This window comes from Triticum aestivum, chromosome 5A (assembly GCF_018294505.1).
Source record: "Triticum aestivum cultivar Chinese Spring chromosome 5A, IWGSC CS RefSeq v2.1, whole genome shotgun sequence".
In the NCBI taxonomy this organism is placed as follows: domain Eukaryota; kingdom Viridiplantae; phylum Streptophyta; class Magnoliopsida; order Poales; family Poaceae; genus Triticum; species Triticum aestivum.
In genome coordinates, this window is record NC_057806.1 from 22,407,943 (window position 1) to 22,480,031 (window position 72,089).

Genomic DNA, 72,089 nt, shown 5'->3' on the forward strand with positions numbered 1-72,089 from the left:
GGCGAAACGTCCGCCCCGTCCCTCTGTATAAGCAGAGGAAACAGGGGCAGTTCATTCCCCCTTGCTTGGTTGCTGCTACTTCATCTTCACGAACCTCTGCTGCTCCCCCCTTCTTCTCGAAGCCGAGAGAGCAGTGCTCCGCTCCCCATTGCCACCAGCATCACCACACCGTCGACCTCCCTCACCACCTCCGCCATGGCCCCGAAAGCCGACAAGGGAAAGGGCGTGAAGTCGGCCGAGGCGCAGCAGCTCGCGGCGCTGAGGAAGGAGCGGGCGATCTTCTCCCCCAGCTCGGCGTGCAGGAGCTGAGGGAGTACTTCTACCTCTTCTCGGCGACGGAGACGCGGGCGCATCCGCGCATGAGGGTACTCCCGGCCGCTGCTTCGGAGCTGGCTCCAAACGGGTACCCATTCTTCGCGCTATTCTTCTACTGCGGGCTCTGCCCTCCCTTCTCGGAGTTCTTCTGCGATATCATGAACACATACGGCTTCCGCCTCCTTGACTTCACCCCCAATGTTGTCCTGACCATGGCAGTTTTCGCACATTTGTGCGAAAACTTTGTCGGAGTCCACCCCAGTGTTGTCCTTTTCCGCCACTACTTCATACCTCGGGTAGAGAGAGGAGAGCCGCTTGCCGGAGGGATTGCCTGGGTCTCGAGATTCGGCAAGAAGGAGGCGTACTTGGATGGTGAGCTCCGCAGCAAGTGGGATGAGTGGAGAGCGGAGTGGTGCTGGATTGTCGAGGAGAATCCGCAGCCCTTCACCGCCGTGCGCCAAACTCCAATAGTGCGCGGCAATGACTGGAGCAACGTGGCCCCGGAAGACGAGAGGCTGAAGATTGCCATCACTAGGATCCTTCGCCTCAGGCTTGCCGGGCTCACTGTAGGTGTTGTCGGGGCAGATTTCCTTCGCCGCCGCATTGCCCCCCTGCAGGAGAGGGGGAGGCCCGCCTGGGAATTCAAGAATTCGGCGGACATCATGAGGCTGCGGCCGGGCCTCAACTACAACTTCACCGTCCTGGAGCTGGATGCGATGCTTCTGGAGTTGTTCAAACGCGACCCCCAGCACCCATTCACACTGCCGAGGGGCGTAGTTCCTTTGTGCAATAACTCTTCGCTTGACCGGATCCGCGCCATGATGCCGTTGTGCGATTCACGCGGAATCGTCCCAACTTGGCAAGAGCCTGCGGATGACATTGTGCAAGCGTTCTTCGACAACTTGGAAGAGGTGCCGGTCCACGCTGACGAGCAGAAAAACCTCACCCGTGACACCACCGATGAGAAGCTGCAACGCATCGCCACTAGGGCGGAAGAGGTTGCGGCCGCAGCTGCCGCGGGCGTGTTTGGGTTCACTGTGGAGGAGGCGGAAGCTGCAGAGGCGGCAAACCTTGCCGAGCGCGCGGAGTTCATTGGCGAGGAAGAGCTTGCCGGTTCTGAAGCCGAGCCGAGCGAGGCCGGCGTGGAAGAGCCCGAGCCCTCAGAAGGCTTGCCGCAGGCGGAGCCCCCGGCCCCGCCAAGAAGGCGTCTTCGCAGGGCCGCGGACGTAGCGGGGCGGCAGCCGGCTCAACAGCCGCCAAGCCATGCGACACGCTCTACCGCGGCAAGTCATGTTGCTGAGGGAGCGCCTCATGCAGCAGCAGCAACTGGAGCGGGATCATCCCGGGCCACTGCCACCGCCCCCGCCAAGCGGGCAAGGGATCCTACTCCTCCGCCTCGCCGCACCAGAGGGGAGCCGGACTTCGATCTTTCCGCGCTCAGCTCCGACGAGGAGGAAGAAGAGTAAGCTTCTTTGGTGCTCTTATAGTTCTTCAATCTTGCTGTTTTTATCTTGTATCTGACTTGCTTCAATCTGGACTCCTTTCTTTTCAGGACGCTGGCCCAGAGAGCGGCGAAGAGGGCCAAGGCCGCGGTGATAGTCATCGAAGATGACCCCATCGTGTCAGTAGGTGGTGTGTCCGAGACCACCTTGACGGACCCGGCAATCACTCCTCAAAGCAGCCCCCAGCGCAGCCCCCAGCGTAAGTTCATAGCTTTAGCCTTCTGCTGCCGGGCGCGCTTGAGTGCTTCTTCCTTTGTTGATATCTTGCTTGTTGATTTGTGTAGGAGCAGAGCAGCCATCTCAGGAGCGCCCGGAAGCTGGTCCCGAGGTGCCATCTGCTTCGACTACGCCGCCAAGGGAGGGGTTCCCGGTAAGGGAGCGCTCTCCGGCAAGGGAGAACTCTCCGGCAAGGGGCAGCTCTCCGGCAAGGGACGGCACCGTTGATCCTGCGGCGACCGAGGCCGCAACTGCAGATCTTGGCACAGGTAATCCACTTGCCCAGAAACTTTCCCTTGGGTTCTTCTTCTTCTGATTTTCTTCTCTTAGATTTTGGATTGATTTTTCTCCCTTCTTCGTTCTTCATACCCATCTGCGGCTGAGCCAATGGAGACAGAGGGCACCGGCGAGGAAGGGGCCGGCGCTGACGAGGCCGCCGGCAAGGAGGCCGCCTGGGCTGCCGCCGCAGAAGCCGGCGAGGGGTCGGGCGATCGCACTGACGACCCTGAGGCCGCAGGAGCGCCAGGCGCTGCACCGACCGCCGATCCCTCTGCTGCTTCTGTGGAGCCGGGCTCCGAGGAGCCCCAGCCCGGCGCCTATTTGAAGGCCGGCGACGGTATCTTCATCAAGCTACCCTGGGCGTCGGGCTCCAGGGCGCCGGTCGAGGGGGAAGCTTTCGACGGGGAGGTGCTCGCCTCTGTTGGACTGTCGTTGGTCGACGCGCCCAGCAGCAGCAGCGGCGAGCCTGAGGAGGAGCAGCTGCTGCGGAAGCTGCTGTCACTCTACCGCGCCCGGCAAGCCAAATTAGCTTCCCGGGAAGCGCTTGTCGCGAAGGCAGGAGTTGACATGGAGAAGCGCGCGGAGGAGCTCCGGGGCCAAAATCAAGAAGCTCTCCGGTCCCTGGCGCAGGAGCGGGAGCGACTCGACGAGGAGCGCACGGCCTTCCTTCTCGAGAAGGCTGAGGCTGAGGAGGAGCAAAGGCTGGCCGCCGAGAAGCAGTCCGCGCGGGAAGGTGAACTAGTGCAGCGGAAGGCCAACCTCGATAGCTACGAGGAAGAGCTCGCCGAGCGCGAGCAAGCGCTTGGCGGGGCGCTCAAGGAGGCAAAGGACGTTGCGGAAATTGCAGAGGCCGCCAAGAAAGAGCTGGAGGAGAAAGTGGTGCAGCTGGAGGCTAACATTAGAGCTTGCCGCGCTCAAGCGTGAGCGTGAGAAGGATGCTGCCGCCCACGGTGAGCTGCAAGGTCTTCTCGCTGAGAGGGGCAGGGAGCTCAGCGCCGCCAAGGATTCCAAAGCAGACTTGGAGCTGAAGCTGGCCACGCTGACGCAGACGCTGGAAGCCGCCAAGGAGCGGGAGAAGACCTTGTCGGAGAAGGTCAAGGCTGACGCAGCACTGCAGGAGAGCATTGCAGTCACCCAGAACTCGTTCAGAGACACTGTGGAGCACTGGACCGAGGGTCTGGTGAACATTGCCGCAGTCATCAACGAGGAGCTGGCGCAGCTGGGGATGGAGGACTTTGGGTATCCTTCCGATGAGAGTCTTCAACCCAGCGCCAAGCTCAGCCTGTTCTTCAAGGGCGTGGCAACGACACTCCAGCGGCTCCAGGAGAGGATCCCGAAGCAACTGGCCGACGAGTCGCGCAAAATCTGCGTCGGGATTCTCCAGAAGGTGCTGATGAAGGTGGCCTTCCGCAATCCAGGCCTCAGCTTCACCAACGTCCTCAGGTCCTTGCCGCCTGACGCCGATCTGGATGCACTCAAGGCCCTTGTCGCACCCATTGTGGACAAGGTGAGCGAGATCAAGAGGGTCGAGGGCGGACGCGTAGACTAGGCCGTCCATTTCTTCTTTTCCCTTGTCGCTGCTAGTCATGTTATGGAAACATTCTGTTAGAGCTGCGACAAGTTATCTTGTAATATAACTTTATCTCTGTTATCAATTGCTATGTTATTTCCTCTACTAGATTCCTTCCTTTGTATGTTTTTACCCTGCGCTTCTAGGGAACTTGTCGGCGCAAGCACCCGAGCCGCGAGCGCTGAGTGCGGAACTTCAGCAGCCTGTTGGCGGCACTGCTTCCGACAAGAAACCTTGCCGCGACTAGATGCAGCACACTTAAGCTGTTGAGCGGACTCGAAACAAAGTAAGGGCGCAACTAGCCACAAGTTGGTTCCTCCGCGCACAGGTTTTCCATACAAAGCAGGGTCGTTCGAGGAAGATAACTCAAAAATTTAAAAACTGATTGCTCAAACTTTGGCAACTTAGCTTTTCTGTCGTTTGCTTCCCGGCAAGGCAAAACTTTGCTTGAACGACGCCTGGTCCATACCACAATCTTCTCCTTCCCCCCGGCAAACTTGTGTGCGAGGGAACCTTCTTTTCCTTTGTTGAAAAAGAAGAAAGAAGAGAGAATAATAATATAGAGCTCTTCGGCTCGTTATTGCTTACGGGATGTAGGTGCTGCACAAAGTGTCAGATTACACATGCGGGAAAGAAATTAATGCATGAAATGGACAAGTTGTGCGGAGCACATGGGGTTTTTCTTATGCACGGGATGTGCGCCCGACTTTGTACAAAGGATTACATGCAATAGCGGCAAGACTTGTACAAAAAGTGGTTGGCAACCGCGCCTTACGGGAAAAACTTACGAAGATGTTCTATGCTCTAGGAGTTGCTCACCGGAATGCCATCTTCGGTCACAAGGCGGACAGCGCTGGGCCTTGTGACTCGTTTCACCTGATAAGGGCCTTCCCACTTTGGCGTCAACTTGTTGGAATTCTTGGCGGACTGAACGCGCCGAAGAACAAGGTCGCCTTCCTCGAAGCTTCTGGCTTTAACTTTGCGGCTATGATAGCAGCGCAAAGCTTGCTGGTATCGAGCAGCTCGTACAGCAGCCTGAAGACGATCTTCCTCAAGGAGCAGTGTGTCGTCTTGTCGCAGTTGTTCTTGCTCAAACTCATCATAAGCGAGCACTCGAGGTGATCCGTCTATGAGTTCCATGGGGAGAACTGCCTCTGCTCCATAGACTAGAGCGAAAGGTGTCTGGCCAGTGGCTCGATTTGGCGTCGTTCTGATCGACCAAAGAACCACCGGCAGCTCCTCGATCCAGTTCCTTCCGCACTTGTGCAGCCTGTCAAAAGTTCTGGTCTTGAGCCCGCGCAGCACTTTAGCATTTGCCCTCTCTGCTTGACCGTTGCTTCTCGGATGAGCAACAGAAGCGAAGCAGACCTTGGCGCCAAGGTCTTGGACGTACTGCATGAAGGTGCGGCTCGTGAATTGCGTGCTGTTGTCGGTGATGATCCTGTTAGGGATCCCGAAACGGCAAACAATTGACCTGAAGAACTTGGCTGCTGACTGTGCTGTCACCTTCCTCACTGGCTGCACTTCCGGCCACTTTGTGAACTTGTCGATTGCGACGTACAAGTACTCAAAGCCCCCGACAGCTCGGGGGAAGGGGCCGAGGATATCAAGCGCCCAGACCGAAAATGGCCAGGATAAAGGGATCGTCTGGAGAGCTTGAGCTGGCTGGTGTATCTGTTTGGAGTGGAACTGGCACGCTTCACACTTGGTTACTCGTGCAGTTGCATCTTGGAGGGCTGTCGGCCAAAAGAAACCTTGCCGGAAAGCTTTGCCGGCAAGTGCTATTGCGCCAATGTGGTGGCCACATATGCCTCCATGTATCTCTGCCAACAGCTTTTGTCCATCTTCCTGGCGAATACACTTCAATTTCACACCGTTGAGTCTTCTTCTATACAGTATGCTGTCGACAAACTGGTACATACTTGACTGCCGGGCTACTCTTTCCGCTTCTTCTTGCTCTTCGGGAAGTTCTCCTGTCTGAAGGAAGTGGACAATCTGATGTGCCCATGCTGGAGCTTGTGGCTCGACAACAAGGACTAAAGGCACATCTGCTGCTGCGGGAACATCCGCTTCCACGGCAAGGACTTGCGGTCCTGCCGGAGCTTGATGTTCCCCGGCAAGCTTGCCGGAGCAAAACTTGTCGGGAGCGTCTCCTTCAACGGGACAAACCATAAGGCTTGCCGGAGCAGACTGCCCCTCAGCCTCCTTGGTGTTGATCTTGGGGACTTTCTTGGCGGCGGCTTTGGGGAGCTCTGCCGGAAAGTAGTCACCAGAAACCAACTTCCTCTTCTTGCTTTGTCTAGTTGATGGTGTTACGGATGGTTGAGTCAACTTAAGCACAAAGATCCCTGGTTCCACAGGTAACTTTAGTGCGGCGCACTTTGACAGGCCATCAGCAATGTCTTTCTGAGCTCTTGGGATATGCTCCATTTGTAGGCCGTCAAAGTGCTCTTCTAGCTTCCTCACTTCATCAACATATGCTTCCATCAACGGACTCTGGTAGTTCTTGTTCACTTGTCGGACGACAAGCTGTGAGTCACCCCTGACAATGAGCTTCTTGATCCCAAGGTCTGCTGCGATTCTGAGGCCAGCAAGCAATCCTTCATACTCTGCAGTATTGTTGGTTTCTTGCTCCTTGGGAAAGTGCATCTGGACTACGTACTTGAGGTGCTCTCCGGTGGGTGCGACAAGCAGCACGCCTGCACCGGCGCCTTGCAGCGAGAAGGCACCATCGAAGTACATCAGCCACTCTTTGCTTGCCTCTTTGATGGGGATGCTCGTCTCTGGAATTTCTTCATCTGGGGTTGGCGTCCACTCCGCTATGAACTCTGCCAATGCTCTGCTTTGGATAGTTGAAGTGCTCTCAAACTTGAGGCCAAAGCTCGACAATTCCAGCGCCCACTCGACAATCCTACCTGTTGCTTCTGGATTTTGCAGTATCCTCTTCAGCGGAAAGCCAGTGACGACTGTGATTTCATGTGCCTGGAAGTAATGGCGCAGCTTTCTCGAGGCCATGAGGAGGCCGAAAAGTAACTTCTGCACACCAGAGTACCATGATGTAGCCCCCTACAGAAGAGAACTGACAAAGTAAACTGGGCGCTGCACCATTCTCTTCGGCATCTTATCATGCTCCTGCGCAAACCCATGTTTGTCGGGACCAGAGCTTGTCAGCGAAGCCCCACGCTTGTCGCTGGATGGATCTGCCGTGGTTGCTGGCTCATCATCTGCCTCCCTCTCCGCCACTAACGCAGCACTAACCACTTGATTGGTTGCCGCTATATACAGCAGCAACTTCTCTTGCGGCTTAGGTGCGACAAGTGTTGGAGTGGAGGACATGTATCTCTTCAAGTCCTGCAGCGCAGCCTCCGCCTCCGAAGTCCATTTCATTGGACCTGCCTTTTTCAAAATTTTGAAAAATGGCAGGGCGCACTCAGCAGATCTAGAGATAAACCTGCTGAGAGCAGCCACGCAACCGGCAAGCCTTCGTACATCCTTGACGCGCTTTGGTGCTTCGATCTGCTCAATGGCCTTGATCTTGTCGGCATTGGCTTCTATTCCCCGCTGAGACACGAAGAACCCGAGAAGCTTGCCGGAGGGGACCCCAAACATGCACTTCTCGGGGTTAAGCTTGAGGTTGATCTTGCGCAGGTTAGCAAATGTCTCGTCTAAGTCTTGAATTAGGGTCGCCCTGTTCTTGCTCTTGACCACTATGTCATCCATGTAGGCTTCCACATTTCTGTGCATCTGCGGCTCAAAAGCGTAGTGGACTACCCTTGCGAATGTTGAACCAGCATTCCTCAAACCGAAAGGCATCCGTACGAAGCAGTACGTGCCACATGGGGTGATAAATGCGGTTTTCTCTTCATCCTCTTCTGCCATGAAGATCTGATGCTATCCTGAGTATGCATCAAGAAATGATAGCAAATCACATCCGGCTGTGGAGTCAACAATCTGGTCAATACACGGCAAGGGAAATGGATCTTTGGGACAAGCTTTATTGACATCAGTAAAGTCAGTACAAAGCCTCCATTTCCCCTTAGCCTTGCGCACGACAACAGGATTGGCCAGCCACGTGGGATGGAGCACTCCTCTGACAAGGCCTGCTGCTTCTAGCTTCTTGATTTCTTCTGCGATGAATTCTTGGCGCTCCACTGCCTGCTTCCTGACTTTCTGCTTGACGGGCCGCGCATGAGGACAGACGGCAAGGTGGTGCTCAATTACTTTCCTGGGAACACCAGGGATATCAGACGGTTGCCATGCAAACACGTCGACATTCGCCCGCAGGAAAGCAACGAGCGTGCTTTCCTATTTGGGGTCAAGAGTGGCGCTGATGGTGAAGGTACCACCAGCGCCATCCTCCTTGGCGGACACCTTCTTGGTCTCAGGTGGAGCTGCCATTGCCTTCTTACACTTGCCGGTGGAGCTCAATGGTGCGTCCTCGACGGTAGCGCAGCACTCCGAAGAGGTGCGCTTGCCGGAGTGGGCATCAGAGCTCTTGCCAGACTTGGTCTTCTTCTTCCCCCCGGGAGCTTCAGCGGCAAGTGTCCTACGTTCTGCTGCGGCTGCTGCTTCCCGGTAGATCTTGTCAGCACAGATAAGAGCATCCTTCTTGTCGCCAGGGACAGAGATGACACTTATCGGGCCTGGCATTTTTAGTATGTTGTATGCATAGTGAGAGGCTGCCATGAACTTGGCGAGTGCCGGACGGCCAAGGCTTCCATTGTAAGGTAATGGAAAGTCGGCAACGTCAAACGTGACCCTCTCAGTCCTGAAGTTCAGCTCGCTGCTAAATGTTACCGGCAACGTGATCTTTCCCTTCGGCTTGCTCCTTCCCGGGTTGATTCCTTGAAATGTACCGGTCTCTTCGAGCTCGCTGTCAGGGATCTGGAGTTTCTGGAGCACCGCAGAGGAGATCAGATTCAAGCCGGCCCCGCCGTCAACTAGCATCTTTGTGACCTTGAGGTTGCGGATTGTTGGTGAAACTAACATCGGCAAGCACCCGACCGCAGTTATGCGATCAGGGTGGTCCTCAATGTCAAAGATGATAGGCGTGCTAGACCATTTCAGAGGCCTGCGTGACTCGACGGGTGGTTCTGCTGCATTAACTTCCCGCACCCATTGCTTGAGCTGGCGGTGCGAGGTGTGCAGAGAAGCACCACCGTCAACGCACAAGACCTCCGTGGCTTTCTGGAACTCCTGCTCATCAGTCTCCTCGTCATCCATGTCGTCATCGTTGCTGTCATCTTGATCCTTGTCGCGGCCGCAGGGAGGTCTATCTCCTTGCCGCCGCTTGGCCTTGCCGCGGCGTCCTCCTCGGCCGGGACGTTTCTTGCCGGATCCCCCAGCACCTTCCTGGGCTTTCTCTTTGTCGCGCCGCTCATATTCAGCTTTCTGTTGCTCAACAAGCTGCTCGACTTTCTTACAGTTCTAGAGATCATGGCCCTTGGTGCGGTGGATTTTGCAATACTGCTTGTTGGTGTCGTCCTGCTTGTCGGCGACCGCCACCTCCGCGGTAACCCCCTTGCCGGAGTCACCAGCTTTGGCTTCCTTGGCGCCACCACCGTTGCCGGACTGCTCAACAACTAGCACCTCTTTGCTTTTCCTCCTTCTGTTGTTCCGCCGCCGGTTTTTCCTTGCCGGGGCAGCATCTTCACTGTCAGATCCTCCCGTTCCTACATTCTCTCCGGGGAGTCTCCTCCCTTCCTCAGCGCGTGCACACTTGTCGGTCAGTGCATATAGCTCACTAACGTCCCTGATCTTGCACATCGCCATTTCCTCCCGCATCCTACGGTTTCGCATGTTCTGATGGAACGCGCTGATCACCGCGGCGGGGTGGACGTCTGGGATGTTGTGCTGCACACTGCTGAATCTCTGAATGTACTTGCGCAGTGGCTCTCCTTCCTTCTGGGCGAGCAGATGAAGATCACTCTCCTGGCCATGAGGCTTGTGTCCGCCTGTGAAGGCGCCGACAAATTGATGGCACGGGTCAGCCCAAGAGGATATGGAGTTGTCCGGCAAGTGCATGAGCCAGGATCTGACGTTGGGCTTGAGCACCAGCGGGAAGTAGTTGGCAAGGATCTTGTCATCTCGTCCCCCGGCAGCCTGCACCGCAATGGTGTAGATGCTGAGGAACTCCGACGGATGCGTCTTGCCGTCGTACTTCTCTGGTACGTCTGGCTTGAAGTTCTTTGTGCTGGGCCACTGGACTTGCCGCAGCTCACGAGTGAACGCAGGGCAACCTACCGCGTACGGCAGATCGCCTGGTTCCCCTGGCGCATGCATGTCAACAGAGGGCCCAGCGCACTTGTCGGATTGACGTCGCGCTTCTCTTCGGCGCTCGATACGGGTTCGAGCGTCTTCTTGTTGTCGATCATGAAGGACTCGGCGCTGATCGCGACGAGCTCGCGGATCCGACGATGCAGTGGAGTTGCTGTCGAGGTGGATCCGGCGAGTCGGCGATCTTGGCCTTCGGGGCGGTGATTGCATAGTAGTTGCACCTCCGCCCGTTTCGTCGCCACCGGCTCGCGCCCGGCAACCCTGCCGCGGCGGCGACATGCTCGGCTGCCGTGGAGTGTCGCCGTTGGCGTAGCCGATGAGACTCTAAATGGTGGCCCTCCATTTGTCGATCTTGTCCGACGTCGGAGGGTAATCTAGGAGAAGTTGAGCTTGCGCCAAAGTTAAAGCCAGAAGCTTCAAGGAAGGCGACCTTGTTCTTCGGCGCGTTCAGTCCGCCAAGAATTCCAACAAGTTGACGCCGAAGTGGGAAGGCCCTTATCGGGTGAAATGAGTCACAAGGCCCGGCACTGTCCGCCTTGAGACCGAAGATGGCATTCCGGTGAGCAACTCCTGGAGCATAGAACATCTTCGTAAGTTTTTCCCGTAAGGCGCGGTTGCCGGAACCCGTTCTGGCAACCACTTTTTGTACAAGTCTTGTCGTTGTTGCATGTAATCCTTTGTACAAAGCCGGGCGCAGATCCCGTGCGTAAGCAAAACCCCATGTGCTCCGCACAACTTGTCCATTTCATGCATTAGTTTCTTTCCCGCATGTGTAATCTGACACTTTGTGCAGCACCTACATCCAGTAAGCAATAACGAGCCGAAGAGCTCCATATTATTATTTTCTCTTCTTTCTTCTTTTTCAACAAAGGAAAAGAAGGTTCCCTCGCACACAAGTTTGCCGGGGGGAAAGGAGAAGATTGTGGTAGGGACCAGGCGTCGTTCAAGCAAAGTTTTGCCTTGCCGGGAAGCAAACGACAGAAAAGCTAAGTTGCCAAAGTTTGAGCAATCAGTTTTTAAATTTTTGAGTTATCTTCCTCGAACGACCCTGCTTTGTATGGAAAACCTGTGCGCGGAGGAACCAACTCGTGGCTAGTTGCGCCCTTACTTTGTTTCGAGTCCGCTCAACAGCTTAAGTGTGCTGCATCTAGTCACGACAAGGTTTCTTGTCGGAAGCAGCGCCGCCAGCAGGCTGCTGAAGTTCTGCACTCAGCGCTCGCGGCTCGGGTGCTTGCGCCGACAAGTTCCCTAGAAGCGCAGGGTAAAAACATACAAAGGAAGGAATCTAGTAGAGGAAATAACATAGCAATTGATAACAGAGATAAAGTTATATTACAAGATAACTTGTCGCAGCTCTAACAGAATGTTTCCATAACATGACTAGCAGCGACAAGGGAAAAGAAGAAATGGACAGCCTAGTCTACGCGTCCGCCCTCGACCCTCTTGATCTCGCTCACCTTGTCCACAATGGGTGCGACAAGGGCCTTGAGTGCATACAGATCGGCGTCAGGCGGCAAGGACCTGAGGACGTTGGTGAAGCTGAGGCCTAGATTGCGGAAGGCCACCTTCATCAGCACCTTCTGGAGAACCCTGGCGCAGATTTTGCGCGACTCGTCGGCCAGCTGCTTCGGGATCCTCTCCCGGAGCCGCTGGAGTGCCGTTGCCACGCCCTTGAAGAACAGGCTGAGCTTGGCGCTGGGTTGAAGACTCTCGTCGGAAGGATACCCAAAGTCCTCCATCCCCAGCTGCGCCAACTCCTCGTTGATGACGGCGGCAATGTTCACCAAACCCTTGGTCCAGTGCTCCACAGTGTCTCTGAACAAGTTCTGGGTGACTGCAATGCTCTCCAGCAGCGCCGCGTCAGCCTTGACCTTCTCCGACAAGGTCTTCTCCCACTCCTTGGCGGCTTCCAGCGTCTGCGTCAGCGTGGCCAGCTTCAGCTCCAAGTCTGCTTTGGAATCCTTGGCGGCGCTGAGCTCCTTGCCCCTCTCAGCGAGAAGACCTTGCAGCTCACCGTGGGCGGCAGCATCCTTCTCACTCTCACGCTTGAGCGCGGCAAGCTCCTCGCCGCTCTTCCTAATGTTAGCCTCCAGCTGCACCACTTTCTCCTCCAGCTCTTTCTTGGCGGCCTCTGCAATTGCCGCAGCGTCCTTTGCCTCCTTGAGCGCCCCGCCAAGTGCTTGCTCGCGCTCGGCAAGCTCTTCCTCGTAGCTATCGAGGTTGGCCTTCCGCTGCACTAGTTCACCTTCCCGCGCGGACTACTTCTCGGCAGCCAGCCTTTGCTCCTCCTCAGCCTCGGCCTTCTCGATAAGGAAGGCCATGCGCTCCTCGTCGAGTCGCTCCCGCTCCTGCACCAGGGACCGGAGAGCTTCTTGATTTTGGCCCCGGAGCTCCTCCGGGCGCTTCTCCATGTCAACTCCCGCCTTCGCGACAAGCGCTTCCCGGGAAGCTAGTTTGGCTTGCCGGGCGCGGTAGAGTGACAACAGCTTCCGTAGCAGCTGCTCCTCCTCAGGCTCGCCGCTGCTGCTGCTGGGCGCGTCGACCAACGACAGTCCAACAGAGGCGAGCACCTCCCCGTCGAAAGCTTCCCCCTCGACCGGCGCCCTGGAGCCCGACGCCCCAGGTAGCTTGATGAAGATACCGTCGCTGGCCTTCAAATAGGCGCCGGGCTGGGGCTCCTCGGAGCCCGGCTCCACAGAAGCAGCAGAGGGATCGGCAGTCGGTGCAGCGCCTGGCGCTCCTGCGGCCTCAGGGTCGTCAGTGCGATCGCCCGACCCCTCGCCGGCTTCTGCGGCGGCAGCCCTGGCGGCCTCCTCACCGGCGGCCTCGTCAGCATCGGCCCCTTCCTCGCCGGCGCCCTCTGTCTCCATTGGCTCAGCCGCAGATGGGTCTGAAGAACGAAGAAGGGAGAAAAATCAATCCAAAATCTAAGAGAAGAAAATCAGAAGAAGAAGAACCCAAGGGAAAGTTTCTGGGCAAGTGGATTACCTGTGCCAAGATCTGCAGTTGCGGCCTCGGTCGCCGCAGGATCAACGGTGTCGTCCCTTGCCGGAGAGCTGCCCCTTGCCGGAGAGTTCTCCCTTGCCGGAGAGCGCTCCCTTACCGGGAACCCCTCCCTTGGCGGCGTAGTCGAAGCAGATGGCACCTCGGGACCAGCTTCCGGGCGCTCCTGAGATGGCTGCTCTGCTCCTACACAAATTAACAAGCAAGATATCAACAAAGGAAGAAGCACTCAAGCGCGCCCGGCAACAGAAGGCTAAAGCTATGAACTTACGTTGGGGGCTGCGCTGGGGGCTGCTTTGAGGAGTGATTGCCGGGTCCGTCAAGGTGGTCTCGGACACACCACCTACTGACACGATGGGGTCATCTTCGATGACTATCACCGCGGCCTTGGCCCTCTTCGCCGCTCTCTGGGCCAGCGTCCTGAAAAGAAAGGAGTCCAGATTGAAGCAAGTCAGATACAAGATAAAAACAGCAAGATTGAAGAACTATAAGAGCACCAAAGAAGCTTACTCTTCTTCCTCCTCGTCAGAGCTGAGCGCGGAAAGATCGAAGTCCGGCTCCCCTCTGGTGCGGCGAGGCGGAGGAGTAGGATCCCTTGCCCGCTTGGCGGGGGCGGTGGCGGTGGCCCGGGATGATCCCGCTCCAGTTGTCGCTGCTGCGTGAGGCGCTCCCTCGGCAACATGACTTGCCGCGGTAGAGCGTGTCACACGGCTTGGCGGCTGTTGAGCCGGCTGCCGCCCCGCTACATCCGCGGCCCTGCGAAGACGCCTTCTTGGCGGGGCCGGGGGCTCCGCCTGCGGCAAGCCTTTTGAGGGCTCGGGCTCTTCCACGCCGGCCTCACTCGGCTCGGCTTCAGAACCGGCAAGCTCTTCCTCGCCAATGAACTCCGCGCGCTCGGCAAGGTTTGCCGCCTCTGCAGCCTCCGCCTCCTCCACAGTGAACCCAAACACGCCCGCGGTAGCTGCGGCCGCAACCTCTTCTTCCCTAGTGGCGATGCGTTGCAGCTCCTCATCGGTGGTGTCACGGGTGAGGTTTTTCTGCTCGTTAGCGTGGACCGGCACCTCTTCCAAGTTGTCGAAGAACGCTTGCACAACGTCATCCGCAGGCTCTTCCCAAGTTGGGACGATTCCGTGTGAATCGCACAACGGCATCATGGCGCGGATCCGGTCAAGCGAAGAGTTATTGCACAAAGGAACTACGCCCCTCGGCAGTGTGAATGGGTGCTGGGGGTCGCGTTTGAACAACTCCAGAAGCATCGCATCCAGCTCCAGGACGGTGAAGTTGTAGTTGAGGCCCGGCCGCAGCCTCATGATGTCCGCCGAATTCTTGAATTCCCAGGCGGGCCTCCCCCTCTCCTGCAGGGGGGCAATGCGGCAGCGAAGGAAATCTGCCCCGACAGCACCTACAGTGAGCCCGGCAAGCCTGAGGCGAAGGATCCTAGTGATGGCAATCTTCAGCCTCTCGTCTTCCGGGGCCACGTTGCTCCAGTCATTGTCGCGCACTATTGGAGTTTGGCGCACGGCGGTGAAGGGCTGCGGATTCTCCTCGACAATCCAGCACCACTCCGCTCTCCACTCATCCCACTTGCTGCGGAGCTCACCATCCAAGTACGCCTCCTTCTTGCCGACTCTCGAGACCCAGGCAATCCCTCCGGCAAGCGGCTCTCCTCTCTCTACCCGAGGTATGAAGTAGTGGCGGAAAAGGGCAACACTGGGGTGGACTTCGACAAAGTTTTCGCACAAATGTGCGAAAACTGCCATGGTCAGGACATCATTGGGGGTGAAGTCAAGGAGGCGGAAGCCGTATGTGTTCATGATCTCGCAGAAGAACTCCGAGAAGGGTGGGCAGAGCCCGCAGTAGAAGAATAGCGCGACGAATGGGTACCCGTTTGGAGCCAGCTCCGAAGCAGCGGCCGGGAGTACCCTCGTGCGCGGATGCGCCCGCGTCTCCGTCGCCCAGAAGAGGTAGAAGTACTCCCTCAGCTCCTGCACGCCGAGCTGGGGGGAGAAGATCGCCCGCTCCTTCCGCAGTGCCGCGAGCCGCTGCGCCTCGGCCGACTTCACGCCCTTTCCCTTGTCGGCTTTCGGGGCCATGGTGGAGGTGGTGAGGGAGGTCGACGGCGTGGTGATGCTGGTGGCAATGGGGAGCGGAGCGCTGCTCTCTCGGCTTCGAGAAGAAGGGGGGAGCAGCAGAGGTTCGTGAAGATGAAGTAGCAGCAACCAAGCAAGGGGGAACGAACTGCCCCTGTTTCCTCTGCTTATAAAGAGGGACGGGGCGGACGTTTCGCCCTTCCGAATAAACAACCACCCACGATCTCTCCCACGATGCCGCATTCAACGCGTGCCATTATGGGAGAGCGCGGTGGATACGGAGCGAGATTCGGTGTGGCCCAGCCCGCGTGTGCCTGTGCCCTATCTTGGGCCTGGCCCAACAGCGCTCGGCACCGTGTCTGGCCCAGGCCGGGGCCTCCTGTCGGTGTACTAGAATAAGGGTACCCTAGTACCCTGAACTTGTGCACGGGCAGTTGCAGCACCCCGCGGCAAGGCTGGCAGGGCGAACGCCAAGATCCTCCATGGCTCCTTTAGAGCCATTCAAGAACAAAGTATTTAGGCTCAGGAGACAAGGCCCCAGCAAGAGGAGCTTGCCGGGAAGGCCAACGAAGACACGCCAAGGAACTTGCCGCGACGCGCCTCGCGCTCCGGCAAGGCAACAAGGCCCCGGAAAGAGGAGCTTGCCGGGAAGACCAACCAAGGTACCTCGAAGCCCGGTGAGCGACAAGCTTCCGGACCCGACAAGATAGCAGCAGCGGCAAGGCATTTGCCGCGGCAGGCGGCCACTCTGTGCCCACGCTCCAGCTCATCCGCCAACGTGTCGTTCTAGGGGCCTCTCCAGACGCGCGTGGCGGGAGGCTGTGCAGCCAGCGGTGCACTGTGGCATGCGAAGCTAACAAGATCGCCATCGTGGCGAATGGTGGCGCCCCTAACGGTCCCTTTCTGCACTGTTTGGGCGACTCAGACGGGCATTTAATGCCCTTGTCCCCTGCCGTCAGGGTTAGGTAGGGTGCACTATACAAGCAATTGTACCAACCACCTCACTTTTTACGTTTATACCCTCCTCTACGTTGCCACCTGTCGGTGACCCCTTTAGCGTATAAAAGGAGGCCCATGCGCAACGTAGAGGGGGTTCGAACAGTTCGCTTCGATTCATTCGTAGCCCAGAAAACACTACGCTCTCTCTCTAGAGCAAGAACACAAGAGAATACAACCAGACAAGCAGCAGTAGGAGTGTTATCTCTTCGGAGAGCTCCGAAGCTGGGTAAAACTGCTCGTGTGCTTCGCCTCGATCCGCTCTTCGTGTGACCTCCGCCCCCCGCGGAACCGAAAGGGGCCCGGTCCTCCGGCCCCATAGGTGTTCGTGGATCAGTTTTCCCCGACAAATAATTAATATAACTAGTTTATTTTTAGTAAAAAAATTGTCGAATATAGTTAGATATATTAATGTTAAATGTTAGATGAATATATATTTGGCTAGATATTAATTAATGTTAGATAGTAATAGGTGTTTAATGTTTCACCTATATGAACATAGGAAATGTCATCTGATGACGAAAAAGATTTCATTATGTGCGAACACTGTGAAGACCAGCACGGCCTGTGTGATAGAAATTTCCTTGTTGATGGTAGGCGCTTCAGCATCAAGCTGGATGAGACATTCGAAGTTGATACAATAAGTCACTTTGTCAATTATTATTTGAATGCAAAACTTATGCTTCATTTGCTTCAACTTATAATTTTAAATTTTCACTATTCTACTAGCGCATCCCCTGCCATGCAAGAATTTTTGACTTGGATAAGATAGGTTTTAGTGATATAGATGATATGGAGGTAAAGAGAGTTTACTTGAAGATGGAGCATGGGTATACTTTCAACGTCAAATTATATAATGGAGACACATACACCCATTTTGAATGCAAAACTTGGCAAGCACTATGCAAGGCTTATGCATTTGAGCCTGGTATGGTTGTCACCTTTGATATTTGTCCGGAAGATGATATTGAAGGTAATATAGACATCTGGGTCGATGTGCAAATGCCTCCAGTTCTACCATTATGTGAGTTTTTCTCAACCATGCATGCATATGTTTATGTCTTTGATATAGTTTATTCAAAAATAGTTGACAACTAATTTGTATTGTCAACTTATTTCGGTTCAAGCAAACATGTTCGGCGCTTGGTAGACAAGACCTACTACTGCCCCGGGGCTCAACTAAACTGCGAGGAGATAAGTCATTATGTTTCATGGCTTGAGGATTTTAATACTGTCAAGACAAATTTTTTTCCTGAACTTTGAAGTGTTAGTACTCAAAACGTGCGACCAATGGTGATCGTATTGAACTACGGTCACATCTATAATCGAAAGATGGTAAGATTTTAACTATTTGTCCTTAGTTAGTGCATATTTTGCATACATTATTTTTGAAGCTAAACTTTCATTGCTTAGTATATTAATCACTATACGATGTTCTTCAACAGGGACTTCCGATGACAGTTGTGCCTCAGTGGATCGAGACTAAAGGCGACATGTCAATGGTTAGCTTACGGCCAAGATATCCTACATTCCACATGAGTGCATTCAGGATTTCTGAAATCGAAGAATGCTTAATAGTGAAAGATTGGAGCAAAATTGTTAACGATCGCAGAGAAGTACTAGGGGGAAGCAAGGAGAAGCGCAACCCAAGATTAGGAGATAGATTCATCTGCATGCTCCAGTATGATGAATCAGGAGAGCTATACATGTTCTATGCTATTCTACCTGAGAGGGAGCAGCACTAGTTCATGCTCTTAATTAGTGTCTCATGTCCGTGTCCTGAACTTCGATGTTGGTGATGATTATGTTGAACTCAATGATATCTTTGCTTCTGTTACAAAGTGAATGTTTCCTCTTTAAGCTAGCCAGTGTTGGTGATGATTAGATAGCTAGCGGTAATGACTATGATGATTAAATAGTGGTAATTAGACGACTACGATGATTTTTATCTAGCTAGAGTTTATTTATTTATTAATATGCGATGATGATGATGATGACGACTACAACACATTATAACGTAAAACAATCCTAAATTAAATTGATAACACAAATTTAATTCAAAAATACAAAATAAAACAAAAACCCACAAACATTTAGTACCGGTTGGTGTTACCAACCGGTACTAAAGGGCTGCCGGCCCCCGGAGCTGGCTCGTGCCACGTGGTTTCCCTTTAGCACCGGTTCGTGCTGAACCGGTACTAAAGGGGAGGGGGGCTTTAGTGCCCACACTTCAGTGCCGGTTATGGAACCAGCACTAAAGGGCCTTACGAACCGGTGCTATTGCCCGGTTCTGCACTAGTGGCCATTCCTCCACCCCACGATCTGCATGGCTCCTGTCCTCGTGATACGCACCTGCATGGTGCCTCCCACCATCCACTATACCTTCATGGTTCCGTGCCTCGGAAGGAGGAGCCACATGGTGTTGTGCCCGGTGTGGGGATCCGCTCTTCACCGCAGCTTGCCGTTGAGTTAGTTCAGCCCGAAGATTCTGCTCCCGTTTCTGCTCTAGTTTCATTCTGAGGTCACTGTTGTGCCTGTCCGTCACCTTAGCTGCGTCCTTAGAGGGACTGTGGTAACCAACCTATGGTTGCATGGTTAGAGGGATTGTGGTATCCCCGGCCCAGCAGGGTTCAAATCCTGGTGCTCGCATTTATTCCTGGATTTATTTCAGGATTTCTGGCGATGCGCATTCAGTGGAAGGAGACGTTCCCGTCGAAGACGAGGTGCCTACGGTGACTTCGTAAATTTCAAGATGATATGCCGGCTCAATCTTTCAAAGGTGCTCATAGGGATAGGGTGTGCGTGTGTGCGTTCATAGGGGTGAGTGTATGCACGCGTATATGAGCGCTTGTGTCTGTACTGATGTTCAAAAAAAGTAGGTTGCATGTTTTTTTAATTGTTTGGATTATTTACCACATGAGAGACCCATGTGTGGCCACGCTAGCACAGGACCACTAGATTGACCATAAATTAGAGGACTGTCTGTGAAGACCATATATTAGGCATGAGTCAAGCTTGGAGCTGAAGTTGAGACCAATGCCGGTGCCCATTCTAGAAACCTGCTAGTTGTAGAACGACACGATGTCATGTTGCATGGAAAGTGGGATCATAGTTTGACATATTTGACTATTCAATTGTTACGTGGAAAGAACTTTGCTCTGCCGAGGTGAAGGCCTAGAGGCAGTATCGAGCTATGCTCACGACGACGCTGATAAATGCAAGAGGAAGAAGAGTTTGGCATCCCAAAGATTTGAATGTAATTTTATTTTTTGGTATGTGTGTTTGTAAGGACTTGTGATGCTTAAACTACAAAAATTCCTTATGGCCTTATGCAAATAAAAATTAGCATGCAAATCATACCAACTAGCCTTTTTGTACAAGTCACAATTTGTTGTATTTTTGTTATCAGTTTTTGCATATGCACATAATATAGCATTACTTACATGTATGAATTATTTCAATTGGTGAATAGAGATAAATGTAGTGAGTTTGGGCGTAAAATGTTGAAGCTGTAAGGTGATTTCCTCTCGTCATCATTCATGCGCCGATCAACAAAAGAGAATTGGAGGCACTGGAAGTGGTCCCGTGAAACCTGAACACCAGATGGCTAAGTACTCTTGAGCAAAACCAAGCTACAATGCTAGCGTTTGACCTGCAAGCTTGTATGCATGCTACCCCATAGAGTTTTTTTTCTCGTTGTATCATCTGAGCTAAAATCCAACGAGCCCTTTCGTCTTGGCAGTACAGAAAAAAAATCCAGAATATGTGTTCTGTTCTAGAACACTCTAAAGAAGAAGGCAGTACATGAGGCAAATGCTGTATATTTTGCGCTCAGCTAACATTAAAATTTAGCCTCCATAGAAGCTGGAGACCCTATTAATTGTTCCAAGAGAATATGTAACTTTGAGCATTATGCGATCATAAGAATAGAACATAACCAATGAAAGCCTTTAAAAACCCAACTTTATTCATAGCCGATAATAGTTACATCCTTTATGATGAGAGGTACAATTTAAATTCGAGGTTAACCAGTGTAACCCTAGCTTACGTATACATAAAAAAAAGCAAGGCTCGCTAAAAGATCTCAAAATTGAAAAATCAAGAACCTTTCTTGGAATCGATCGACGACGGGGAACTTCGGTGGGCTGGGAACCGTTCGCTCGCGGTCCGAAGCCTGGCACGGTGCAGGCATGCCAGCCTATGGGCTGGGCCTAGTGCCTATGCACATGCGCATGTGGTCCAAAATCTTCTCTAAGAGGAAATAAGCATCACACACTTGAAAATGAAAGAAATGTTTAGAGGGAAAGAGAGTGGACTAGATCCCAAGTAGAACATGTGGCTTAGATTGCCACCTCTAGTGAGAAAGGCAATAGCCATGCTTTTCCCTACACACACACACACACATAAACACTATTCTGAACACGGGATCAGAATAATATTCTGATCACAACCTGAACTGCCTGAGTAACGCGCCTGAACTTCCCTCTGTATGAAACCGACCTTCGGACTATCTTCGCAACCATGGCTTCCCCGCGAAATATTCTGGTTAGTCGTGTTCTATATGATGTTAGTGAAATCTAGAAACATTTTTTTGCAACTAAATACTGGTTTTAAATAGGAATCTGGATCGTTGGCGGATTTTGCTCTTGGGTCGTGATGAAATTGCGTTTTTTGCAATTTTACTACCTGAGTTGTTCGACCTCAACTTCTCCCAGTGCTAGGTTGAACTTCCGCCAACATTGTCCAAATGGGGCTTGCGATATACTATTGGAAAGCTATGGACACCAGTATCATTACCCAAATTAAAATTTTGGCAAAATGTAAGCAGTTTAAGAGCAGTTTTGAAAATCGTTTTTTGTCATACAAAAAATGTGAATCGTATTTTCGATTGCATTTTAAAACCGTTTATCAGGATGAGGCAAATAATATGGCATTGGAAAGCTGCTGCAAAACCGCTCCTTCCACATGTTCAATATTTTCTCTAATTCCCTACGGTTAAAGAGTAATTTGGAAAATCGTAAAATTTCGCAAACCGAACAGCCGAGTTCGTATTTTTGATGTCATTTCTAAACGGCTAATCCAATTGAGGTAAATGATATGGCATTGGAAAGCTTATGAAAATGCGCTACTTTTTCATGTTGATTTTTTTTTCTAATTTTGAACGGTTTAAAAGTGATTTATCAAACGGTCCAAGTTGCACCGAGTTCGTATTTTCGAGCTAATTTTTTAACGGTACGTCCGAATGTAGCAAATGATATGGCGTTGGAAATCTTGAGGAAATGCGAAACTTTTTGGTATATATTGTTTCTCCCAATTCCTTACTGTTTTAAGTCAATTTTGAAAATGGCTAAAAACATATTTTCGCCGTAATTTCTACAAACTTTATCGGAATGGGGCCAATAATATACCGTTGAAAAGCTCAGGAAAATGCGAAAACTTCCAAGTTGATGGTTTTTCATTTATTCCTAGCCATTTTCAAGTAATTTTGAAAATGGCGAGATCATTCGTTCTGCCTTTATCGCGAAACAGATTCTTCGAAAATGCACCGCGTGAACAACCTGAACTTCTCGACATGTCTACTTGAACTTCACTCTGTTTTTCACGTGCTTTTTTTGCCTGTAGCTCTCCATCCACTCACCGGAACACTCACCGGAATTGAGCAAGTAATATACCGATGGAAAGCTGATGTAAACACGCAACTTTCCTATGTTGATCGTTTTTTCATACTTGCGACTATTTTAAAAGTTTTTCATCTCAAATTCATTCATTATAGTAGTCGAACTTCCTGCTGTTTTCACGTTGAACTTCTGTGACGTATTTTCGTTTGTAATTTTCTCATCCATTTCGTGAGTGTTACACAAATGATATTCTTTTTGTACAAACCTCTCTCACAATATTTTCTTTAACTTTTCCCGACCGAGGACTTGAACTCACACAAATGATATTCCTGCTGTTTTGAAGTAAATTAGAGAAATGGATCGTGATTTCTGCCTTCATTGCAAATGGAAACGCACTGCGTGAAGTAGTTGAACTTCTCGGGCATGTCTGTTTGAACTTCACCCTGTTTTTGACGTGCTGTTTTTTGCACTGCGTGAAGTAGTTGAACTTCTGGGGCATGTATGTTTAAACTTCACTCTATTGCACTTTATTGTTTTTTTCTTATATGAAATATACACTATGTAGTACGTGAACTTCTGGTTATTATAATTTTGAACTTCTCTCTGGTTTGAGAGAATTATTTTAAAACACAAAAAACAACATATTTTTTATGTATTTTGGACATCTAAATACACGGTGAACCTCTCTCACAAGAATATTTTGAACTTTTCCTCGCAGAGCACTTGAACTTCTACCAACAATTTTTTTTGTTTATGAGTTGTTTTTAAAAGTTCAAAAAATGGTGTTGTGTTTTTATTTTTTGAACTGGTAAATCCTATGTTTTAATAAACTCCGAACTTCTCTGTTATTTCAATATGAACTTCAGCTTTTTATATTTTGAGTAAAGAATTGCATTTGATTTTTATATGGAAAAATCGAACATGGAAATACAAGGTGAACCTCTCTCGCAAGAATTTTTGAACTTCTCCGGACAAAGCACTTGAACTTCTTTCAACAACCTTTTAAGCTTTTATTCTTCTATACTTTTATTCTCACCTGAAATGCATTCCTTGTAGTACTTGAACCTCTCGTTGTTTTCACTATGAACTTCTGTCGCATTTTTGTGTATACATCGAATTACACCCAAATGAAAGTCGGATGCCATTTCTTGCCATTTTAAAAAAATGTAATTGGAGGTCGGACATCCTGCAATATTAATTATGAACAACATACACCAATTTGTTTTAACTGTTTTTCGGAATAAAGTGTGTGATATACACTTTGGAAGAGAGCATAGGATATACCGTTTGGAAAGTTTTTTTAATACATTATGAAACTCTCTCACACGAATTCCTAAACTTTCGCAGGCCGAGCACTTGAACTTCTAGCAACAAAAAATATACCTTTTTATTTTATTTTTCTCATACGAAAGTAACGAAAGACAGACCATGCAGTACGTGAACTTCCGGTTGTTATCCCTTTGAACTTCTCTCTGGTTTGAGAGAATTATTTTAAAACACCAAAAATAACATATTTTATGTGTTTTTGGACATCTAAATACACGGTGAACCTCTTTCGGAAGAATTTTTGAACTTTCCAGTGCCGAGCACTTGAACTTCTAGCAACAAAACTTTTAGCCTTGACTTTTTCATTCTTTTTTTCATATAAAATGCACACCGTGTAGTATGTGAACTGTTGCAGTTATCAAGCTAAACTTCTTTCGGTTACGTGAAAAAATTTGAGTTTTTTATAGGCATTGAACCACTCTACCTTTTTTATTTGAACTTCATTGTGTATTTTTTAGAAATGTAATAAACATTGTACAACTTCTTGGTAATTTCAGACTGAACTTCTTGGTTTACTCGTTAGTAATGGAAAAAATTCGAGTTTTCTTAATAAATATTGAACCGCTCCAGTTTTTGAAATTGAACTCCTTGGTTTATTATTTAGTAACGAGGCAAATGAAAGTTTTTATTTATATCGGACTTCTCTATTTTTGTAATTTGCACTTCTTGATTATTTCTTTGAGTAACGAAATATCCTAGTTTTGTAATAAATATTGGACCGTCGGTTATTTAAATTTGAATCTCTAGATTTTTTTAATTTTAGAAATGTCGAAAGTCATTTTTTATGGTTTTTGGACTTCTCTATTTTTAAAATTTGAACTTCTTGTCTTTTTGTTTTTAGAAATGGTGGAATATCCGCTTGTGAGTGCTCTTTTATTTTTGAACTACTATGTTATTTTGGTTTGACCTTCTGGGTTTTTCTATACTTAATGATATGTTTTTGTTACAAATATGAAGGACTCTGTTATTTTAATTCGAACTTTTTGAGTATCTTTTTTTGATAACAGGAAAATCCATGGGATTTTTTTCTACAGCCATAACATTTTCTTTGAACTCTCCAACTTATTAAATTTTAACTTCGAGAGTTAATATTTTCTAGGTGACATTTATTTTCTTCTTTGGTATCTACATCGAACCACTTAGTTTTTTTAATTTGAACTTCCTGGTATATTCTTTAATAACTAGTGAAATTCGAGTTTTGTATTAATCATCGAACCGCTCTGTTATTTAAATTTTAACTACTAGCTTTTAAAAAAATTGGGCAAAATTCATTTTTATTTACCTTTTTGAACTACTTTTTAATTTTTTTCTTTGAAAATTGGGTCTAGTGCCCCATGGTAAATAATTATGTGTACATTTTTTTGGCGAGACATGAATGGTGAAAAGATTCTAACAAGATACATTAACTTGCTTCAGTTTTTTGAATTTTCGTTTTTATTTAAATTTCAACTTTTTGAAAATTTCCCCATGGATGTAATGGGGTTCCCGACATACATCAGTGGAGCACTAGTTCTCTGAGAAAAGGAAATAAAGGAAAACAAAAAAATCCTTCTACCATAGATGTCCCTACTTAGTACATGCCCCACCACGCCTTGAACTAGTAGTCTCAATTAAAAAATACAACTAGTACTTGGCCACCTAGCATTCTGCCTGCATCTTGCACAAACTTTCAGTGCTTGTCTGTTCTTTATTTATGGAACTATGCATATGCAGCAGAACTGCTGTTGAAATACTTTTGATTGCAGAGTTCTCCTGTTTTTTCCGTATATTATCTTCGAACTTCATTGGTTTTTGCATCTGACCTTCCAATCATTCTACGATGGCGGCTCATCCGTATTAGGCCACGAAGTCCCCATACAGAAGCAATCATCAACATTTTTTACATTTTGATCTGAATTTGGAGCGAGAAGAACAACTCTCATGGACAATAGTGAGCAAAAGGAAATCCTTTGCTGCGGCTGCCTGGATCTCGCGTTCCTCAACCCACCACAGTCCGTTCCAATAGGACTTATAACACTTTCAACTTCCTGAAGGGACTAACATTGTAAGAAATTACTGATTTTAGAGGTCTAATCACTGCTAGGCAGGATTTTACATCCACTCAAGAGAGCGGATCACCTTGGCGCAAGCCCCTAGAAGGAAGAAAGATTCTCGAGAAGCCACCATTTAGTTTAACAAAAAACCTAGCTAAAGTGACACATGTCATAATCATTCAGATCCACATTTGAGCAAGACCAAATCTGGCTAGCACTTGCTCTAAAAAAATCCACTCCACATGGTCATATGCCTTCATCATATCTAGCTTCACCACACAAAGCGGTGTCTTCCTCCTCCTCGTCCTAATCGCATGGGTGCATTCATATGCCACCAAAACATTATCTGTTATAAGTCTCCCCAGAACGAAGGCACTTTGTTCATTAGAAATCAACACAGGGAGGATCCCCTTGCGCATGTTAGCAACCACCTTCGTGGCAATCTTACACAACACGTTACATAAACTAATCGGCCGAAACTGAGAAAGAAGTTCTGGTGAGCTCACTTTAGGGATCATCACAATCACCGTGTCATTGAATGAGTCCAGAGTAGCTTCGCCCGAAAGAAACACCCTAACTACTGAACACACATCCGCTTTTAACAGTGACCAGTGTTGCTGATAAAAGAGAACTGGCAAGCCATTGGGACCGGGCGCCTTTGTTGGTCTCATCTGAAAGAGAGCCTGCTGAATCTCCTCATCAGATATAGGGGCCGTTAACTTGTCATTCATCTCCTCAGAAATAACCGGATCAAAATGATTAAGAAGTCTCTCTACAGGGGCGGAGCCGGTTGAAGTGGGCGGCAGAGGGGAAGCAGTTCGCCGGAGAGTGGGATGCCGGCGGCTGTGGGGGATGGGTCGTGGGGGGTCGGTGGAGGTGGAAGTTCCTGGTCGCGCGGCTGAGGAGTTTGGGAACATCCTGTCGGCTGTATATAGAGGGCGCCGTGATCCAAATAGTTATTCTAATCCTGAGATTAGAATAGTGCTACTCTATATATATATATATATATGGCTTATGCACAACATCTCCATCATCATTATCAGTACCTAGTGACAAGAGAAAGAGAGAGAAGATATAACCCACAAGTATAGGGGATCGCAATAGTTTTTGAGGAGTGATAACCAGAAAGGCATCTATTTTTCTAAGCATACGAGTGATAACCCACAAGTATAGGGGATGGCAACATTTTTCGAGGGTAGAGTATTCAACCCAAATTTATTGATTCGACACAAGGGGAGCCAAAGAATATTCTCAAGTATTAGCAGCTGAGTTGTCAATTCAACCACACCTGGAAACTTAATATCTGCAGCAAAGTATTTAGTAGCAAAGTAATATGATAGTAGTGGTAACGGTAGCAAAAGGTAACGATATTAAAAGTAATGTTTTTGGTATTTTGTAGTGATTGTAACAATAGCAACGGAAAAGTAAATAAGCGGAGAACAATATATGGAAAGCTCGTAGGCAATGGATCGGTGATAGAGAATTATGCCGGATGCGGTTCATCATGTAACAGTCATAACCTAGGGTGACACAGAACTAGCTCCAATTCATCAATGTAATGTAGGCATGTATTCCGAATATAGTCATACGTGCTTATGGAAAAGAACTTGCATGACAACTTTTGTCCTACCCTCCTGTGGCAGCGGGGTCCTAGAGGAAACTAAGGGATATTAATTCCTCCTTTTAATAGAGTACCGGACCAAAGCATTAACACATAGTGAATACATGAACTCCTCAAACTACGGTCATCACCGGTAAGTATCCCGATTATTGTCACTTTGGGGTTAACGGATCATAACACATAATAGGTGACTATAGACTTGCAAGATAGGATCAAGAACTCTCATATATTGATGAAAACATAATAGGTTCAGATCTGAAATCATGGCACTCAGGCCCTAGTGACAAGCATTAAGCATAGCAAGGTTATAGCAACATCAATCTCAGAACATAGTGGATTCTAGAGATCAAACCCTAACAAAACTAACTCGATTACATGCTAAATCTCATCCAACCCATCACCGTCTAGCAAGCCTACGATGGAATTACTCATGCACGACGGTGAGCATCATGAAATTGGTGATGGAGGAAGGTTGATGATGACGATGGCGACAGATTCCCCTCTCCGGAGCCCCGAACGGACTCCAGATCAGCCCTCCCGAGAGTTTTTAAGTCTTGGCGGCGACTCCATATCATAAAACGTGATGAATCCTTCTCTTAGATTTTTTTTCTCTCCGAAACCAAATATATGGAGTTGGAGTCGAGGTCGGAGGAGCTCCAGGTGGCCCACGAGGTAGGGGGCGCCCTAGGGGGCAGGCGCGCCCCCACCCTCATGGCTAGGGTGTGGGCTCCATGGTCTTCATCTTTTGCAAGAATTTTTTATTATTTCAAAATAGACGTTCTGTGAAGTTTCAGGTCATTCCGAGAACTTTCGTTTCTGCACATAAATAACACCATGGTAATTCTGCTGAAAACAGCGCCAGTCCGGGTTAGTTCCATTCAAATCATGCAAGTTAGAGTCCAAAACAAGGGCAAAAGTGTTTGGAAAAGTAGATACGACGGAGACATATCAACTCCCCAAGCTTAAACCTTTGCTTGTCCTCAAGCAATTCAGTTGATAAACTGAAAGTGATAAAGAAAAACTTTTACAAACTCTGTTTGCTCTTATTTTTGCAAATATGTAAAGCCAGCATTCAAGTTTTCAGCAAAGATTATGAACTAACCGTATTCACAATAACGCATAGGTCTCATGTTTACTCATATCAATGGCATAATCAACTAGCGAGCAATAATAATAAATATCGGATGACAACACTTTCTAAAAATAATCATGATATAATATAATAAGACGGTATCTCGCTAGCCCTTTCTGAGACCGCAAAACATAAATGCAGAGCACCTTTAAAGATCAAGGACTGACTAGACATTGTAATTCATGGTAAAAGAGATCTAGTGAAGTCATACTCAATGTAAACTAACAATAATGAATGCAAATGACAATGGTGCTATCCAACTGGTGCTTTTTAATAAGAGGATAATGACTCAACATGAAAGTAAATAGATAGGCCCTTCGCAGAGGGAAGCAGGGATTTGTAGAGGTGCCAGAGCTCGGTTTTGAAATAGAGGTGAATAATATTTTGAGGGGTATACTTTCATTGTCAACATAACAACCAAGAGATGGCGATATCTTCCATGCTACACACATTATAGGCGGTTCCCAAACAGAATGGTAAAGTTCATACTCCCCCTCCACCAACAAGCATTAATCCGTGGCTTGCTCGAAACAACAAGTGCCTCCAACTAACAACAGTCCTAGGGGGAGTTTTGTTTTGCAATTATTTTGATTTAGTTTGCATAAAGCATGGGACTGGGCATCCTGGTGACCAACCACTTTCTCGTGAGTGAGGAGCGGAGTCCACTCCTCTTTAGAATAACCCACCTAACATGGAAGAAACAGACAGCCCTAGTTGATACATGTGCTATTCGAGCATACAAAACAGGATATTTATTTGAAGGTTTAGAGTTTGGCACATACAAATTTACTTGGAACGGCAGGTAGATACCGTAAATAGGTAGGTGTGGTGGACTCATATGGAACAACTTTGGGGTTTATGGGATTTGGATGCACAAGCAGTATTCCCGCTTAGTACAGGTGAAGGCTAGCAAAAGACTGGGAAGCAACCAGCTAGAGAGCAACAACAGTCATGAACAAGCATTAAAATTAATCAACACTGAATGCAAGCATGAGTAGGGTATAATCCACCATGAACATAAATATTGTGAAGGATATGTTGATTTTGTTTCAACTACATGCGTGAACATGTGACAAGTCAAGTCACTTAAATCATTCAGAGGAGGATACCACCCTATCATACCACATCACAACCATTTTAATAGCATGTTGGCACGCAAGGTAAACCATTATAAGCTCCTAGCTAATCAAGCATGGCACAAGAAACTGTGATCTCTAGTTGTCATTGTAAACATGTTCATTCATAATAGGCTGAATCAGGAATGATGAACTAATCATATTTACAAAAACAAAAGAGGCCGAGTTCATACCAGCTTTTCTCATCTCAGTCAGTCCATCATATATCGTCATAATTGCCTTTCACTTGCACGACCGAACGATGTGGATAATAATAATAATACTGCACGTGCATTGGGCAAAGCTGGAATGTGCAAGCATTCAATAAACAGGAGAAGACAAGGCAATATGGGCTCTTTTATCAGATCAACAATAATGCATATAAGAGCCACTTCAACAATTTAATTATGGTCTTCTCCTATCGACCCCCAAATAAAAGAAAAGAAATAAAACTATTTACACGGGAAAGCTCCCAACAAGCAGAAGAAGAACATGAAATATTTTTGGGTTTTATTTTTAATTACTACTACAAGCATGGAAAGTAAACTAATTAAAAGCTACAACTAATTTTTTTGGTTTTTCTTAAGGTTTATTAAACACACAAGAAGAAAGCATAAAAAGGAGAATAAACTAGCATGGATATTACAATGAAAAAGTATGAGCACCGACATCTAGCAATAAGTGTGTGAACATGAATGTAATGTTGGTGGGAAATACGTACTCCCCCAAGCTTAAGCTTTTGGCCTAAGTTGGTCTATGGCCACGGCTGGCCTGGCGGATATCCATAGTAATAGTTGGGGTCGTACTGAGATGAAGAAGACTCTGACTGCCACTGGTTGGCAATCATCTCCGAATCCCACAGGTAATTAGACTGACGTGGAGGATCAAGTTGTGGTTCCGACTCTGGCTCTGTGGCTGATGTAGGGTTATGGTAAGCATGAATGTTCTCCGGCAAGACGAGGTACTGGCCTGTAGATAAATCAAACAAGGAAGGAGCAGACAAGGTGATAGTCTCAGGATGCCGTTTATCAAAGAACAATTTGTATTTCAACTCCCCTTCCCTATTCTTTATAATAAAATCATGCGCTACCATACTCTTATAATCTAAATAAACAGTAGGCAGTAATTTTTCTTCTTTTTCGTAGTGCCTAATAGGTATGTTATAATGTGCAGCAAGGTGTGAAGCATAAATACCACCAAAGATTGGTCCTTTTGTACGGTTCAGACTTAACCGTTTAGCGATAATACCGCCAATACTAACAGATTCATCACGGATAAGCCATGGAACGAAATAAAAATATAAGGAACACTAAGGTTTCCACAGTTTCCGCGACCAATTAAGCAACGACTAGCAACTATTGCAAAGTAGCGTAAAATAGGAAAATGTATGCTAGTGATTCTTGCATCGGAAGCCTTCCTAGTTTCCCCTACAGTAATAGTATCAATAAAACCGTCCACATCCTTACGATGTGGTTCCTCTAAACTACCCTCGAAAGGTATTTTGCAAAACCTGCAAAAGTCATATAGTGACATCTTCTTAACCACATCATATAAATGAAACTCTACCGAAGGAGGTGATTCCTTAGGATAATAGTAGAAGTTTTGCACAAGTATTGGTGAGTAAGAGATACTGTTCGCGTTGGTCGCGGAGGAAGTCGATGAGGCCTGCATTTTTAGCCAATTCATAAAAATCCTCATAAATCCCGGTTGCTCTCAAGAAATCATCGGACGGCCATTCACACGGCCGAACCTCCGCGGTGCGAGGCAAATTATATTTGGGCTTCTGCGCCTCTTCATTTTGCTTTTCCCTTGAGCTTCGACTCGATGAGCCCCTCAAAAATGTCTTCATCATTTTCTGAAAAATTCTGAAATTTTTAGTAACTTCAAAATAAAAGTGAACTAAACTCAATAAAATTGATAGCAACTACTCCTACAAGTGCCTAGAGCCTATATCATGCATCAAAACTACTTTTGACCAAATAAATTTGACATGCAAGCTCAAGAAAAGGGTCATCTAAGCAGCAAAAATATGCAATGAATAAAGCACTAGAACAAAAATTGATTGGACCAATGGAGGAGTCACATACCAAGGAACAATCTCCCCAAGCAGTTTTGTGAGAGGTGCTTTGAGCAAGGAGATTGAAAATGGCATCAAAATGAGCTAGAACTCGTGCTTGGGCTGGATATTCGTGTTTGTGGGAGGAAGAAGAAGTGTGTGGGTGCAGGAATAAGTGGAGGGGGCCATCATGGGCCCACGAGGCACGGCGGCGCGCCCCTGACCCTGTTGGCCAGGTGCCAGCTCCCCCTGCTATGTTCTCAGTGCCAAATATTCCCAAATATTCTGGAAAAAATCATATTTAAATTTCAGGGCATTTGGAGAACTTCTATTTTCGGGGTATTTTTATATTGCATGGGTAATTCAGATAACAGACAGAAAATACTATTTTTATTTTATTTAATATAAATAACAGAAAGTAAAAAGGAAGGTACAGAGAGTTGTGCTTTCTAGTTTCATCCATCTCATGCTCATCAAAAGGAACCCACTAACAAGGTTGATCAAGTCTTGTTAACGAACTCATTCCGAATAACATGGAACCGGAGAAATTTTGAATAACACTATGTTACCTCAACGGGGATATGCACATCCCCAACAATAAGAATATCATATTTCTTCTTGGCAGTAGGAAGAGGAAATTCAAAACCTCCAAATATAATCGATGTAATTTTTTCAATAGAGTTGATACTATGAACTTGAGGTTGTTTCCTCGGAAAGTGTATTGTATGCTCATTACCATTAACATGAAAAGTGACATTGCCTTTAGTGCAATCAATAACAGCCCCTGCAGTATTCAAAAAGGGTCTTCCAAGAATAATAGACATACTATCGTCCTCAGGAATATCAGGAATAACAAAGTCCGTTAAAGTAGAAACGTTTGCAACTACAACAGGCACATCCTCACAAATACCAACAACTATAGTGGTTGATTTATCAGCCATTTGCAAAGATATTTCAGTAAGTGTCAACTTATTCAAATCAAGTCTACAATATAAAGAGAGAGGCATAACACTAACACCGGCTCCAAGATCACATAAAGCAGTTTTAACATAGTTTCTTGTAATGGAGCATGGTATAGTGGGTACTCCTGGATCTCCTAGTTTCTTAGGTATTCCACCCTTAAAAGTATAATTAGCAAGCATGGTGGAAATTTCAGCTTCTAGTATCTCTCTTTTATTTGTAACAATTTCTTTCATGTACTTAGCATAAGGTTTCATTTTAAGCATATCAGTTAATAGCATACGCAAAAAGATAGGTCTAATAATTTGAGCAAAGCGCTCAAAATCCTCATCATCCTTTTTCTTGGATGGTTTGGGAGGAAAAGGCATGGGTTTCTGAACCCAAGGTTCTCTTTCTTTACCATGTTTCCTAGCAACAAAGTCTTTCTTATCATAATGTTGATTCTTTGATTGTGGGTTATCAAGATCAACAGCAAGTTCAATTTCTATATCATTATCATTGCTAGGTTGAGCATCATCATGAACATTATCATTAACATTATCACTAGTTTCAGGTTCATTACCAGATTGAGTTTCAGCATCAGAAATAGAAATATCATTTGGATTCTCAGATGTTTCAGCAATAGGTTCACTAGAATCACGCAAAGTCCTATCATTTTTCTTTTTCTTCTTTTTAGAAGGACTAGGTGCATCTATATTATTTCTCTGAGAATCTTGCTCAATTCTCTTAGGGGGCCTTCAGGATACAAAGGTTCCTGAGTCATCCTACCAGTTCTAGTAGCCACTCTAACAACATTATCATTTTTCTTACTATTCAATTCATTGAGCAAGTCATTTTGAGCTTTAAGTACTTGTTCTACTTGAGTGGTAACCATAGAAGCATGTTTACTAATAAGTTTAAGTTCACCTTTCATGTTAGCCATATAATCACCCAAGTGTTCAAGCATATTTGAATTGTATTTCAATTGTCTACCAAAATAAGCATTGAAGTCTTCTTGCTTAACCATGAATTTATTAAACTCATCTAAGCATGGGCTAGCAAACATAGTAAATGGGATTTTAGCTTTATCATATCTATAGAGAGAATTTACCTTTACTACCTGTGTCAGGTTATCAAGACCATGTATTTCCTCAATAGGTAATGGATTAAGATCATTCGTTTCTTCAACATGCTGTAAATTAAGACCATGTATTTCTTCAATAGGAGGTAAATTCTTAACATCTTCAGCTTTAATACCTTTTTCTTTCATAGATTTCTTTGCCTCTTGCATATCTTCAGGACTGAGAAATAGAACACCTCTCTTCTTCGGGGTTGGTTTAGGAATAGGCTCAGGAATTGGATCAGGAAGTGTCCAATTATTTTCATTTGTCAACATATTATTCAATAGAATTTCAGCTTCATCCGGTGTTCTTTCCCTGAAAACAGAACCAGCACAACTATCCAGGTAATCTCTGGAAGCATCTGTTAGTCCATTATAAAAGATATCAAGTATTTCATTTTTCTTAAGTAATTGGAGAAGCCTCCACCAAGCTTGTGGGAGACTCTCTTCTTCAATTTGCACAAAATTATATATATATATATATATATATCCCTCAAAGCAGCTTGTTTCTTATGAGTAGGGAAATATTTAGTAGAGAAGTAATAAATCATATCCTGGGGACTACGCACACAACCAGGATCCAGAGAATTAAACCATATCTTAGCATCACCCTTTAATGAGAATGGAAATATTTTAAGGATATAAAAGTAGCGAGTTCTCTCATCATTAGTGAACAGGGTGGCTATATCATTTAATTTAGTAAGATGTGCCACAACAGTTTCAGATTCATAGCCATGAAAAGGATCAAATTCAACCAAAGTAATTATATCAGGATCAATAGAGAATTCATAATCCTTATCAGTAACACAGATAGGTGAAGTAGCAAAATCAGGGTCAGGTATCATTCTAGCATTTAGAGATTGCTGCTTCCATTTAGCTAATAACCTCTTGAGTACGTATCTATCCTTGCAAGCTAAAATAGCTAAAGCAGCTTCTTTTTCAAAAACATAACCCACAGGAATAACAAGCGATTCATTATTAGGGGAAGAGTATTCATCATCACTTTCATCAATATTATCAGATTCAATATTTTCATTCTCTCTAACCCTAACAAGTTGTTCATCAAGAAATTCACCAAGTGACACAGTAGTATCAAGCATAGAAGTAGTTTCATCATAAGTATCATGCATAGCAGAGGTGGCATCATCAATAACATGCGACATATCAGAACGAATAGCAGGAGCAGGTTTAGGTGTCGCAAGCTTACTCAAAACAGAAGGTGAATCAAGTGCATAGCTAGATGGTAGTTCCTTACCTCCCCTTGTAGTTGAGGGATAAATCTTGGTTTTTGGATCTCTCATGTTCTTCATAATGATAAGCAAATATAAATCCCAAGTGACTCAAAGAATAGAGCTATGCTCCCGGCAACGGCGCCCGATAATAGTCTTGATAACCCACAAGTATAGGGGATCGCAACAATTTTCGAGGATAGAGTATTCAACCCAAATTTATTGATTCAACACAAGGGGAGCCAAAAAATATTCTCAAGTATTAGCAGCGAGTTGTCAATTCAACCACACCTGGAAACTTAATATCTGCAGCAAAGTATTTAGTAGAAAAGTAATATGATAGTAGTGGTAACGGTAGCAAAAGGTAATGATTGTAAAAGTAATGTTTTTGGTATTTTGTAGTGATTGTAACAATAGCAACGGAAAAGTAAATAAGCGGAGAACAATATATGGAAAGCTCGTAGGAAATGGATCGGTGATAGAGAATTATGCCGGATGCGGTTCATCATGTAACAGTCATAACCTAGGGTGACACAGAACTAGCTCCAATTCATCAATGTAATGTAGGCATGTATTCCGAATATAGTCATACGTGCTTATGGAAAAGAACTTGCATGACATCTTTTCTCCTACCCTCCCGTGGCAGCGGGGTCCTAGCGGAAACTAAGGGGTATTAAGGCCTCCTTTTAATAGAGTACCAGACCAAAGCATTAACACATAGTGAATACATTAACTCCTCAAACTACGGTCATCACCGGTAAGTATCCCAATTATAGTCACTTCGGGGTTAACGGATCATAACACATAATAGGTGACTATAGACTTGCAAGATAGGATCAAGAATTCTCATATATTGATGAAAACATAATAGGTTCAGATCTGAAATCATGGCACTCGGGCCCTAGTGACAAGCATTAAGCATAGCAAAGTTATAGTAACATCAATCTTAGAACATAGTGGATACTAGGGATCAAACCATAACAAAACTAACGAAATTACATGATAAATCGCATCCAACCCATCACCGTCCAGCAAGCCTACGATGGAATTACTCACGCATGGCGGTGAGCATCATGAAATTGGTGATGGATGAAGGTTGATGATGATGATGGCGACGGATTCCCCTCTCCGGAGCCCCGAATGGACTCCAGATTAGCCCTCCCGAGAGGTTTTAGGGCTTGGCGGCGGCTCCGTATCGCAAAACGGGATGAATCCTTCTCTCAGATTTTTTTCTCTCCAAAACCAAATATATTGAGTTGGAGTCGAGGTCGAAGGAGCTCCAGGGGGCCAACGAGGTAGGGGGGCGCGCCCTAGGGGGGCAGGCGCTCCCCCCACCCTCGTGGCTAGGGTGTGGGCCCCTTGGTCTTCACCTTTTGCAAGGATTTTTTATTATTTCGAAATAGACATTCCGTAAAGTTTCAGGTCATTCCGAGAACTTTTGTTTCTGCACATAAATAACACCATGGTAATTCTGCTGAAAACAACGTCTGTCCGGGTTAGTTCCATTCAAATCATGCAAGTTAGAGTCCAAAACCAGGGCAAAAGTGTTTGGAAAAGTAGATACGACGGAGACGTATCAAGGAGTGCTTTAAACTAAGAACAATACATAATATCCAACAAAAGAGGGTCATGCTACAGCAGCAGGATACATGGCTCAGTCTAGATATCAGTACGAATCAAGTTGTGCATATTTTCTGTTGGCATGAACCACATCGCCGCATGACGGGTTTGCAAAAGCCATCCATCGCATGGAAGCTTGATGCCTTTCACACATTGAAGATTATCTGGCAACAAGCTATGTCGACTAATCTCTGGATATGGTGATTCATGAAACCCATGGTATGATGTGTAAACACAGTTCCCCCTGGCGAATGGAAGTTGCATAGCACGGTAATCATCACCGGTGATATGATCAATGATTGGCTGGATGATCGAATAATTGAGCCCGAGGAACATGGAGTGGTTGCCGAGGCTGTAAACCCGCCTCCAGTTGAATACGCCTGGCCCAACGGAGCTGGGATCTTTCTCGAACATGAAGCAGCCATAGCCATCAATGTCACGAATGACCCAGGCATTGTACTGCATCCGGTTTGATGCAATGGTTTGGTCAATTTGGTACGTGCAAATGAGCATCAAATGACCGCCGTCAGCTGAACGAGCGATAAACCACCACACATCAGCTGGTATGATTCCAGGTCCTGGAATCATGAAGGCCAGCGTATTTGCGTCTACTGCAATAATTCAAATTGGAGACCAAAAGGAGAAAAATATACAGTCATGTTCAGAGTATGTGTGGAATTAAGATTATTATAACAGTGAACATATCATAGACAGAGAATTGCAATGTCGTGGTCATAATCATACCCCAAGTTAAAAAAATAAGCCAATGGCTTTCATATTCTAGAAATATATCATGGTTCAAACATCACTTAACAATGAGAGGAAAACAGATATGATAGGGCCTACTCATATTCTACCATAGCACTTACTACAGTTATCATATCAACACTAAGCAATAACATGCGTTGTTATAAAAATCCTGGAAATGATAGTAACATATAGGAATCATGAGGTTATACTCATAATATCTATTCTAACAATCATTAGATGCCAATTGTTCTTATATCAACTCTAACAATAACATGTCTGGTCATAAAAATCTAGGAAATGAGAGGAACATATAGCAATGATGTGGTTATAGACATACTATATATTCTAAATTTGTAACAATGAACAGGCAGTCTTATTCTTAAGGTAAAAATGAGATGAGATAGAACAATTACACGACGATAGATTCCACCAGTATAGGCAGCCAATCTGTGTGTCGACCACATAAACGATGCCATCATGCACTATTGCATCAGACAAAAATGTTGGGTCAAGAGGATCCATGATGAGCCATAACCATGTATGGCGACCGGATTCCAGATAGACTAATCCCATGTTGAACACGACAATGAGCTTGTAATCCATGCAGTCTTGTGATGGTGTGGGAACTTCGCAGATTACAACCTTCAGCAAACAGAGGTCGAGCCAAAAGCTCGACGTGTCTCGTGCATAGTAGACAGGAGTGTCCGGCGGGCCGCGAGGCTCGATGTCGGCGGTATCCAATGATGGAAGGGTGATCTCTCGCTGGGTGTAAATATCCACGAGATGCCACGGACTACCGGATTGGTGGATGAAGAAAATCCAGTTGGCCTTCATGCTCGCCCAGTAGTGGCCGCGCATGAAGGACATGTGGACGGGTATTGGTAGCATGTCGAGGGGCACCACGGCAACCTCCGTAGGATCATCAAGTCGGTGTCTGGGCCACCTGTAAGGATTGGGCATCTGCAAGCAGGGTGTCTTGAAAAGAGCCGGCCAGTTGCAGATGAGTAGATGGTACAAAGTCACCAAGAATGCGGCCAGACGGACGGTGTTGAGCAGGTCCATACGATTACAGATCTGGTCCAAGAGAACATCGGGGAGGGAATTCCAATCGCGGCTCTGCGTGTCAGTCGGTTCTGCCATAGGGTTTTTTAGGGCGCTGAGTGACTGGGGTTTTCGGTGCCTGCGAGCCAGCGGGGAAGTGGATTCGGGCGGGCAAGCGAAGAAGTTGGCGTGTGTGGTCGAGCAGTGAGCGGGGGGATATGGTACGCGCGAGCTACCAAGGAAGATGGTGCGGGCGGGCGAGCAGTGAGCGGGGGGAAATGGTGTGCGGCCGACGATGGGGAAGAGAGGAGGAAGAAGAGTGAAATACGGGGAAGAAAGTGCATTAAATATCAATTCTACTAGTACTACTACCAGGATATACCATCCTTCGGAGTATAAATAGTTACGTCGATGACATGTGGGTCTACCACAAGAGGGCCCATATGTCAGTTTGGAGGAGAGAGGTGCGTAGTCGTATTTGTGAAAGCGTGCTCCACTGGCAAACATGATGGAAGTACTAGGTAAGGCTGATTTAGTAACACCAACACGCTGGTTTAGCTTATTAATCAAGTGTACCATCTGCTGCAGTGTGTATTGTCACTTCATTGTGAAGACTAGTTGAATAGTTCTCTCTGAGCGAGATGGGGAATAATGGATCGCGAAGACTTCCTCTCTACAGTATCCCTATGGCTGTACGCTCGGGCCCCTCCCAATGCTCCACCTTATACAGGTGCTAAGGCTGCTATGTAGGCAAAAAGTCTGATGTGGCAAGGTAATTAAGAGGAGAGATAAGTGTGGTGACCCCAGTACTAAGTGCGAGAACCTAGACAAAAGACTTAAATCGAATAATCCCACCAATGCATGAAGAACTTTAGTTACAAAATCATTAAATAAAGTATGCTTAGCACCAACAAGTTAAGCACCTGTACATGTAGCATTGGGAGCTTTAGTTGCTAAAGTTTTTAATGTGCTTAGCACCCCATGTAAGCATCGATGCTGTTGGGGAACGTTGCAGAAAACAAAAATTTTCCTACTCGTTTCACCAAGATCATCTAGGAGTTCATCTAGCAACGAGTGATTAGATGCATCTACATACCTTTGTAGATCGCGAGCGGAAGCGTTCAAAAGAACGGTGATGATGTAGTCGTACTCGACGTGATCCAAATCACCGATGACCAGCGCCGAACGAACGGCACCTCCGCGTTCAACACACGTACGGAACAGCCACGTCTCCTCCTTCTTGATCCAGCAAGGGAGGGAGGAGAGGTTGAGGGAGATGGCACCAGCAGCAGCACGACGGCGTGGTGTTGATGGAGCTGCAGTACTCCGGCAGAGCTTCGCTAAGCACTATGGAGGTTGAGGAGGTGTTGGGGAGGGAGAAGGAGGCAACCAAAGGCCGAGGCGTTCAGGTATGAAGTCCCTCCTCTCCCCCACTATATATAGGGGTGCCAAGGGGGGGGGGTGGTGTGCAGCCTAGGAGATCCAATCTCCTATGGCCGGCGGCCAAGGGGAGGTTTCCCTCCCCCCCAAGGCACCTAGGAGGTGCCTTACCCTCCTAGGACTCTTGCCCCCTTAAACCCTAGGCGCATGGGCCTATGCGGGGCTGGTGCCCTTGGCCCATTAGGCCAAGGCGCACCCCCTTACAGCCCATGTGTCCCCCCGGGACAGGTGGACCCACCCGGTGGACCCCCGGGACCCTTCCGGTGGTCCCGGTACAATACCGATAACCCCGAAACTTGTCCCGATGCCCGAAACAGGACTTCCCATATATAAATCTTTACCTCCGGACCATTCCGGAACTCCTCGTGACGTCCGGGATCTCATCCGGGACTCCGAACAACATTCGGGTTACTGCATATACATATCCCTACAACCCTAGCGTAACCGAACCTTAAGTGTGTAGACCCTACGGGTTCGAGAGACAAGCAGACATGACCGAGACGACTCTCCGGTCAATAACCAACAGCGGGATCTGGATACCCATGTTGGCTCCCACATGCTCCACGATGATCTCATCGGATGAACCACGATGTCGAGGATTCAATCAACCCCGTACGCTATTCCCTTTGTCTATCGATATGTTACTTGCCCGAGATTCGATCGTCGGTATCCCAATACCTCGTTCAATCTCGTTACCGGCAAGTCACTTTACTCGTACCGTAATGCATGATCCCGTGACCAGACACTTGGTCACTCTAAGCTCATTATGATGATGCATTACAGAGTGGGCCCAGTGATACCTCTCCGTCATACGGAGTGACAAATCCCAGTCTTGATCCATGTCACCCAACAGACACTTTCGGAGATACCCGTAGTCTACCTTTATAGTCACCCAGTTACGTTGTGACGTTTGGCATACCCAAAGCACTCCTACGGTATCCGGGAGTTACACGATCTCATGGTCTAAGGAAAAGATACTTTGACATTGCAAAACTCTAGCAAACGAACTATACGATCTTGTGCTATGTTTAGGATTGGGTCTCGTCCATCACATCATTCTCCCAATGATGTGATCTCGTTATCAATGACATCCAGTGTCCATAGTCAGGAAACCATGACTATCTGTTGATCAACGAGCTAGTCAACTAGAGGCTCACTAGGGACATGTTGGTGTCTGTTATTCACACATGCATTACGATTTCCGGATAACACAATTATAGCATGAATAAAGACAATTATCATGAACAAGGAAATATAATAATAATGCTTTTATTATTGCCTCTAGGGCATATTTCCAACAGCTTTGAGTTACAAATGTGAGCAACTGCACCGGTATCAAATACCCAGGAGCCACTACGGGCACTAGTAAGGTACACATCAATTACATGTATATCACATATACCTTTTGTTTTGCCGGCCTTCTTATCCGCTAAGTACTTAGGGCAGTTCCGCTTCCAGTGACCGCTCCCTTGCAATAAAAGCACTCAGTCTCGGGCTTGGGTCCATTCTTTGGCTTCTTCCCGGCAGCTTGCTTGCCGAGCGCGGCAACCTCCTTGCCGTCCTTCTTGAAGTTCTTTTTACCCTTGCCTTTCTTGAACTTAGTGGTTTTATTGACCATCAACACTTGATGTTCCTTCCTGACTTCTACCTCTGCTGATTTTAGCATAGCAAATACTTCAGGAATGGTCTTTTCCATCCCCTGCATATTGAAGTTCATCACAAAGCTCTTGTAGCTTGGTGGAAGCGACTGGAGGATTCTGTCAATGACCGCATCATCCGGGAGATTAACTCCCAGCTGAGTCAAGCGGTTATGCAACCCAGACATAGTGAGTATGTGCTCACTGACAGAATTGTTTTCCTCCATCTTACAGCTGAAGAATTTGTCGGAGACTTCATATCTCTCGACCCGGGCATGAGCTTGGAAAACCATTTTCAGCTCTTCGAACATCTCATATGCTCCATGTCTCTCAAAACGCTTTTGGAGCCCCGGCTCTAGGCTGTAAAGCATGCCGCACTGAACGAGGGAGTAGTCATCGAAACGTGCCTGCCAAGCGTTCATAACATCTTGTTCTGCGGGGAGAACGGGTGCGTCACCAAGCGGTGCTTGTAGGACATAATCTTTCTTGGCAGCTATGAGGATGATCCTCAGGTTCCGGACCCAGTCCGTATAGTTGCTGCCATCGTCTTTCAGCTTAGTTTTCTCTAGGAACGCGTTGAAGTTGAGGACTATGTTGGCCATTTGATCTACAAGACATATTGTAAAATATTTAGACTAAGTTCATGATAATTAAGTTCAACTAATCAAATTATTAGTGAACTCCCACTTAGATTAGACATCCCTCTAGTCATCTAAGTATTACATGATCCGAGTTAAACTAGACCATTTCCGATCATCACGTGAGACGGACTAGTCAACATCGGTGAACATCTTCATGTTGATCGTATCTTCTATACGACTCATGCTCGACCTTTCGGTCTTCTGTGTTCCGAGGCCATGTCTGTACATGCTAGGCTCGTCAAGTCAACCTAAGTGTTTGCATGTGTAAATCTGTCTTACACCCGTTGTATGTGAACGTCTGAATAAAACACCCGATCATCACGTGGTGTTTTGAAACAGCGAACTGTCGCAACGGTGCACAGTTAGGGGGGACACTTCTTGAATTTATTGTGAGGGATCATCTTATTTACTACCGTCGTTCTAAGTAAACAAGATGCAAAACATGATAAACATCACATGCAATCAAATAATAAACGTGACATGATATGGCCAATATCACATAGCTCCTTTGATCTCCATCTTGGGGCTCCATGATCATCTTGTCACCGGCTTGACACCATGATCTCCATCATCATGATCTCCATCATCGTGTCTCCATGAAGTTGCTCGCCAACTATTACTTCTACTACTATGGCTAACGCGTTTAGCAATAAAGTAAAGTAATTTACATGGTGTTTCTTGATGACACGCAGGTCATATAAAAGAATAAAGACAACTCCTATGGCTCCTGCCGGTTGTCATACTCATCGACATGCAAGTCGTGAATCCTATTACAATAGCATGAACATCTCATACATCACATATAGATCATTCATCATTCATCACAACTTTGGCCATATCATATCACAAACCACTTGCTGCAAAAACAAGTTAGACGTCCTCTAATTGTTGTTGCAAGTTTTACGTGGCTGAATTAGGGTTCTAGCAAGAACGTTTTCTTACCTACGTTAAAGCCACAACGTGATTTGTCAACTTCTATTTACCCTTCATAAGGACCCTGTTCATCGATTCCGCTCCAACTAAAGTGAGAGAGACAGACACCCGCCAGCCACCTTATGCAACTAGTGCATGTTAGTCGGTGGAACCGGTCTCACGTAAGCGTACGTGTAAGGTTGGTCCGGGCCGCTTCATCCCACAATATTGCTGAAGCAAGAAAGGACTAGTAACGGCAAGAAAGTTGACAAATCTACGCCCACAACAAATTGTGTTCTACTCGCGCAAGAAGAACTACGCATAGACCTAGCTCATGATGCCACTGTTGGGGAATGTTGCAGAAAACAAAAAATTTCCTACTCGTTTCACCAAGATCATCTAGGAGTTCATCTAGCAACGAGTGATTAGATGCATCTACATACCTTTGTAGATCACGCACGGAAGCGTTCAAAAGAACGGTGATGATGTAGTCGTACTCGACGTGATTCAAATCACCGATGACCAGCGCCGAACGGACGGCACCTCCGCGTTCAACACACGTACGGGACGGGAGACGTCTCCTCCTTGATCCAGCAAGGGGGAAGGAGAGGTTGATGAAGATCCAGCAGCACGACGGCGTGGTGGTGGATGCAGGGCGTCACAGCAGCAGGGCTTCGCCGAGACTACGAGGGAGAGACGTAACGGGGGGAGATGGAGGCGCCAGGGGCTGGTCTGAAATCCCTCCTCTCCCCCCCACTATATATAGGGGTGCCAGGGGGGCGCCGGCCCTAGTAGATGAGATCTACTAGGGGGGGCGGCGGCCAAGGGGAGGTTTCCCTCCCCCCCAAGGCACCTAGGGGTGCCTTCCACCACATGGACTCTTCCATGGTGGAAACCCTAGGCGCATGGGCCTATAGGGGCTGGTGCCCTTGGCCCATCTAGGCCAAGGCGCACCCCCTACAGCCCATGTGGCCCCCGGGACAGGTGGCCCCACCCGGTGGACCCCCGGGACCCTTCCGGTGGTCCCGGTACAATACCGATAACCCCGAAACTTGTCCCGATGCCCGAAATAGCACTTCCTATATATAATTCTTTACCTCCGGACCATTCCGGAACTCCTCGTGACGTCCGGGATCTCATCCGGGACTCCGAACAACATTCGGGTTTCTGCATATACATATCTTCATAACCCTAGCGTCACCGAACCTTAAGTGTGTAGACCCTATGGGTTCGGGAGACAAGCAGACATGACCGAGACGACTCTCCGGTCAATAACCAACAGCGGGATCTGGATACCCATGTTGGCTCCCACATGCTCCACGATGATCTCATCGGATGAACCACGATGTCGAGGATTCAATCAACCCCGTACGCTATTCCCTTTGTCTATCGATATGTTACTTGCCCGAGATTCGATCGTCGGTATCCCAATACCTCGTTCAATCTCGTTACCGGCAAGTCACTTTACTCGTACCGTAATGCATGATCCCGTGACCAGACACTTGGTCACTCTGAGCTCATTATGATGATGCATTACCGAGTGGGCCCAGTGATACCTCTCCGTCATACGGAGTGACAAATCCCAGTCTTGATCCATGTCACCCAACAGACACTTTCGGAGATACCCGTAGTCTACCTTTATAGTCACCCAGTTACGTTGTGACGTTTGGCATACCCAAAGCACTCCTACGGTATCCGGGAGTTACAGGATCTGATTGTCTAAGGAAAAGATACTTTGACATTGCAAAACTCTAGCAAACGAACTATACGATCTTGTGCTATGTTTAGGATTGGGTCTCGTCCATCACATCATTCTCCCAATGATGTGATCTCGTTATCAATGACATCCAGTGTCCATAGTCAGGAAACCATGACTATCTGTTGATCAACGAGCTAGTCAACTAGAGGCTCACTAGGGACATGTTGGTGTCTGTTATTCACACATGCATTACGATTTCCGGATAACACAATTATAGCATGAATAAAGACAATTATCATGAACAAGGAAATATAATAATAATGCTTTTATTATTGCCTCTAGGGCATATTTCCAACAGTCTCCCACTTGCACTAGAGTCAATAATCTAGTTACATTGTGATGAATCGAACACCCATGGAATTCTGGTGTTGATCATGTTTTGCTCTAGGGAGAGGTTTAGTCAACGGATCTGCTACATTCAGGTCTGTATGTACTTTACAAATCTCTATGTCTCCATCTTGAACATTTTCACGAATGGAGTTGAAGCGACGCTTGATGTGCCTTGTCTTCTTGTGAAACCTGGGCTCCTTGGCAAGTGCAATAGCTCCAGAGTTGTCACAGAAGAGCTTGATCGGCCCCGACGCATTGGGTATGACTCCTAGGTCGGTGATGAACTCCTTCACCCATATTGCTTCATGTGCTGCCTCCGAGGCTGCCATGTACTCCGCTTCACATGTAGATCCCGCCACGACGCTTTGCTTGCAACTGCACCAGCTCACTGCCCCACCATTCAAAATATACACGTATCCGGTTTGTGACTTAGAGTCATCCAGATCTGTGTCGAAGCTAGCGTCGACATAACCCTTTACGACGAGCTCTTCGTCACCTCCATAAACGAGAAACATTTCCTTAGTCCTTTTCAGGTACTTCAGGATATTCTTGACCGCTGTCCAGTGTTCCTTGCTGGGATTACTTTGGTACCTTCCTACCAAACTTACGGCAAGGTTTACATCAGGTCTGGTACACAGCATGGCATACATAATAGAACCTATGGCTGAGGCATAGGGGATGACGCTCATCTCTTCTATATCTTCTGCCGTGGTCGGACATTGAGCTGAGCTCAATTTCACACCTTGTAACACAGGCAAGAACCCTTTCTTGGATTGATCCATATTGAACTTCTTCAATATCTTATCAAGGTATGTGCTTTGTGAAAGACCTATGAGGCGTCTCGATCTATCTCTATAGATTTTGATGCCTAATATATAAGCAGCTTCTCCAAGGTCCTTCATTGAAAAACTTTTATTCAAGTAGGCCTTGATGCTGTCCAAGAGTTCTATATCATTTCCCATCAAAAGTATGTCATCTACATATAATATGAGAAATGCTACAGAGCTCCCACTCACTTTCTTGTAAACGCGGGCTTCTCCATAAGTCTGTGTAAACCCAAACGCTTTGATCATCTCATCAAAGCGAATGTTCCAACTCCGAGATGCTTGCACCAGCCCATAAATCGAGCGTTGGAGCTTGCACACTTTGTCAGCATTCTTAGGATCGACAAAACCTTCCGGCTGCATCATATACAATTCTTCCTTAAGGAAACCATTAAGGAATGCCGTTTTGACGTCCATTTGCCATATTTCGTAATCATAGAATGCGGCAATTGCTAACATGATTCGGACGGACTTCAGCTTCGCTACCGGTGAGAAAGTCTCATCGTAGTCAACCCCTTGAACTTGTCGATAACCCTTAGCGACAAGCCGAGCTTTATAGATGGTCACATTACCATCCGCGTCTGTCTTCCTCTTAAAGATCCATTTATTTTCTATGGTTCGCCGCTCAACGGGCAAGTCAGTCAAAGTCCATACTTTGTTTTCATACATGGATCCTATCTCGGATTTCATGGCTTCCAGCCATTTGTCGGAATCCGGTCCCGCCATCGCTTCTTCATAGTTCAAAGGTTCACCGTTGTCTAACAACATGATTTCCAGGACAGGGTTGCCGTACCACTCTGGTGCGGAACGTGTCCTTGTGGACCTTCGGATTTCAGTAGGGGCTTGATCAGAAGTATCTTGATCATTTTCATTAACTTCCTCTCTAGTCGGTGCAGGCACCTCAGGAACATTTTCTTGAGTTGCGCCATTTTCCGGTTCAAGAGGCAATACTTCATCAAGCTCTACTTTCCTCCCACTTACTTCTTTCGAGAGAAACTCTTTCTCCAGAAAGGACCCATTCTTGGCAACAAAGATCTTGCCTTCGGATCTGAGGTAGAAGGTGTACCCAATAGTTTCTTTTGGGTACCCTATGAAGACGCATTTTTCCGATTTGGGTTCGAGCTTTTCAGGTTGAAGTTTCTTGACATAAGCATCGCATCCCCAAACTTTTAGAAACGACAGCTTAGGTTTCTTCCCAAACCATAATTCATACGGTGTCGTCTCAACGGATTTCGATGGAGCCCTATTTAAAGTGAATGCGGCAGTCTCTAAAGCATAGCCCCAAAAAGAAAGCGGTAAATCGGTAAGAGACATCATAGATCGCACCATATCTAACAGAGTGCGATTACGACGTTCGGACACACCATTACGCTGAGGTGTTCCAGGCGGCGTGAGTTGTGAAACTATTCCACATTTTCTTAAGTGTGCCCCAAACTCGTGACTCAAGTATTCTCCTCCACGATCTGATCGTAGAAACTTGATTTTCCTGTCACGTTGATTTTCAACCTCACTCTGAAATTCCTTGAACTTTTCAAAGGTTTCAGACTTGTGTTTCATTAAGTAGATATACCCATACCTACTTAAATCATCAGTGAGGGTGAGAACATAACGATAGCCACCGCGAGCCTCAACACTCATCGGACCGCACACATCAGTATGTATGATTTCCAATAAGTCGGTTGCTCGCTCCATTTTCCTGAGAACGGAGTCTTGGTCATTTTACCCATAAGGCATGGTTCGCACGTGTCAAATGATTCATAATCAAGAGACTCTAAAAGTCCATCAGCATGGAGCTTCTTCATGCGTTTAACACCTATGTGACCAAGGCGGCAGTGCCACAAGTATGTGGGACTATCATTATCAACCTTACTTCTTTTGGTACTCACATTATGAATATGTGTAGCATCACGTTCGAGATTCATAAGGAATAAACCATTCACCATAGGAGCATGACCATAAAACATATCTCTCATAAAAATGGAACAACCATTATTCTCAGATTTAAAAGAGTAGCCATCTCGAATTAAACGAGATCCCGATACAATGTTCATGCTCAAAGCTGGCACTAAATAACAATTATTAAGGTTTAAAACTAATCCCGAAGGGAGATGCAGAGGTAGCGTGCCGACGGCGATCACATTGACCTTGGAACCATTCCCGACGCGCATCGTCACCTCGTCCTTTGCCAGTTTCCGCTTATTCCGCAGCCCCTGCTTTGAGTTACAAATGTGAGCAACTGCACCGGTATCAAATACCCAGGAGCTACTACGGGCACTAGTAAGGTACACATCAATTACATGTATATCACATATACCTTTTGTTTTGCCGGCCTTCTTATCCGCTAAGTACTTAGGGCAGTTCCGCTTCCAGTGACCGCTTCCCTTGCAATAAAAGTACTCAGTCTCGGGCTTGGGTCCATTCTTTGGCTTCTTCCCAGCAGCTTGCTTGCCAGGCGCGGCAACCTCCTTGCCGTCCTTCTTGAAGTTCTTTTTACCCTTGCCTTTCTTGAACTTAGTGGTTTTATTGACCATCAACACTTGATGTTCCTTTCTGACTTCTACCTCTGCTGATTTCAGCATAGCAAATACTTCAGGAATGGTCTTTTCCATCCCCTGCATATTGAAGTTCATCACAAAGCTCTTGTAGCTTGGTGGAAGCGACTGGAGGATTCTGTCAATGACCGCATCATCCGGGTGATTAACTCCCAGCTGAGTCAAGCGGTTATGCAACCCAGACATAGTGAGTATGTGCTCACTGACAGAACTGTTTTCCTCCATCTTACAGCTAAAGAATTTGTCGGAGACTTCATATCTCTCGACCCGGGCATGAGCTTGGAAAACCATTTTCAGCTCTTCGAACATCTCATATGATCCATGTCTCTCAAAATGCTTTTGGAGCCCCGGCTCTAGGCTGTAAAGCATGCCGCACTGAACGAGGGAGTAGTCATCGAAACGTGCCTGCCAAGCGTTCATAACATCTTGTTCTGCAGGGAGAACGGGTGCGTCACCAAGCGGTGCTTGTAGGACATAATCTTTCTTGGCAGCTATGAGGATGATCCTCAGGTTCCGGACCCAGTCCGTATAGTTGCTGCCATCGTCTTTCAGCTTAGTTTTCTCTAGGAACGCGTTGAAGTTGAGGACTACATTGGCCATTTGATCTACAAGACATATTGCAAAGATTTTAGACTAAGTTCATGATAATTAAGTTCAACTAATCAAATTATTAGTGAACTCCCACTTAGATTAGACATCCCTCTGGTCATCTAAGTATTACATGATCCGAGTTAAACTAGACCGTGTCCGATCATCACGTGAGACGGACTAGTCAACATCGGTGAACATCTTCATGTTGATCGTATCTTCTATACGACTCATGCTCGACCTTTCGGTCTTCTGTGTTCTGAGGCCATGTCTGTACATGCTAGGCTCGTCAAGTCAACCTAAGTGTTTGCATGTGTAAATCTGTCTTACACCCGTTGTATGTGAACGTCTGAATAAAACACCCGATCATCACGTGGTGTTTTGAAACAGCGAACTGTCGCAACGGTGCACAGTTAGGGGGAACACTTCTTGAAATTATTGTGAGGGATCATCTTATTTACTACCGTCGTTCTAAGTAAACAAGATGCAAAACATGATAAACATCACATGCAATCAAATAATAAACATGACATGATATGGCCAATATCACATAGCTCCTTTGATCTCCATCTTGGGGCTCCATGATCATCTTGTCACCGGCTTGACACCATGATCTCCATCATCATGATCTCCATCATCGTGTCTCCATGAAGTTGCTCGCCAACTATTACTTCTACTACTATGGCTAACGCGTTTAGCGATAAAGTAAAGTAATTTACATGGCGTTTCTTGATGACACGCAGGTCATATAAAAGAATAAAGACAACTCCTATGGCTCCTGCCGGTTGTCATACTCATCGACATGCAAGTCGTGATTCCTATTACAATAGCATGAACATCTCATACATCACATATAGATCATTCATCATTCATCACAACTTTGGCCATATCATATCACAAACCACTTGCTGCAAAAACAAGTTAGACGTCCTCTAATTGTTGTTGCAAGTTTTACGTGGCTGAATTAGGGTTCTAGCAAGAATGTTTTCTTACCTACGTTAAAGCCACAACGTGATTTGTCAACTTCTATTTACCCTTCATAAGGACCCTGTTCATCGATTCCGCTCCAACTAAAGTAGGAGAGACAGACACCCGCCAGCCACCTTATGCAACTAGTGCATGTTAGTCGGTGGAACCGGTCTCACGTAAGCGTACGTGTAAGGTTGGTCCGGGCCGCTTCATCCCACAATACCGCTGAAGCAAGAAAGGACTAGTAACGGCAAGAAAGTTGACAAATCTACGCCCACAACAAATTGTGTTCTACTCGCGCAAGAAGAACTACGCATAGACCTAGCTCTGATACCACTGTTGGGGAACGTTGCAGAAAACAAAAAATTTCCTACTCGTTTCACCAAGATCATCTAGGAGTTAATCTAGCAACGAGTGATTAGATGCATCTACATACCTTTGTAGATCGCGAGCGGAAGCGTTCAAAAGAACGGTGATGATGTAGTCGTACTCGACGTGATCCAAATCACCGATGACCAGCGCCGAACGGACGGCACCTCCGCGTTCAACACACGTACGGAACAGCCACGTCTCCTCCTTCTTGATCCAGCAAGGGAGGGAGGAGAGGTTGAGGGAGATGGCACCAGCAGCAGCACGACGGCGTGGTGTTGATGGAGCTGCAGTACTCCGGCAGAGCTTCGCTAAGCACTATGGAGGTTGAGGAGGTGTTGGGGAGGGAGAAGGAGGCAACCAAAGGCCGAGGCATTCAGGTATGAAGTCCCTCCTCTCCCCCACTATATATAGGGGTGCCAAGGGGGGGTGGTGCGCAGCCTAGGAGATCTAATCTCCTATGGCCGGCGGCCAAGGGGAGGTTTCCCTCCCCCCTAAGGCACCTAGGAGGTGCCTTACCCTCCTAGGACTCTTGCCCCCTTAAACCCTAGGCGCATGGGCCTATGTGGGGCTGGTGCCCTTGGCCCATTAGGCCAAGGCGCACCCCCTTACAGCCCATGTGGCCCCCCGGGACAGGTGGACCCACCCGGTGGACCCCCGGGACCCTTCCGGTGGTCCCGGTACAATACCGATAACCCCGAAACTTGTCCCGATGCCCGAAACAGGACTTCCCATATATAAATCTTTACCTCCGGACCATTCCGGAACTCCTCGTGACGTCCGGGATTTCATCCGGGACTCCGAACAACATTCGGGTTACTGCATATACATATCCCTACAACCCTAGCGTAACCGAACCTTAAGTGTGTAGACCCTACTGGTTCAAGAGACAAGCAGACATGACCGAGACGACTCTCCGGTCAATAACCAACAGCGGGATCTGGATACCCATGTTGGCTCCCACATGCTCCACGATGATCTCATCGGATGAACCACGATGTCGAGGATTCAATCAACCCCGTACGCTATTCCCTTTGTCTATCGATATGTTACTTGCCCGAGATTCGATCGTCGGTATCCCAATACCTCGTTCAATCTCGTTACCGGCAAGTCACTTTACTCGTAGCGTAATGCATGATCCCATGACCAGACACTTGGTCACTCTGAGCTCATTATGATGATGCATTACCGAGTGGGCCCAGTGATACCTCTCCGTCATACGGAGTGACAAATCCCAGTCTTGATCCATGTCACCCAACAGACACTTTCGGAGATACCCGTAGTCTACCTTTATAGTCACCCAGTTACGTTGTGACGTTTGGCATACCCAAAGCACTCCTACGGTATCCGGGAGTTACACGATCTCATGGTCTAAGGAAAAGATACTTTGACATTGCAAAACTCTAGCAAACGAACTATACGATCTTGTGCTATGTTTAGGATTGGGTCTCGTCCATCACATCATTCTCCCAATGATGTGATCTCGTTATCAATGACATCCAGTGTCCATAGTCAGGAAACCATGACTATCTGTTGATCAACGAGCTAGTCAACTAGAGGCTCACTAGGGACATGTTGGTGTCTGTTATTCACACATGCATTACGATTTCCGGATAACACAATTATAGCATGAATAAAGACAATTATCATGAACAAGGAAATACAATAATAATGCTTTTATTATTGCCTCTAGGGCATATTTCCAATAGATGCATCATGTCCAACAAGATGAAACATTGGCCAAGGCACCCGACACCAATAATGTAGGAGTACTAGTACTACAGTACCTCCTTCCCGGTTTATAGGTCTTAATTCAAAAATCTCATCAACCAAGGTAGATGATGAGTGGTGGAATAATTTTTGTAGTTTGCAAAAACACTCAGTTAATGCACTCATTTTCCTCCATAGTGGAGAGTAACATACACATATCCCTAGGCTATGTTATTACCTTCATAGTGGGTAGTAACTTAGGTGTGGTGTCATGCAAAGCTTCATTTATTAGGTTATGGACTCATATTGCATTGGGAGATGTGATGTTACAGTAACTAGCTAAGTTACTAGACCTACCTCTTTCTTCATTAACTCATTGCCACATAGACAAATTTTCTGAGTTGGACTCGAAGTTACTGCTGAAGTTACTCCCACTGTGGCTAGTCTCAAAAACTTATGTTTACCAATGCATTAATTTTGTGTCAAACTTTGACCATCTACTCCCTCCATCCAGGTGAGTCATCTTTGGTTGTGCACCGTGACCAAGGAGGGAAAAACAAGAGAACTTAATGTTTATTTGCTACTCCCTCCGTTCCTAAATATTTTTTTCTACACATTCAAATGGAATACAACATACAAATGTATGTAGACATATTTTAGAGTGTAGATTCACTCATTTTGCTCCGTACGTAGTGACTTGTTGAAATCTCTAGATAGACAAATACTCCATGGGAACAGAGGGAGGCTTTTACTCCGTATTTGGGAACAGAGGGAGTATCACAATATGGAGGGAACAGACGAAGCTTGAAATCTAAACATGTCAATGGGAGGGAGTAAAAGCCTCATGCATGGACGCATGCATGCATGCATGCAACAAGCAACACTCACACGTACACATGGACGCACGCAACACTCACGCACCCATGCCGCACACAACACGCGACGCAACACACACGCTCACGCTCAAGTGCTCAACCTACTCCCTACGTCCGCGAAAGACTGTACATTTAGAGATTTACACATTGACCAGGGCATAATTAACACCCAAAAGTAGCAGATTTATGTGTGCATGCAACTGTTGAGAGAAGAAGATTAACTGAAGGTTGTTGCATGCTGTAATTAAGGATAGACATGTGGCCTATAGCTAGAGCACAAGTTAGTCAATCAATATCGATTTTAGATTAAAGGCTAAATGCATTGGAAGTGTAGATGTACACTCTTTGTTTTTTAGCCGATGTACACTCTATGTTGGAAGACCGAGGGAGTGCACGTGCATGCACTCACATACACAGCCAGGGTGGTTCGCGCGCAGGGGTTGGACTCCTCTCGCGCCTGCGTAAAGTTTTGTTCAACTGATTTCTTTGCTCTGCCAACTGACAGGTAGGACCCAGAAACTAGGTGACAATTTAACCAGTCAACAAAGTGCGACGTCGACTATGTGGCCGGTCAGTAGGGTGCAATACGGTGCTCTACGATGAGCTAGTGATCGTATAATCACCGCAAAACTATATATAGTGACTAAAGAGCATATTATTACATACGTTGACCGCCAGTGTATTTTTCTCGTTTAAAATTAAGCCATATTGAACCGGAACGTACTAGTACTTTGTACTGCTTTGATGTGTCCCGTCAACTTGCCGAACAAGAAGTTTGCTTACTACACCTCTCCCTCGCCCATGCGCGCGGTGGCTTGCAGGACAAGGAGTGGGTTTTCTCTACAGCTCCCTCTCCCTTTCGCTCGCCCTCGCCCTCGCGGTGGACGTGCAGCAGTTCAATAGGCACTAGTAGGAAACAGGGCTTTGGTCACGGGGCAATATTCACATTAGTCTCGGTTCAGGCATGAACCGGGACTAATGTGAGCATTGGTCCTGTTTTGTGCGGCTAAGGCATTAGTCCCGGTTCACCTGAGCCCTTTAGTCCCGGTTTTGAGACACGAACCGAGACTAAAGGGTGTGATGCCCTTTAGTCCCGGTTTGTGTCTCAAACCGGGACTAAAGATTAGACCTTTAGTCCCGGTTTGAGACACGAACCGGGACTAAAGGGTGCGATGCCCTTTAGTCCCGGTTTGTGTCTCAAACCGGGACTAAAGGTCCCATTTTCAAACTCTACCCCCCCCGGTGGATCGCCTTTTTTGTTTTGAAAAAATCAAAAGAAAATGATAAAAACTTCAAAAAATAAAATCCTTCGAGTGGTAGTTATATTACTACATCTACTAGTTAGTAAAATTTAAAAACTTAAATTTGGACATGTTTTGCAAAAAAATGTAGGGAAAATGTAAAACGGCTATAACTTTTGCATACGATGTCGGAAAAAACTTATAATATATGAAAATGTTCGGAACGAAGATCCGCATCCGATGGAAACGGCCTATGGCTTGTTTGCAAATTTTCAGAATCCTCAAATTCTAAAAGGAAAAAAAGTTATGCTCAAATTTTAGTTTTTTTGAATTTTTGTTAAATCTGGTCAAACTATGGTCAAAGTAGTTATTCAAGAAGTATTAGTGTTACTAAATATTATTCAATAATATTAGTGTTACTAAATAATTATTTTAGTTTTTTTGAATTTTGGTCAACTATGGTCAAACTATGGTCAAACTGTGTTCAAACTGTGGTCAAACTACTTATTCAAGAAATATTAGTGTTACTAAATAATTATTGATTTTTAGAACAATAGTTTCAAACTCAAACAGTGAAATGTGTGACTTCATGCTCAAGCTAAATTCCTGAGGGTTAATAGGATTGACATCTTACTATTGTGAGGAAAACAACAAGTGCAGACTTGGAAATGAGGGAGAATAGAACCCGGAAGTTAAGCGTGCTTAGGCTGGAGTAGTGAGAGGATGGGTGACCGTTCGGGAAGTTAGATGATTTGGAATGATGAGGGGTGATTAGAGATTAAAGGTTAAATTGAGCAGTGATGAGGGGTGATTAGAGATTAGAGGTTAAAATAATTCAGAAATTTGAAATTCAAAAAAAATTCAAAAAAATCATAAAATTTCCTTTAGTACCGGTTGGTGTTACCAACTAGGACTAAAGGTGGACCTCCAGGCAGCGGCCACGTGAAGGGCCTTTAGTCCCGGTTCCAGTTAGAACCGGGACTAAAGGGGGAGGCTTTAGTACCGACCCTTTAGTCCCGGTTCCGGAACCAGGACTAAAAGGCCCTTATGAACCGGAACTAAAGACCCTTTTTCTACTAGTGAGGTGTCAGATTGCCAGAAGCATATTGTACTGTACTATCATCATTGTTGGACCTTCTGAAGAGGCAAAGAGCCAAGTGCAAGGTTCACACGAGTATGAAATGTTGAACCTCCCGAAGAGGCAAAGAGCCAAGCGTCATGGTTTTATAGGAGTTGTCGTCCTAGTAGGAGTATTACAACTATAGCGGACGATGCTATTGTATGATGCCGCCACGTCACCTATATCCAAAGCTGTTCCACCTTTTTTTCAATGAGCGTGTTGGATCCCATGCAACAACCACACAAGTTGCACGTACACATAACACATTTACTAGTAATAAATTCTAAAGGACAAATGCCAGTATGCCACATATTCATTAGATAAATTTGTGCACGACCAGTCTACATATATTCACAGCGCTACCGTTCACAATTTACCATACCCCACTTACACGTTATACATGGGCTACATGTCCTCCTCCAGGTTCCAGTCCCAGGTGTTCTTCATGGATGGCACGATCCATAGCGGTGGGCAACGGGAATCATTGTCACAGCTTTCTAGACCAGTTCCACATGATGGAGACTCATCCAAGCTGAAGCGACATAAATCAGGGATAGGATGTCCCATCATGTCATTCAGCCGGTGGTGCGCACTAAAGACACAACCCTGCTTCATGAACGGCAGGCCTTCGGTGTCGTGCACAGAAGTTGGCATCCGCTTCACAATGGGGTAGCTGTCCCCAATGAACAGCGAGTACTCTCCAAGAGTGCTCTCGGCACCCACGTAGCATCACGGGGGTCGAACTCGGTGTCGTTCATCTGGTACACGCGACATCTCAGATCTGGAGACATGGTGACGTACAAAGTCAAGGTCCATGCATAATAATATTGTGCTCAAATATGGCGATCAGTAATACTGTGCAGCAAATAGTACTACTCCGGTATAGAGGAAGTAAAATAACCGGCTTATTATATATAGCCACTCTTGGCTACATGGATGAGATAGTAAGACATGGAAAAACAAAAATGGTGGCGGCTAGTGGGTTCAAGTCTTCAAGGGCCAAGCTAGCTATACGCGTCCTCCAAGGTAAAAAGTACTCCTACGGCTGGTCGTAATGGTAGTATCACAGGTAGTAGCATGCATGCCAACTAGGCAATTTTGATGAGGTGTCATAGAATTAAATGAAGAAAGAGAGGATTGAGTATCATATCATGATACCGTATCATAATAAATGCTATGCTACTATGTGTCATGCATGGCAATAAATAAAGTACTACATGATACTAGTATATGATACTATATATTAGGAAGGTAGTATCATACACTGATATCATATGCATGATACTAGTATATGATACTCCCCATTACATCCAGCCTACCAGTAAGCAGTATAACAACGAAAGAGAAGGTGAGAGGGTTAAAAATATAATACTAAATGGAATCCCTGGGTAGATGGTGACGGTCCGATCATGGTAGATTGTGTCACCATGTTGCACATTAGTGGTACCATGGGTAACGACTGCTAAGATAGTTGATCCCAATATGCCAAAGTCAGCTACAAGGTTCCAGGTTAGACCGAATTGCGGATGCAAATGCACATCCAGGATCGGCGATCATATTTTAATCGGGGGATGACTAGTCCCTGCAAAATTGTGGAGTACCGTTAGGGATGCAAATGATGGTTTGTGCATTCCGTTTGTAATCTCCCGTATCGTAGGATGGCAACCAAATGAAACAAGTCCCCTGGCTAGTGACCGCAAAGATGCGGCCTAGATGGCGCACGGCGTCTTCAAACGTGTAGGGGTACAAATCTACCGCGGCCAACATGCGCCAGCCTCTGCCATTACTGCCTCTTGCATTGATGGCAATCCTTATGTCGAACACCGCAATGAGATAGTAATCGTCATAGCCGCGTCGCTTTGTCGGCGGGTCCGCAATTGCTATCTTCTTCAACCTCATGTAGGCATCCTCATACGTATTCAAGCCCAGCCAGTCCGAAAGGCCGATCCCAATGGTTGAGAAGGGGTCTATGGGGACGGCCGCACTATTGTGGATGTTGTGCAAAATGATGGTGGTATCCAGCAGGAAGGTATGCAAGCCAATCTTCGTTTGCACCGACCTAGACCTATATATAAGATGGTGGGCAACGGAGAAATTACGGGATGGAAATTGAATAACTAAGTACTACATGATCAAACTCCATGACTGACCTGCTCATCAGACAAAATCCGACTACCTCTCAACGCCGGCAACTCTAGCGGAGTCAACATGCAACCATGGCCAGGGAGCGGTGGACTGTTCAACGGATTGTCCCATAGAAGAACCTTCTCCTCGAGGACACATGGAAGAACAACAAGCATGGCCTTTTCCCAATCCTGTTTAAGCACCGTCTTGAAAAAGTTGGTGCAGGAAGCACCGAGTCTTGCGGCGGTGAGGACATCAGAGCGGCGTGCGATTTCTCCCACATGATCGTCATCCAAGGTCTCCCAGCCCCGACGAGGAGGAGAACCTCCTGGCGAATCCATGGGAGCAGTGACGAACTGCCTTCTCTTCGGGGGGAGGGGAACTAGCGAGGAGGAGATAAGAGCGTAGTAACCGCAGGGCCTTGTCCCTTCCAACTGTAGCTCCTGGATCGTTCCTTAGCGAAGGGGTTAGGCTATTATTTACTATGTACTCGTACTATAGCAGTACTAGTACTACTTTCTCAACTAGTAGTGCGATGTACTGTGCTTCTAGTATAGTGCACCAGTTTTGAACTCTTAATCTCAGGGCCAAGGAGCTACAGTTGAAAGTGGAGGGTAGTACTGTTCTCTAGAACCATCGCTGTACTATCAATGCAGGGAAAGTACACCTGCGTAGTGGGTACAATCGGTACTCTATTCAAGCGTGTAGCTGGCCTACACAGACGCTCCTCTCACGCACACACTAGCAGCCTGTTTATCAGCGACGGTTACTGCGGGGGCAGAACATTTGAGTTATTTGATACAGCGAGACTAGGCTTTTCGCTTCCATTTGTGGAGGTGAAATGGATCTCATCGAACTTTGTTAGTAGTTCCTTCTTTATAAATGAGATGGGGCAAAGCTTTTGTCGCCATTTCAAAAAAAAATCACATCAAGAGGAATTTCTTTTATAGAGCCGATAATGGAGTGAAGTCCATGCGTGCAACACCACAAGCTACAGAGTACTAGTAGAGTACTAGCACTTTACGTACGGAGCCATATTGCACAGTTCCCAATGTCGCACCAGGCTTTTCCGGCTCCTCGGGCTTAATTGGGAGGCGCTAGTTTAAATATGCTACTAGCTGACGAGGAAGCTGCAAGCGAGGTGTGGCTAGGGCGAGCACGCGAGCCACGAGATGATGGGAAGGAAAACCCGTTCACGTGGCTGGGCTATCTAGTGCATCGAGATTGTGGTGCGACACGTCCGTTCGACTTCAAAAATCAAACTACCCGTACACAATATTGGCTCATAGCGAAGTTACTATTTTAAAAAAAGGCCGCCATGCGTTCAGCCGGGATCGAACCCACAAAACGAGGTACACACTCTCGCAACAACTAGTATTACTCGTTGGAGTACAATGCAACCTAGAATCACCTTTTGTCGCTAGTTCTACATTGTTCCTTACAAGAAACCATTAATAATGCCAAGAAACTACTAGTACCACTTGCATACGTGGCAGACTTAAGATAAGACTACCTTATCAGCCATCGTACATGCCCTTACCAACCACCCCTACCAAGAAACGACCACTCTAAAAGTGTTGTTAAAGGCATGTTTCAACCCATGTCGCCCCTTAAGTCAACGCCTTCTATTCAGCCGGCAAGTATGGCGTTATGACTTGTGGGACCTACATGTCAGTCTGCACAAAAATCCCCGAGTGACCTCCTACCTCCGGCCCGTCCACCTAGTCATCCTCGGCCATGGGACGCAGATACCGCTGCCGGCAGAAGGCGATGTCAAAACCGCCGGCCGTCCGGCGCACGCGGCCGCTAGCTAGACAAGATAGCTCCGTCCAGCTGCTTGTCTGTACACCAGTGTGCAACGAAAAACTTGATAGGAAACACACATCAGGAACAGGTAACTACCATTTTATTTATCATGTCTACACTATATATAGTTGTGCAACACTGGAACATTAGCGATAAATGGTTGCATCGATCAAGCTTCAACATACAAAAAAGAAGAGGGAAAGGATGCATGCCCCAGCATGACACATTCTTCTCCAAAAAGCTTTAGTTCCATCGACTACTACAGAGCTCGGTTACAAACTTGTCGTACACATATGCACCAAAGAAAAAAGAGGCCTAAACTTCTAGCTAGGTCTTGTTGCCGTCGAGGTTGACTTCAATCTACGACTTGTTCAGTAGGGCTTGGAACTCATCCTCTGAGTTGAGGGTGCTTTGCGGATGTTTGAAAAGCTTCGCTGCAATGTACTTCTGGAAGTTGAGCAAGGAGATTGTGTCCTGAGCATACACAACAAGAAAAACACATAATAGAAACTACTAGCAAAGGGAAAAGACACTGTTGCAGAAAAATATGATTTTACAAAGAAATTATTTTAGTGTTGCAGAGTGTTTCTTTACTACTAGTGTTGGAGAGTGTTTCTGTACTACTAATGTTGCATAGGTTGCAAAAAAAAGAGTCCGAGTCATACTATACTAAATGGCTTCAAACCCTTGGAAGTTAAATTCTCCATGTATAGAATAGCAAAGATGCCACAATCAAATCCGCTAGAAAAAAAGGAAGGAAAATGTGAACAGAAAAGTCAGATGAAGTTGCAAAAAAATGTAGAGTTGCGAAAAAATAAAAGGGGGTTGATACGGCAATGAAGGGCTGTACCGGAAGTATTGGTAGACAACCACCAATCAGGAATTTTAGTTTACCATCATTCCTCTTATCCTGGTATTTTTTAACTTCCCTCGTCACATGAAGCAGAATATGCTCGTCCCACTCCAACTCGTGGACAACACTCATGTCTCGTAACGTGCAGAGATATTCTAGAGGCACCATGTTTCCTGTCCCAGGAGCTAGGACCAATGATAGGCAGAGCAAAACCCATGACCTATCAATGGTCTCCTCATCTTCGTCATGCACTTTCGATAGGACAACTACTGTAGTGGCTATCAGAGCCCTATCACCATCCAAATACACATCTCGGAAATCTGCTTTGCCCCTCTTGCTGAATTCTACCGGCCTGCTACCAGATGGAACATTGAAAATCTTCTTAACCATGTCTTTTGTGAAGTGCATTTTCTTGCGATCATTAATCCTGCGTAAAAAGATATAAAACAAGAAAATCAGTAGATGTTGTGAAGAAATAAAAGTGCTATCGAACAGATAGAAAACAGAAAAATACATGGTTAAAAGAAGGTACTCCAAAGAAACATACTTGAGCAGACGCTTCTTAGTGTCGATCCTCATAACTATGAAATTGTCAAGCCCTTCTGGGGGAGGAAGCAAAGGAGAGATCTGCAACAAATCCCCAAAGCTAGACTTGCTTAGTACATCTCTTTTCTTCCCTTGGATGGAATTGGCTATGTCGCGCAGCCGCTTTGCTGACCATCGAGTTTGGTAGATGGGCATGCTGCGGAACAAAAACAAAGAGTAAGCTATGAACATTCATATATATGCAAAAAAAGAGGCTATGAGCATGCATATATCCTAGTAGTTGCCACATAAAAAGCTATGAAGCTACATGAAAACAAGTATAAAAGTTCGGAAGAATAAAATCATAAAGCTACAGGCAATCCACTATAAAATTCAGAAGAAAGAGCTATGAGCTCCAGGAAAACAAGTACAACTTTAATCCTACAATTCCCACAGCTCATGCGTCCATTTGAAAACAAACAAACTATAATGAACTCAAAAAAATGCAACACCAGCAAGCTCTCACAACTCTCACCCATGTTGTTCTTCATAGACAGTGGCAGAAACAATGTACGTCAAACAATGATTCAAAAATGATGCTACAAAATGTTACAAAACCCTGAATGAAACACATCTGCTGAACATTGTTTACCGCAAAAATGGTTCTGTCATTTCTGAAATTCACTACCAAACATGATGCTACAGGCAATCCACTAACATTTTTTAAACACATCTGCTAATCTATAATGCTATGGGCAATCCACTACCAAAAATTCAGATAAACATAGAGGTATACACCCAAAAATCAACTACATAAATCAGACATTGCTATGCAGTGGTAAGAAGGTACATCAATGTTATGAGCTGCATAAATTTCAGAAACAAAAAATGAACTCTGCAACACCGGTGACCACCTCGTATCCTACTATCCGGTGACCACCTCTTCCTATTACACCGGCGACCTCGTCTCCTAGTACAAACTACCGCACCTCCTCCTACCACAGTCGCGGAGCACCACCACCAAAGCCGGGGAGCACAACGACAAAACACATGGCAGAGCACAAAAATCGCCACCGCGATAGGGAACCACCACCACCCCCTACCACCGCAGGGGGAGCACCAACCAGTAACTGCCCTACTACCGTAGGGGAAGCACCAAACCACCGCATCCCTTGATTCGTCACTACAGGAAATGGGACAAAATATGTGGATTGAGTGGGGAAAGAATGCATACCTGCCTGAGTAGACGTCAGCTGCCGCGGATCCAGTCATCATCGCCAGTGCGACTGGTCTGCCGTGGTGGCCTATCTGTCGTTGACCTCCCGTCGTCACCCTCCCCGCTGCGGGATCTAGCCACAACTCCTCGCTTTGAAACAGCCCGTCAGTTGCAAAAGTCATTTCTGAAACAAAACGCTTGAATAGTTCAGCTGTAGAAATGTGGCGTGGGTGCGGGTGCTCTCGTCTGTCTGATCAAAAGACGATCTGATGGACACGGAGCCGGCGGACGCGCGCGAGAGATCAGCCGGCTGAAGGTAAGCTTTTTCCTTTGGATATGCCGCAGTTTGTAAAACTAAAGTATTTTTCAAATCCAAACATGTGAAAGTATTTAAAGCTGGAGTTTCTACAAAACCAATGGTATATTCTTCTAAAATTCCAAAAATACTAAGCAGCCAAACACAGCCCAAAGGATGTACCGCTGACTCAGACAAACGATGCCATCTCCATCAATATGGAAGTTCTTAATTTAGCGTGAAACATATCACACACACAAGAAAGGGAACCTATTCAACTCAAACTAAAAAGGAACCCGTTTTAACAAGATAACTAAAATATGTGCGCAAGTGCAAATCTAATCCCGAATACTTCACTAACAACCAATTAAATTGGTCTGAACACACCATTGTTTCTTAAAACAATCTAGGCTATCAAGAACATCACCACTTTAAGATTTATTAGCACATTGTTCGTGTGTTGCAACAAAGCCAAGAAAAGAAGATGGAGAGTTAGGCCCCCGACATAGAAAAAACGTTGAAAGACGTTGGTGTCATGTGGCCAATGGCAATTCACAACGAAAAAGAGAGAAAATAAGACGGGGAGTATTTAAACCCGAGCTCACATGCTCACTGATGAACAGAAACATCCGAAGAAATAGTAAAAATATTCAAAAAAAATCTGATTTTTTGTGATAAACATAAATGAAAGTTTCAACAAACTACAAATTTTAATGATGAAATGACATTCATGTAGGTCTGGGGAAAAAATGATGCTCCAAAAAGACTATTAATTGTTGGAAGTATTTTAGAGCAACGATTTTGTTCTCTTTGTCCAGATCTCCACCAATGGTATTTCATCGCGAAAATTTGTAGGAAGTTAAAACTTTTATCAATGTTTATCACAAAAAATGCATAATTTTTTGAATTTTTTTACTATTTTTCAGATTTTACTATTCATGAGGGAGCATGTGATCTCGGGATCAAAGAGCACTTTCGGAGAAAATACATGTTGGGGAACGTAGCATGCAATTTCAAAAAAATTCCTACGCTCACGCAAGATCTATCTAGGAGATGCATAGCAACGAGAGGGGGAGGGCATCTTCATACCCAAGAAGATCGCAAAGCGGTAGCGTTTATCAATGTGGTTGATGCAGTCGTACACCTTCACGGTCTGTCCTGAGCAAGTACCGAACGTACGGCACCTCCATGTTCAGCACATGTTCAGCTCGATGACGTCCTCGGCTTCTTGATCCAGCAAGACGGGCGAAGTAGTAGATGAGTTCCGGCAGCACGACAGTGTGGTGACGGTGTTGGTGAAGAACTCTCCACAGGGCTTTGCCAAGCACTACGGAAACTATGATGGAGGGTAAACTAGAGGGGACGGGGTTGCCGGCACACGGCTTGGTAATTCTTGATATGTTCCAGGTGCTAGCCCTGCCCCTCTATTTATATGTTGAGCCCCGGGGTCGAAACTTGGAGTAAAAGCCTCCTCAAAGTCGGTTTTTCCCACAAGGAAGAGTCCTTCTCGGACTTCCAGGACCAGACGCCACGGTCCTTGGCGTCTGGCCCAGACGCCATGGGCCTCGGCGTTTGGCCCCCTGGCCTCCGCAAAACTCCTTTTGCACCAACCTAAAGCCCCGTGGGCTTCACCCCTTGGCCAAACCATATCATCCTATATATCAATCTTAACCTCCAAACCATTCCGGACCTCCTCGTCATGTCCGTGATCTCATCCTGGACTCCGTACAACATTCGGTCACCAACATACATAACTCATACAATACTATATCATCAATGAACGTTAAGCATGCGTACCCTACGGGTTCGAGAACTATGTAGACATGACCGAGACACCTCTCTAGTTAATAACTAATAGCGGAACCTGGATGCCCATATTGGCTCCTAGATATTCTATGAAGATCTTTATCGGTCAAACCTTATGACAACATACGTTATTCCCTTTGTCATCGGTATGTTACTTGCCCGAGATTCGATCATCGGTATCTTCATACCTAGTTCAATATCGTTACCGGCAAGTCTATTTACTCGTTCCGTAATACATCATCCCACAACTAACTCATTAGTTACTTTGCTTGCAAGGCTTCTTATGATGTGCATTACCGAGAGGGCCCAAAGATACCTCTCCGATACTCAGAGTAACAAATCCTAATCTCGATTCACGCCAACCCAACAAGAACCTTCAGAGATACCTGCAGAGCATCTTTATAATCATCCAGTTACGTTGTGACGTTTGATAGCACACAAGGTGAAGGAAATATGCCCTAGAGGCAATAATAAAGTTGTTATTTATATTTCCTTATATCATGATAAATGTTTTTTATTCATGCTAGAATTGTATTAACCGGAAACTTATTACATGTTTGAATACATAGACAAACAGAGTGTCCCTAGTATGCCTTTACTTGACTAGCTCATTAATCAAAGATGGTTAAGTTTCCAGACCATAGACATGTGTTGTCATTTGATGAACGGGATCACATCATTAGAGAATGATGTGATGGACAATACCCATCCATTAGCTTAGCATAATGATCGTTTAGTTTTATTGTTATTGCTTTCTTCATAACTTATACATGTTCCTCTGACTATGAGATTATACAACTCCTGAATACCAGAGGAACACCTTGTGTGCTATCAAACATCACAACATAACTGGGTGATTATAAAGATGCTCTACAAGTGTCTCCAATGGTGTTTGTTGAGTTGGCATAGATCAAGATTAGGATTTGTCACTCCGAGTATCGGAGAGGTATCTCTGGGCCCTCTCGGTAATGCACATCACTATAAGCCTTGCAAACAATGTGACTAATGAGTTAGTTACAGTATGATGCATTATGGAACGAGTAAAGAGACTTGTCGGCAATGAGATTGAACTAGGTATGGTGATACCGACGATCAAGTCTCGGGCAAGTAACATACCGATGACAAAGGGAACAACGTATGTTGTTATGCGGTTTGACCGATAAAGATCTTCATAGAATATGTAGGAGCCAATATGAGCATCCTGGTTCCGCTATTGGTTATAGACCAGAGATGTATCTCGGCCATGTCTACATAGTTCTCGAACCAGTAGGGTCCGCGCGCTTAAGGTTCGATGACAATTTGTATTATGAGTTATGTGATTTGATGAACCGAAGTTTGTTCAGAGTCCCGGATGAGATCACGGACATGACAAGGAGTCTCAAAATGGTCGAGACATAAAGATTGATATATTGGAAGGTTATGTTTGGACACCGGAATGGTTTCAGAAAGGTTCGTACATTTTTCGGAGTACCTAGAGGTTACCGGAACCCCCCGAGGAGGTTAATGGGCCTTCGTGGGTCCTAGTGGATAGAGGAGGCGGCGGCTAGGAGGAGGCGCGTGCCCCCAAGCCCAAACCGAATTGGACTAGGGTTGGGGGTGCGGCCCCCCTTTCCTTCTTCTCCTCCACCTCTTTCCCCTTCCCCCCTTCTCCGGAAAGGAAAGGGGGGGCGAATCCTACTTGGACCGGGAGTCCAAGTAGGAATCCCCCCCTTGGCGCCCCCCTTGGGCCGGACTCCTCTCCTCCCCACTTTATATACATGGGAGGGGGCACCCCAAAGGCACACCAAGTCTTCTCTTAGCCATGTGCAGTGCCCCCCTCCACAGTTATAGACCTCGGTCATATTGTCGTAGTGCTTAGGCAAAGCCCTACGCCCGTAACTTCATCATCACCATCAACATGCCATCGTGCTGACGGAACTCTCCCTCGTCCTCAACTGTATCAAGAGCTCGAGGGACGTCATCGAGCTGAACATGTGCTGAACACGGAGGTGTCGTACGTTCGGTGCTAGGATCGATTGAATCGCGAAGATGTTCGACTACATCAACCGCGTTACTAAACACTTCCGCTCTCGGTCTACAAGGGTACGTAGACACACTCTCCCCTCTCATTGATATGCATCTCCTAGATAGATCTTGCGTGATCGTAGGTAAAAAAATTCAAATACTGCATTCCCCGACAGTGGCATCCGAGCCGGGTCTATTCATAGATGTTATATGCACGATTAGAACACAAAGAGTTGTGGGCGATAATAGTCATACTGCTTACGAGCAATCTCTTACTTTGATTCAGCGGTATTGTTGGATGAAGCGGCCCAGACCGACATTACATTACCGTGTTCATGAGACTGGTTCTACCTACGTGCTTCGCACATAGGTGGCTGGCAGGTGTATGTTTCTCCAACTTTAGTTGAATCAAGTTTGACTAGGCCCGATCCTTGTTGAAGGTTAAAACAACACACTTGACTCAAAATCGTTGTGGTTTTGATGTGTAGGTAAGAATGGTTCTTGCTAGAAGCCCATAGCAGCCATGTAAAACTTGCAACAACAAAGTAGAGGCCGTCTAACTTGTTTTTGCAGGGCATGTTGTGATGTGATATGGCCAAGACATGATGAGATATAAATTGTTGTATGAGATGATCATGTTTTGTAAAAGTTATCGGCAACTGGCAGGAGCCTTATGGTTGTCGCTTTATTGTATGAAATGCAATTGCCATGTAATTGCTTTACTTTATCACTAAGAGGTAGCGATAGTCGTAGAAGCAATTGTTGGCGAGACAACAACGATGCTACGATGGAGATCAAGGTGTGAAGCCGGTGACGATGGTGATCATGACGGTGCTTTGGAGATGGAGATCAAAGGCACAAGATGATGATGGCCATATCATATCACTTATTTTGATTGCATGTGATGTTTATCCTTTATGCATCTTATTTTGCTTAGTATGGTGGTAGCATTATAAGATGATCCCTCACTAAATTTCAAGGTATATATAAGTGTTCTTCCTGAGTATGCACCGTTGCTACAGTTCGTCGTGCCTAGACACCACGTGATGATCGGGTGTGATAAGCTCTACGTTCACATACAACGGGTGCAAGCCAGTTTTGCACGTGCAGAATACTCGGGTTAAACTTGACGAGCCTAGCATATGTAGATTTGGCCTCGGAACACTAAGACCGAAAGGTCAAACATGAATCATATAGTAGATATGATCAACATAGTGATGTTCACCATTGAAAGCTACTCCATCTCACGTGATGATCGGACATGGTTTAGTTGATATGGATCACGTGATCATTTAGATGACTAGAGGGATGTCTATCTAAGTGGGAGTTCTTAAGTAATATGGTTAATTGAACTTTAATTTATCATGAACTTAGTACCTGATAGTATTTGCATATCTATGTTGTTGTAGATCAATGGCCCGTGCTACCGTTCCCTTGAATTTTAATGTGTTCCTACAGAAAGCTAAGTTGAAAGATGATGGTAGCAATTACACGGACTGAGTCCGTAACTTGAGGATTATACTCATTGCTGCACATAAGAATTACGTCCTGGAAGCACCGCTAGGTGCAAAACCCGCTGCAGGAGCAACTCCAGATGTTATGAACGTCTGGCAGAGCAAAGCTGATGACTACTCGATAGTTCAGTGTGCAATGCTTTACCGCTTAGAATCAGTACTTCAAAGACATTTTGAACGTCATGGAGCATATGAGATGTTCCAGGAATTGAAGTTAATATTTTAAGCAAATGCCCGAATTGAGAGATATGAAGTCTCCAATAAGTTCTATAGCTGCAAGATGCAGGAGAATAGTTCTGTTAGTGAACATATACTCAGAATGTCTGGGTACCACAACCACTTGACTCAACTAGGAGTTAATCTTCCTGATGATAGTGTCATTGACAAAGTTCTTCAATCACTGCCACCAAGCTACAAAAGGTTCATGGTGAACTATAATATGCAAGGGATGGATAAGACAATTCCCGAGCTCTTCGCAAGGCTAAAGGCTGCGGAGGTAGAAATTAAGAAGAAGCATCAAGTGTTGATGGTTAAGAAGACTAGTAGTTTATAGAAAAAAGGCAAAGGGAAGAAGGGGAACTTCAAGAAGAATGGCAAGCAACTTGTTGCTCAAGTGAAGAAGCCCAAGTCTGGACATAAGCCTGAGACTGAGTGCTTCTACTGCAAAGGGACTGGTCACTAGAAGCGGAACTGCCCCAAGTATTTGGCGGATAAGAAGGATGGCAAAGTGAAAGGTATATTTGATATACATGTTATGGATGCGTACCTTACTAATTGATACATCTCCAACGTATCTATAATTTTTGATTGTTCCATGTTGTTATATTATCAGTCTTGGATGTTTTATAATCATTTTATAGTCATTTTATATCATTTTTTGGTACTAACCTATTGACATAGTGCCAAGTGCCAGTTGTTGTTTTTTCATGTTTTTTACATCGCAGAAAATCAATATCAAATGGTGTCGTGGAATTGTCACGACAGATATCCTAGTGTGAGGACTTAGTCGTGAGGCCAACACATGTTTGTAGTAGCTTGAGAGGGGTTGAGTGGAATCGAGAGACGCAACGTAAGACAAGGATTTAGACAGCTTCGGGCCCCGGGAAACATCATCGGGTAATAGCCCTACATGTTGTTTGTGGCTAGATCTCATTATGCTCATGAGAGAGTCGCCGCATAAGCCAGCTCCCCTTTAGTTGTGTCTAGCCCTAGAGATTGTTTCTTGTTGCTTGTCCCCCTTTTGGGGAGCCCTGCCCCTCCTTATATAAGTTGAAGGGGCGGGTTACATGACTAGTCCTAGTAGAACTAGGATTACTCTATTACAAGTGGAGTCCTAGTCTTGCTTCCTTTGCAGGAGAATATTCCTTATGTCTTCCTCTTATGCCGGCCCACCATCATATGAATCGGCCTTCTGGGCCATGGGCCTTGTCATCCGTCTGACCTGCCCGCCGGGTTACTAACGAGACGCCAAGATCGGGCGGGTTACCCGTGAATCGCCAAGCTCCCGGTGGGTTAACAGTGAGTCGCCACGCTCCAGCCGGGTCATACATCTGGCGGTTTACACCACGGGGTATATCCCCGACAGATGGAGTCCAAATGTCCTTAAACTTTACAGAGAATTTTTATGGGCCAGAAGGAACACAACGGGCCTTGGCTGCGCCTAGGGGGTGCCCCGAGGGGGGCACAACCCACTAGGGCGCGCCAGGAAGCTCGGGCGTGCCCTAGTGGGTTGTGCCCACCTCGGGTGCCCCCCTGACCGCCTCTTTGCTCTATAAATATCCCAATATTCTAGAAACCATAAAGGCATCAACGAAATATTCATCCAGCCGCCGTAGAGTCGAAAACCACCAGATCCAATCTAGACACCATCTCGGATGGCGTTCACCACCTCCATTGGTGCCTCTCTGATGATGCGTGAGTAGTTCTTTGTAGACATTCGGGTCCGTAGTTAGTAGCTAGATGGCTTCATGATACGTCTCCAACGTATCTACTTTTCCAAACACTTTCACCCTTGTTTTGGACTCTAACTTGCATGATTTGAATGAAACTAACCCGGACTGACGCTGTTTTCAGCAGAATTGCCATGGTGTTATTTTTGTGCAGAAATAAAAGTTCTCAGAATGACCTGAAAATTTATGGATACACGTTTTGGAATTTATAAAAAAGTATTGGCGAAAGAATCAGCGTAAGGGGGCCCACACCCTGTCCAAAAGGGTGCAGAGCACGCCCCCTGCCTCGTGGGCCTCCTGAGGCTCCACCGACGTCAACTCTAACTCTATATATTAACTTTTGAGGAGAAACAAATCGAGGAGAAGGATTCATCACATTTTACGATACGAAGCCGCCAACAAGCCCTAATCTTCATCGGGAGGGCTGATCTGGAGTCCGTTCGGGGCTCTGGAGTGGGGAATTCGTCGCCATCGTCATCATCAACCTTCCTCCATCACCAATTTCATGATGCTCACCGCCATGCATGAGTAATTAAATCATAGGCTTGATGGACGGTGATGGGTTGGATGAGATTTATCATGTAATCGAGTTAGTTTAGTTAGGGTTTGATCCCTAGTATCCATTATGTTCTAAGATTGATGTTGCTATGACTTTGCTATGCTTAATTCTTGTCACTAGGGCCCAAGTGCCATGATTTCAGATCTGAACCTATTATGTTTTCATGAATATATGTGAGTTCTTGATCCTATCTTGTAGGTCAATAGTCACCTACTATGTGTTATGATCCAGTAACCCCAAAGTGACAATAATCGAGACCACTCACGGTGATGACCGTAGTTTGAGGAGTTCATGTATTCACTAATTGTTAATGCTTTGGTCCGGTACTCTATTAAAAGGAGGCCTTAATATCCCTTAGTTTCCAATAGGACCCCGCAGCCATGGGAGGGTAGGACAAAAGATGTCATGCAAGTTCCTTTCCGTAAGCATGTATGACTATATTCGGAATACATACCTACATTACATTGATGAACTCGAGCTAGTTCTGTGTCACCCTATGTTATAACTGTTGCGTGAGGAATCACATATGACATAATTATACATCATTGATCCATTGCCCATGAGCTTTTCACATATTGATCTTCGCTTAGTTACTTTTCCGTTGCCACTATTACAATTGCTAAAATACTGCTACTGTTACTTTTGCCACTGTTGCCGTTACCTCCATACTACTTTGCTACTAAATACTTTGCTGCAGATATTAAGTCATTCAGGTGCGGTTGAATTGACAACTCAACTGTTAATACTTGAGAATATTCTTTGGCTCCCCTTGTGTCGAATCAATAAATTTGGGTTGAGTACTCTACCCTCGAAAACTGTTGCGATCCCCTATACTTGCGGGTTATCAAGACTATTTTCTGGCGCCGTTGCTAGGGAGCATAGCTCTATTCTTTGAGTCACTTGGGATTTATATCTGTTGATCACTATGAGGAACTTGAAAGATGAAAGAACCAAGATTTTTCCCTCAACCACGAGGGGAGGTAAGGAATTGCCATCTAGCTCTGCACTTGATTCACCTTATGTTTTGAGTAAACTTGCGACACCTACTCCTGCTATTGATTCTGACATGTCGCATGTTATTGATGATGCCACTTCTGCTATGCATGATGCTTATAATGAAACTACTTCTATGCTTGATAATACTGTGCCATTAGGTGAATTTCTTGATGAACAACTTGCTAGGGTTAGAGAAAATGAAATTATTGAAACTCATAATATTGATGAAAGTGATGATGAAGATTCTCCCCCTAGATATGAATTGTCTGATGTGCCTGAGGGTTATGTTATGGATGAAGAAACTTCTACAGATCTTTTAGCTTGCAAAGATAGTTATGATCTTAAGAAACTGTTAGCAAGAAAAGTCTTTGATTGCTAGAATGAAATATGACTCTGGTTTTGCTACTTCACGTATCTGTATTGTTGATAAGGATCGCGATTCTCTGTCGATCCTGAGTTAATTACTTTGGTTGAATTTGATCCTTTTTATGGCTATGAATCTGAAACTGTTGTGGCACATCTTACTAAATTGAATGATATAGCCACCCTATTCACTCATGAGGAAAAAATTCGTTACTACTATATCCTTAAATTATTTCTGTTCTCATTAAAGGGTGATGCTAAAACATGGTTTAATTCTCTTGCTCCTGGTTGTGTACGTAGTCCACAGCATATGATTTATTACTTCTCTGCTAAATATTTCCCCGCTCATAAGAAACAAGTTGCCTTAAGGGAAATATATAATTTTGTGCAAATCGAAGAAGAGAGTCTCCCACAAGCTTGGGGGACGCTTCTCTGATTACTTAATGCTTTGCCTGATCATCCTCTCAAGAAAAATGAAATACTTGATATATTTTATAATTGACTAAACGATGCTTCCAGAGACCACTTGGATAGTTGTGCTGGCTATGTTTTCAGGGAAAGAACTGTTGAGCAAGCTAAATTGCTATTGAATAATATGTTGAGAAAAGATAATGATTGGACACATCCTGAACCAACTCCCAAGCCGACTCCGAAGAAAAGGGGCATTCTATTTCTCAGTCTTGAAGATATGCAAGAGGAAAACAAATCTATGAAAGAAAACGGTATTAAAGATGAAGATGTTAAGAATTTACCACCTATTGAAGAAATACATGGTTTTGAGAAAAGCCGTTTTGGTTTTTTTAGAAAACCCTAGTTTTCATTTTTTTTAAATAGATCGGTTTTCTCCAGTTTATTTATTTAGCGAGCATTCGCTCGATTGTTCGTTTTAACGAACGCATTCATCTTTTAGTTCCAGTTAATGAACGTTCGTTCGTTAACCTGTTCGTCATTTTTCTTTTTCTCGGATTAAAACCGTGATTTTTCTGATCCGATGTTCGTTTTAGTTTAACTTTTCGCTCGTTTATCGGAATCAGGCGATTCAAGCACCTGGAGTTTCATCTTGAAACCCTCTTCTGTTTAACCAACTCAAACAAGTTTTTTCCTCTGTAAAAATTGCCCTAGATCCAGAATAGTAAACGAAGCCTCTTTCTTTTGCCGGTTGTCTTTCGTTGCTTCGTTCGATTTGGTTCTTTTTGCCAACCAGAGTTCTTAAGTTGAACTTTCTGGTTAGATCTCTTATTTGAGTTTTACCTGAGCATTAATTG